Genomic DNA, 72089 nt, shown 5'->3' on the forward strand with positions numbered 1-72089 from the left:
GTAAGAAAATGGACTAATGTGGCGGCTTAACAGAGCTAACTGTGGTTAAAAAAGAAAAAGAGGGTTAGCTGTAGCTGGGGCAAGTATGTCTTAAACCTTTGAATACAATGTTTAATTGTAAGGCTGGTTTACTTCTTTGTTAAGACTGTCCAGGACACTCAAAATGACAGCCCTGTGACTCTTTCTATGCAAATTCTGACTAGGTAGCAGAGCTAGACTATTACAGGAGTAGCACCAGAGTCTGTATGCCTGTGTGCTTGAATTGCTACATAAGAAGCTCAGAAGCAGAAAAAGCTCCTTAGGTGGCAGTCTTGGAATGGTATGGGAGTAATAGGGATTTGAGTTACTGGCAATAATGAAGATAAGTCGTACCGGAAGCCCACTTAAAGCTTTTTCGTTTTTATCCTGCATCTCTGCAGCCTCCGGGGTCGTGTCAGTGGGGAAGAATGTGGCTGTGCGTCTGGAATGCAGCTCAGGCTGCTCTGGCAGTGCCTGAGCAGGACTGGAGTCCCGCTTTCCCTTTCTTGGTTGTGGACACTCTGCACGGGTGGTAAAAGGCATGAAATATATCATTAGAAGAATCTGCAGCGTTGCCTCTAGTGTGTGGGCAGCGCTTCTGGAAGCTGTCATGTGCAAAATCAACTTTTGTAATAAAGCTGTATTTTAGTTTCCTCGTTATTCTAGTTGCACAAAAAGATTGGTCTCTCAGAAGACCATCTGAAAGCCCACTGGGAAATATTAACATGCTGACTGCACACCTACAAATGTAAACAAATACTCAGCTGGAATCGGGATACTTAAAAAATACAGTCTGTTTATTGCTAGGGTAAATGAACTGCTTTCTTGCTTCCCTGAAGATGACATTTTATTTTCTCTGTGGCAGAAACCAGGATGTTCCGTTCTGTACCACAGATTAGAGGTTATGCCCTATTCAAGTAAAAAGTAGCAGGAAAGAAATTCTTCATTAAAATGATGGTGTTGATGTTTGAATGTGCTTAATAATAAAGAATACATAAAATGCTTTCTTAACTCTGCAGTTTAAAGTAGGCATTCGTTTTAGGCAAAGCTGTACAACAAAAGCCACAGGGTTTGTACAAAAAAGCCATGGCAGCAATTAAGAAACAGGGGGAACAGTCTGGGAAAAGATTTGAAATAGCTGTAGGATGACTGCGGCATTTAGCCTGGAACGTGACAGAGCTGGGCTCAGTTCTCTGCTCTGCCACGGGGACCTCCCTGAGGACCACAGGCAAATCACTTCTGGCTGGGGACAATAACCACTCAGTTACCTTCACTGCAGCACCTAACAGGTGTCAGCCACCCTGAAGGAGTCCAAGACCTAGAGCTAGGTCTTGCACAGGACGCAGGGTAAGGCAGACATCTGGGGACCAAAAATGCCCATGTGCTAGCAAGTGAGTGGGGAGCTGCTGGGAAGCAGTGGTGAGAGATACAGGTCTTAATGTCCTGCCCTGCTCCGTACAAACGCTCCTGCCTGCAGCGGGGAAATCAGAGCCTTGTTCCACTTGGGATTCACAGCTCGGAGTTGTCTCAAAGAAAAGTGCCAACATCTGTTTCTAGCATGGACTAACTAGGACTTGTTCTTTTCTTTATCTGCCAAAAGACATGTTGAGACCAACAGCTGCTGTTTAAAATACCTATGACTGTGGAGGCCTGTGTCCAGTTGTTTCAATGGCCCGTTCCAGGCCTGCCCCGAAGCAGAAATGTAGGTGTGCAGAGAAGGCTTAGGTGCAACAGGGAAAAGCCCAGTGAGCAATACCTCCAGATTTGGGCAGCAGCTGAACCGAGACTGTCGGGATTGCAATTGTAAATATAGGCTTCACCTTTCTATCTTCTAGTGACATCTAGCCCTTCTTCCCCGTGTGCTGCCTTCACCTGCACGGTGGGAATAACACTAGGTGTTTCGCACAGCAGTAGTGAGAGGTTATGCTTTTCCAGAGAGTCACTGATGTATTGTGATAGCTAGAGGTCCTTCTCGAGATTTTGCTTGAATGCTTTCTAGGTCACCAGGATGTGAACTACTCACTAACAGCAAGAAGGTGTAAACAAACTTGCTGGAGAAGAGGTAAGACAGTGATGGGATATAGTGCAGTTTCTACCAACATATTTTCATGCATGTATGTCCCAGAAATCAAAGCAAAGCAGAGAATAAAACTGAGAAACTATTTCCTGACTGTTGTGTGGTGTCCAAAGATGGGAGGAATCCCTTTTAATATTTTATTGTTGGGATGTATAGTCTACAGTGGCTGTAAGTCCTCAGAATATAGAAAAGATTAATTTTATTCTTGCATTTTCAGGGAGTTTAAATTGCTGAGATTTAAATCTACCTAAAATAGCCTTATAAAGCATCCTTCCCTGTACAAGACCTAATCATCCAACTTTATCCTTTGCAATAGCTGACTTCTCTACTGACTGCAGCACTGAACATGTTTTCTTGGTGCGTGCTGGAGAATGTTCTGATTACCTGTTTGTCTCAGGATATGCCCTAGACTTTGTTAATCTAGGTTTATTATGCTAAGACTTTCCCAGCAGCTTAGAGCTAATGCAATGGATTTTAAGGGTTTACACAGCAGCAACTCTTTCAGTAGACAGAGTCACCTCGGCAGTTTGATTAATTCAACAGGATTAAGCTTTCTTAGTAGTTGGCTACCACAGAGGTGGAAAAAATCTGTCCTACCCCAGCATCTGTAGTGCAAGTAATGTGCAAATAATTTTCTTGTTATGGTCTGAAAATCTTAACTGCATTCTGGTTTCTTAACAAAGTAATTTTAGTTTGAGCTGTTCCTTTTCCCAGCCATTACAAACAGTCACCCTCTCTTTATTCCTCACTCTCTTTGTTATTTCCCTGATAAAACTAGTCAGTCTGATTTGGCTGGATGGATCCTCTGTGGATGTATGAATACTTCTTTGAAACCAAGTTCATTCAAGGTTGCAGACCAGTTTCCTTTCATTGTCTTCTGAGACTCCTGGCTCTGCTCCTCTGCTCCAAAACCAGATGCTGGCAGCACTGAAGACATGCAACAGTCACAAGATAGATTTGAGAAGCTTTTGGAAATGTGGTTGACATTTTGGCAGGCAAGACAGACCCATGTTGTCTGAGCACCGATGTGTTTTTTGCCCCCGTACTGGCAGACAGTCATGCCGGGGCAGGTACTGACATCTCAGCAGCCAAAGATATTAAGAGCCATGAAAGGAAAATGGTTCATTTCTTGCAAAAGCATTTTCAATTCAATTCCGTGCCTGAAAATAGTGAGTGACAAAAACAGTTTACCCCTGAATGGGAGATGTGAACTTGAAGCGGATCGTCCACTTCTGTTCTTGGCAGGGGAAGGGCAGTCACTGAGCTGCAAACAGCTGCTGCCAGAGATGAATTTCATCAAGGCTGATGTCAGGACTTGGCTAAAGAACAGCATGTTAGCTGCAAAACCATGAGCCTAATACAAAAAGCTGTTTTCAAATTTCAGCATACTAACTGCCAGAGACTGTTAGGCCACAGGATTGCAAGATACGTCTTGTGCTGCACATGAGGAAGGTGAATGTGTTGTAGCATCCTAGTGCTCCTCCTCAGGTGGGGTGGGAATGGGGAGGCTTTATCTAAAGCCTGGAGGCAAAGACCAGGGCATGTAAGCTCTAGCCAGTTTGTCAAAGACTATGCCACCTAAGCAGAAGAAATCCCAGTACATGTGCCTAAAATTTTAGGCACATGTATTGCCACTATTTTGAAGTCTATTCAACTACTCAGAAGCACAGGTGAAGCCTTTCTGGTGCTGTTGACACCTCAACTTCACCAAAGGATGCAGCGTTGTGGTGCCAGTGGAGCAATGTTAGCAAGGCTGGAGCCCACACACTGCCACCAATTTGTGGTGTGAGCAGGGACGAGCCACCCGTCTTCTGTCTCATAAAACCAGGAATACTTACACTCAGTTGGGGATTTGTGTGAAACCTGGTCACTGAGTGCAACACTACCACAGCTCAGTAAAAGGTTTTTGTAAAGACTTTGGAATCTCCAAGTGTGGACTTGCAGAGTGCTGTCACCAGGATCATTCAAAATAATTTGGCTCCATTCTCAGAGTGGTAGCAGACCTAGGCCCAAGGTGATGGCCCAAGGTGCACCTGTGCTTTTTTCCCAGCCCTGTTTCAATATAACACCGGTCTTTTCTCCAGACAGTGGCCATTTAATACCCCAGTGGATATTTCCTCCACCCTCAGTATTACTGTTTAAATAAAAAACCCCCAAAACCCAAGCATGCATAAAAAAGTGTATCATTACATTTTCGGGGGGTCATCCTCTCTGCTGTTTTAGTTTTCAAACAGATAACCTATGACACGTACCTTCAAACATGGCAATGGAATCAGCACTCCGTATCTCTGAGGAGGACAGTCCCATTTTTAGCAACATAGTAGTGACGCACCTGAAAATGAGCCCATAGAGGAGCTTGCAAGTAGAATAAATACTGATGTGGCTGTAAGTCCTACGTTACAGACAATTCATTTCGACCCCTCCAGGCTTCTTGGTATCATCGGTTACAACACAGGAAACGCAGCTTCAGCTGAACTCCAGCACTCATTAACAATGCAATTATAGGTTAAATTACATGAACTGCCTCTGCTTCAAGCTTTGAAGACAAACCATGGCGAGTACCGACTGCCCCTGTCTATGTATGAAGCTAAATGGTGCTCACTTGCCTACCCGCTGCGAATGCGTTATCCAGCCTACAGGAGAACGCAGATCTTAGTGTCTTCGGCAAGAAGTGTGGTAGCAGACATTAGCATCCCCTCTCCCAAATACAGTATGCAGATACTGTCAGGTTGGGATACATCACAACACGCTGCTGTGATATTTATTGCGTTCTACTCGAGATCAGGAATCAACCAGAAAGCTGTGCTGGCCCCCAGCCCAGCAGGTACAATGCCTTCCTCAGGACTTAGCTCTGCCCTGGAGAACAGAGAGCAATGCTACTGAGAGCTGGAGGAGCTCCTTGTGAATCTGGGCGTGAATTCTCTGCTCCCGCAGTCGTTACTTCAAAATAAAAACTGCCTTCGAGACCAGAGACAGCAGTATGTGTTTATACCTAAAAACCACTCACTCGAAACATGCCATGCAGCAGCAATGCAGTTTTTTGCTCTTAACTCCATGTTTCCTAAAAAAGTTGTGGGAGGGCAGGAAATGCACCTGTAAAATGAGATGGCTGGGAAGGGATTAGCTGCTTCCCTTTGCTGATTTGCAAGTGTATGTGTGCGTGCGTGTGTGTATACACACTTTATGACTCATTAAAGGTCTCAAAAGAATTGTTCTGAAGGCTGGTTTCTTTCCAATGTCCAACACAAAGATGATCTTGAGGACTCTGGAAGAATTTACAATGTCAGAAGATGTGGTATCAAGAGCAGTGAGATATTCACTGCTGAGCATGCAACAGTGGAGCAATTTTTCATAGATGGTTCAAGATACGGTGGTTGGTTGTTTGCACAGGTCTAGTAACTAACTCTGTGCTGGTATTTAAGGAATAACAAGAAGGTTCAAGATACGGTGGTTGTTTCTTTGCACAGGTCTAGTAACCTATTCTGTGCTGGTATTTAAGGAGTAACAAGAATATTGTTCCTAGAGAGGTGTGTGTATCAGGGATGGTTAAAAATTATATAAGACATTAATTTAAAGTAGTAAGAAAGCTGTGAAAATTCCAACATCATTCAACAAGAATGAAAAGGTGAAGGAGGAAAGTAAATTTACCTTTAAAGTATTGTAATTTCAATTTAAAAACAGTAATTTTGGATTCTCTTTGTCGTGTTTATGGTTTCAACTAAATAGGATTAAAGAATTTTACTGTACAAATGAATAAAGTCTAGATTTGTTATCACAAGAAATTTTTAATATGGTTTGTGACAAGCAATATCAAAGTTACCAACTCTCAAGCTTCATGTTCTGAAACCAGACAACTCTCAGCAACAAAAAAAGTTGTGCACTGATAAACATAGGAGGCATATTGTATTTTTTAATTAAATATGAAAACATGAGCTGTGTACATTATTTTTTTCCCTAGAAAACACAGCAATTTCAAAAGTTTATCATAAAATATTTTCATGAAATGAGTGAACCAGCAAACACATGCACTTGTGTGCCTTCCCCCCTCCCAAGCTAAACGTGATAAGAGACATACGCAAATGTAAAAGTTAACAGAACAAGTGGCGTTTTGTTGTTGTTTGGTTCTTTTTGGAAAGGATGGAATGTAACATCGTGCTTGACTTTCTATGTCACAACAAAAAATATTTGGTGCAATATTTTAACATTTTCTTTTTAAGTTTCAATCTGGTGGAGAAAAATACCTTTTTCTATAATAAAATATGTCTGTTCTTTTTAAAACTTAACTTTTTTGCACAAAATAATTTTGTAAACTGTCACTTCAAGGGCAAGGTAGGTGGTGCCATGTCAATGTCCTCCCTCCCACTTAAAAATGTGATCTGTTATCTGAAGCAAAACAGGGAAACACAAAAAAGAGCGGAGCAGAGGCTGCTTTGCAAAGAGAAAGAAGGGCGTGTCGGACGGGGGAGAGGGGAGGGAGCGTGTGGTGGGACAGAAAAAAGTTAAAGGTCACTTTCGCCGTAGAGTGCCGTGGAGAAGGACATGTAGTCCAGGGCACCAGGTACAGCATCACGGCCATTGTAGGGTGCCATTCTAGCAATGCAGTATTCAGCCTGATCAGGAGGCAGTTCCCGCCGTAATTCATCCACAGTGATGTAGTTCTGCAATGAGGACAAACGATAAGGCCATCGTTACTTTCAGAAAACTGACTTTCCTCAGAGGGACAACCACCCCCTGCCCCCCAGGGTGGCAGACAACAGTCAGGGACAGGACCCCAACAACTAGACTAGTACTGTACACCCACGAAGGGAGCTCTCTGCGCATACACCCTGGGAGGAAATGCAGTCACTGCCTACCGTTCGGACAAGAAAATGGTTTTTACAACAGAGAGAAAGATTATTTGTGCAGGAGAGATACTGGCACACCTAAAGAAAAGACCTGGAGGTAAGTAAGGTAAGTTGTTAGTGTAAGACTCTCCCTTCCCATTGACAGTGGAGGTCTTGCTGAAAGCAAATGGGAGGAAGCAGAAGTTTCATTTGGATCCTGTCCCTTGCTGGCAGGAGGTAACAGATGCTTGTGCTGCTTGGGAGTTGCCGTTCCCCCTCTTCAGAGCAAGGAAAGGAGCCAACCCCACTAGCTCTGGCTGGTGGCACCAATGCAGGCAGCAGACAAGCAAATACTTTGTATTGCTTCCACAGTTCCCCCAACAATCTTTGCCTTTCACAGCAGACATTTTTAATAAGCAAGCAATAAAAAAAAGTAAATTCGGCTTCTAGAGACTCACTGAGCTGAGGTAGCTTGGCTTCTCTCCCTGCAGTAGGTAACAGCAGCTGCCTGTTTGCTAACCAGCTAAAGACAACATACTGACTGACTCATGGGGATTTACAGTCTGTCTGAACAATGGTTCAGGTTTCACATCATATCTCTCTCTCCTGTGACTTTTTATTCTTTTTTTTTTTTCTTTTTCCCCTGCCTCACGATTGCAGTGAGTAAGAAGTATTTTTCTTCATAATGAAATACTGTCTGATTCATGTTACAGTCAGTAGAGCATATTAAGCACTGACAAGTATATTTAATGTACTGTACAGAGTAAATGAGTTAATAAGTAATACTGTATCCAAAAGTACCTATTTATTCAGTGATTAGCTTATCTGAATAATGTGGAATTTTCAGGCCTTGAAAGACAATAGGACTGGCTTCAGTCAGGTAGATGCTTAAAGGACAGGTATCATGGGTTTCTACATTACAGATTTTGAAAAGATTATTGGTGAAACATGGAAACCAGCACTGGATTTAAGGGTAACTCATTACAATCTGACAAATGGTATCCCACATTTCAAGTGAGATGAATAAAATCATTAGCAAATATAGAGATATATTAATATTACATGTACATACTATTTGTTCAATTACATAAAAGATTACTGGGGATTGTTACATAAGAAAAATAAGATTACATAATTTTTTTTATCAGCTGTTTCCACTGATGATGCAAATTTAGAAAATGAGTACTTTTAGTGTCATCCTGTCAGTTTTCCTACTTTCGACATATTTCTATGATTAAAAGATGCTCCTCTTGCAGATACAGCATATCCTCAATGAAAATCTACTATTGATTGTATAAGAGCTGATAGTGACACATGTATATCTGAGAAAGGTCATCTCAAGTTTACAGCTGTCAGTAATTAATAGTTTTTCAAGACTAATCAACAACCATCTGGTGAATTTGTTCATATGTTTTAAAATAACAAATCGCAACCAAGCTCTTAATTAAACTTTCAAAGCAAGAGTGGGCAGCAAAGTTCTGACTGACAGCTGAACAGGACTTTTAATTGCCTTGGCAGGCTGCTCATTAACCCACACTTTAGCCTTGCACTCCTCCAGCACCACACCATGTTCCTGTGAAAATACCCTCCATGCTAGAGAGTGCTGCCCTCAGCACTTTCTGTCAGAGACAAGAGAGAAAAAGGAAAGCAGGAGGAATGCAGCTGCAGGAAAGGAAGGTGTGGAGCCTGACCTTATCTCCAGCCAGGATCTTGAAGGAAGCCATAACCTGGTCAGCAGTATCTGTATCTGCTGTTTCCCTGGACATGAAGTCGATGAAGGCCTGGAACGTCACTACACCCAAACGGTTAGGGTCAACGATGCTCATGATGCGGGCAAACTCTGCCTCTCCCTGGAGAACGAGAGAGTCATGTAAGCTGGACATTTGGGTAGCAGTGCTATGAAAGTGGGGAGAAACTGTTCAGCAGCACATCTCACAGCTAGAAAAAAAACCAGAAACCACTTTTGGTTTGTTTTTTTTTTTTTTTCTTAAATCAGGATGTTCTTTTTTAGCTTGCTGTTGTGTACAAATGCTTCCCACTCATTTGTCCTTTGGAGTAAAACATTCTCAGCTATGCCCTAGGATAACATCCAGCTCCATTTCGCTCTAGGACAATGCTCCTATCGGGGAACAATATCACAGAGACTTCAGGGGAAGACACAAATTTCCCTGTAATACATATGCTAGATGTCTCTAGCAATATTTGAAGATCTGTATTCCTCAAATCCTTGTACTTTCATTTACTAAAAGAGAATTTTTACAGTTCTCTTCAGCTGCCAGAACAGAAACCACTAGAAGAAACATCTCTGGGGTCTTTAATAGTATCTGGTTCATCTTAACTAGACAGGCTTTGGAAAGATGGACTTGCATATCTGGAGTGGCCCAGAGAAATAGCCTTTGCAGGGAAGATCCTACAGAGAAATTTGCTACAGAAGCCAAAACCTTGTAGTGTAGTTTTCAGCTTTTTTTTTTTTTTCCCCCCTCCATATAAATAGAAGATCAACTATTCTCATCTCTGTGACTGGTTCCCCCCCCCCAGGTAAGCAGGAGGGGAGAGCAGAGCTGAATCTTCTCCTGGGAACAGGCTCTTCTAACACATCTAGAACAGTATACCTTCAAGAGTAATTAAGGTATCTAATAAAATTTTACTGCAGCTTGGCACACTACACTCAAGAGTCTGTATTTATACTGGGCTGATGAGCAAGATGAATAAACACTGCTTTGCCTGATATCAGGAGCAAAAATACTGAGAGTACAGCTGAATATTTTCGCGCTACACTCTTCTCCTGCCCTTTGATGAGCATCAGTCTTCAGTGAAGCTCTTCCTATTAGTTATCGTGCCTCTCAAGGTGCCACATGTTACTGTTCTGAATATGCAGGTACTCTGGTGAGGGAAAAGCTACGGGGAGGATGACTGGAACTTGAACTTACTTACATGTACAGGAAGAGAGATGTGAAATAAATGGTAGGAATGAGAGGAGCAGCGTTTGAGTGTATTCAAAAATCAGGCTGTGTATACTTCCAGATGAGTTCAACAGATACTTAGGGCTGGGGACGTTATGTGTGTTGTGCAGAGCGCAGGTACTGATAATACAAGGAAGTTCATTGCTTCTTCCACTTGTAGCTATACAGTGTGATAAATATAATTCTTATTTGAAATACACAGGAATTAGACAATGATTTCCATTTTTTTACCTTCAGCCACTGCTGTGAGACAAGAATTTTACATGTACAACTATACTAGATTTAACATCCACTGCTGATAATTCTGGAAAATAAGGCTGTATTTACCTTGATTCACTACACATTCTCTATTTTTCAAGGTGCCTACAGGAATCACTTTGAACAGAAGTGACAGAGGGCTCTACATTACCATATTGTAACCCATGGAGATAAGGCAGGCTCGGAAATCTTCACAATCCATCATACCAGTCTTCTTCTACAGGGAATGATGCAAAGATGGAAAAAGCCAAGAGAGAAAAGGGAGAGCAGTCCAAGGAGAAATGAACTCACAGAAGACATTACAAAGAATGAGTTTCAGGGGGGAGGAGATGGAAGGAAGGATTTACAGGACAATGAAAAACAACAGAGGAAAGGTAGTTTGTGAAACCATGAAGAAGCAAAGGTGGTTTTGGACATGGAATAGTTTATACACAAGGAACATATTGATGATGAAAAAAAGGAATGAAGATACCAAGCAAGACAGATTGAGGGATGAACAAGAAAAGGAATGTTAAGTGACACAGAAATAAATGGAATAGTTTGAAGGCATAAAAGGAATTCCCCCAAGACAAACAATCAGGGAATTAAGAAGGAATAGATACCAAAGTACATTTAGAGAGGAAGCAGTATAGAAAAGTGATGTATATACAGTCAAACACAAGAACAACAATGACAGATGGATTAAGACAAACAAGAAAAGAAAGGAAAAAACTGTTATTTTTTCAGTTTAACATCTGGCTGTGTTCACCACTAGCATTCAGTACCTGTGCATCGTTTCCAATATCGTAACCCAAGCTGATGAGACAGGCTTTGAATTCCTCAGGGCCAAGTGTGCCGGAGTGGTCCTGGTTATGCGGTGTGCCAGGCAGCAGGACATGCAGTGCCAGTGGGGTGACGGTGTGGCGCAGAAGGAAGGGAGACATAAGGGAGATCAAAGGGAGGTGGAAGGACAACAAACAGGTGCACCATGCAGTGGGTGAGGAGAGAGGGAGAGGAAGAATGACATGCAGACAGAAAGACAGGGAAGAAAAATAAAAAGTGCACAACATTAGATATCACAATGACATTTCAGGATGTGCTAAAAATGCTCTTGGAACAGTTCCTTCTCAGAGAGCTCATCACATCTTGAGAGCATTTGAATGACAAAAACAGTTGATGCTCAGAAGCCTCAAGATCTCCATCTCCCAAGTGAATGACTTGCATCACTGCTTGTTATCCATAGTGTCAGAAGCCCCGTGTTTCACTAGTAACCCGGAGTGCAGGTAAGCAGGCAGAGGCAGTGGGAAGCATTGCCTTAATCTTCTAGTCAAAAGTCCCACTAAAGGAGTAGGTGAGGGCAGGTATGTTTGGCAACACACCCAGGGAAGCTTAGCTGTCAGGGCATCCCAGGAACAGACAAGGAAAAGCAGCTGAAGCTCAGGGGAGTAGTGTTATGGCTGTATTTATGAGACCTGCACATGAGGTGGAGCTTTGACTGGCAAAGCTATCTCAAGTGCTCAGCTCTACAAACAGCACTGCTGTACAGCGCAGCACAACACGGCTTGGCAGCTGCTCTTCCCTTTGCTCATTCCCCACCCCCCCCGTGTTTGGATGTACCCATCAAACTATACACAAGCTACCACAGGAACTGAGAATCCCCATCCACTCTGCAGAATTTTAGCTCAGGACAGCCCACAAGCACCGAAGAGCCCCTGCCTGCCATCACCATCTCTGGCCAGATCAAGGAAGCTACAAGACAGGATGGTGTGGCCAATGCCAAGTGACTTTCCTCAAAAAATCAGCTTTTAAAGTCAGTGTTAAGCCTTCATAAATCAAATATACAGCTGAAGATGGGAAACGCACGTTCTCTCTGCATTATCATTCAGACTGTTGTGGAGGAAGGGGCAAATGATATGAAGGTCAAAATAAAAAATCCACAGGGCTTTAGGGGTCCCGTCTGCTCAGAAAAGAAGCTATGGTTTTTGTTTATCTTAGGCAGCTAGAGAAGCGCTGAAATAGCCAGTGTTCAGCAATCTGAAAGTGTTGCCAACCTCTGAGGGCAGGCTGCAGCCCTGTTCTCTGGAGACCTTTCAAACAGTCTGGCTGGTGCAGCAAGTGGTGGAGAGCAACCTATATTTGCATCACTGACTTAGTATCTCTGCAGGCTGCTCGTGGATTTCCAGACAACACGGAAGGGGTTGATAATGGAGCTGGTTTCAGGCTTGGGCTGCCGTCTGTGCTTCCCTGCATGACACCTTTGTGATTTGGGTTGTAGAAGGAAGGGCTGCAGACAGGCTGGCAAATTGAGGGTAGAAGAATTTCCTTTAAGGAATTCCGTTCTTATTGCACCTGTTCGTGCCTTGGCATGTATTTCCACAGTAATGCAAGGCAGGCTTTACATCAGGGTTTATCTACGTCATGCAATGCTGTGGTATGTATAAGATCCTCCTGTTTGCTCCATACAGAAGCAATACTGGTTTCTTCAATACAGGTTTATGCAACGGTATGTCAGAGTGGAGGATAGCTGCTCCAAAGAATTTTATAAATTGAGATAATAATCTGCTTTCTGAAGAAGATGGGGTAAAAGTCTAATTTAAGCCTTCAAACCTTTCCATACTTTAGCTTTATCAGGAAACTCCCAGCCTAATGATCACTTGGCAGTCTCCACAGAAATGACATTTTTAAGAATGAAGTATCTTCTATTGATGCAGTTTTATCACAGTGACTATTTTTTATCTGATTGTGCAGTCTACATGGAAGCTTGTAGCTTACCAAGCTGCAGTCAGCACTGACTTACCCTGTCAAAATGGTTGAAAGAAGCCCGGAACTCATTCATCTGTTCCTGGCTGATTCCTTTGGCATCACGGGTCAGAATCTGGTTTTCCACTTCGTTGATGGTTCTAGCAATTGTTGTTAGTAACTGCTCCCAGCCCACTCGGATATGCTGGAAAAAGAGGACAGGACAATTTTTAAATTAAAAAGTAGCTCTGCCTCTGAGGCCAGTGGATTGAATGTGCTACGTGTTGCAAATTAACTGATCCTGGTGGCCAAGGCAGGAAAGGTCCATTTTCTCAGAAAAGATTCCTTTTCATCTGCACTATGAGCCAACCAGATGTTTAAAATCTGAATTTTGACTGAAAAAACATACGGAAGAGGAAAATTCCTGATCTTAAGAAAGTCTTGATCCTATTGCAAAGTTCCTTTGCCTTGTCAGAGCAAGATACCGGGGGTCTTTAACACAAATGAGAATCAAACCCAGTGCTTCTAGGACTTACTTGGGCAGAAAACTCTCCTTACCAAGAAAATAAACAACCCACAGTCCTTGGAAGATACTGGTGCTCCACTGCCTCTGCTGTTGCTTGATGATGAGCTGGCCAGAAACCAAAAGACAAGTTTCAAAGCCCATCTATGTTCCACTGGACTCATGTTGAACTCAGACTGCTTCCAAGAAACCTCAGAAAGCCAGACTCTGATTTTAAAAAGCTTTTGTTGGACTTTTTTCTTCTGCCAGGCTGTGGCAGCTCAAAATCACCAGCACTGCCCTGGTCTTTCTAATCTCAGCTAATAGGCTGCCACAATCAGGTGGCAGGAGAAATGAGACCAGCCAATTTTTCAAGCAATACTGTTGATCTTGTTCAGGTTATTTCTATTGTCTATATTTGGAAGTACATTGGAATGGGTTGGCATGAAGTATAGCAAGGCAAAAAAAATATTCAGTGATATGTTGTTGCATGCTTGGCCACACTGTCAAGCTCTCCATTTTCCTGAGAACCAGAACACATTGCTAGAGGTAGATGTGCCTGATGCTAACTGATCATAGCAGATGAAGCTGGCTGATCTGCTGCCAAAACATTTACCTCCATGGTGTAGTTCGTGTGCTTGTTGTCAAAGATAAGCGCTTCTTGGATCTGTTGGTGGTCTCCTTCCAACTGGTCAATCTTTGGTTTGTAATTCACAATGCTTTTCTCATACTGTCGCAAGTGGTTGAGCTGGTCCTCCAGGGTCCCATGCATCTCTATTGAAATGCGGCCAATCTCCTGCATTAGCAAAGCCAAAGGAGTTAGACCTCATTGGAAGGTCAAGCCTCAATGTGCTTGGCATTTATTGCAGCTATTTCACACTCACACAGGATGATGATTCAAAAAAAAAAAAAAATCTCATGGAGCGGTTACTTTAAATGAGCCGAGACAGCATCAGCAAAAATTTTAGCAGAGCCCTGAACATTTTCCAAGTGAGGTGAGTCACATGAGATGTGTCTAATAGAAGGATACAAAAGAAAAGGAAACTGCAGTCCATAAGCCAGTAATATACCAAGCCAGATCTTTTTCTGATGTACCGTCTACCACTAACTTAGTCCCTTCATACAGACATATTTCTGTAATTGCTCTCTTCTTTACAGCTCTTGCCATGAATAATAGCTTTGTATTTTTCTGTTTCATCAACTCCAATTACTTTAACTCAAATCTCACCTGAAGAACAAGGATCTCCCTTAAAAATGTCTCCTCTGCTGATGTTTGATATGCTAATTTATTTATTTTGTCATATGTAGCAAGATCATTTCTGTGAAAGCAGTTACACAAAATATGCCTCTCATCCAGGGTTTTTAGCTTGCTGCATATAAACATAACTCTTAAAATACCAGTGTTCCCCATTTTAAGTCATGTTTTTTATCTCTGTACTAAAGAGCTATGGGAAGAAAAGTACGAGCACTTCAGTAACCAGTATCAATCTTGCGATTCTCCGTATTTTCTATGAAAGGTTCTCTTCCTGTAACCCAAAGGAAGAATGACTGTGACAGCGGTCAAGAAAGACCAAGGATAAGAACATCAGCAAAGATCACAGAGGAAAACAGACTGTTTCAAAATGAGCAAAGCACTACCTCCATCTTGGTCTGGATCCAGGGTCCAATGACATTGGCCTGTGCACCAAATTGTTTACGAAGTCGTTCATTTTGCTGCTGGCGAGCATGTTCTTCCATCAGGGCTTGATCCCTTCTGGGAACCAGTTGCCGCACCTACAGCAAAGAGTAACAAAGCATGCAGTTTGTACATACAAAGGCCCATGTATAGTAAATATAGAAATTGCCACAAGGAAGGGAGGAGTGGGTGTTTGCGCTGAAAACAAGCAGTCATATAGTTTAGGACATGGTGGGAAGGGTCATGGAGTGTGAATCCCATCTGCTGTAGGGCACACTGTAAACTCCTCCCAGGCCATGGAAGACTAGAAGAAGCTTCCATTCACTGCTTGGGTTTTTGATGGTTTGTGTTAACTGAATTGCAGGACCCTGTTCAGATCTCACTGTGGTGATCTTGTTTGGTAGTAAGAACCATCAGCACAGCTGGTATGGAGAGTAGCTGCTCTTTTAGGATTACAGCAAGGGAAGGCTACTTGGCTGCAGAGGTAAAACATCTGAAGGGCTGAATGGTGAAAAAGGATACCGACTCACATGCCATACTTAATTCTTTGTCAGGTCAACTGAGGACTGAAAACCTCAAAGCTTTTAATTTAGCATCTTTCGTTATAAAAATAGCAAGTAAAAGGGATCTGACACCCCTTAGGCATTTATATGAAGGAGCTCTTCCACTTCCCAAGTACATGGCAATTGATCCGAAAACAAATGACAAAAAAAAAAAAAAAAAGGCTCAGCAGTAAGCATGAGAGGGTAACTGAAGAGTAAATAATTCACTTCCTGGGGCTCCAGTGATTGAGTAGCAGCATCCTGTCACACTAACTTGCAAGGTTGGAAAGAACTCACATGTTCCCATTTGCCATTGATCTCATGTGGGGTGATCGTAGTGTAAGGATTTGTTCCTGCCATGTTGACATGGTATGTCTGGACAATCTTTGAGACTTCATTGTGGATTCCCAGGATGGCCTGTCGTTCCTTGTCAGCATCTGGCAAAGTTGCTTTGAACTGTTCGTGCGCTGTGGTCAATCCCTGCAGGAGGAAGGCAGCAGCAAAGGGAGGGTAAGAGCATTAGTTACTTAATAGCCTCTTCAGCAAATGTATCCCTGCAGAAGTGACTGCAAAAGCTTACGTGTTCCCAGGATACAAAGCAGGCTACTCTAACACACTTTTCAGGTTCTCTCAGCAGCACTAAAGAGGCTGTTTTAAGTAGTTACATGATGTGAAGTCTTGTTTTCCCTCTGTTTCTGCCCCATGTTCACCAGTGACAGAGATTACATCCCAAAAGATGATGGCATAATTCTGGCCCATAATTTAGGGGCAACTATTTCTCCAACACTGCTCAGTGACTGCCTCTCAGCCCCTTTGGGAAGAAGATCCGACTACTAGCATTACTATAAAGCAGTCATGTCTCACTAGTGTAAATGCGCCATGTTTTTCTTCTCCCACTGGGAATGCACTAGTTCTACACCTAAGATAACTCCAGATGAAGAATAAGAGTCAGATTCAGTTTAATCAGTCAGAGCTAGGTGAAGATCTTCCAGCCAACAGCAAACTCGCATAGCTCCTGCCACTGAAACACAGGTCCTTCTCCCTGAACACAACAGGCCCTTTCTGTTCCCCGTCTCGCTGCGGTGCCCAGACTGTGCTCCAAGGACCGACGGTGGGGACACGCTTGCTGGTAGTTTGTGGAGAGCTGACCAGCCAGTTGGTCCTGGCTCATCTCCCACTGCTTCTACAGGCCTTCAAGGTAGTTCATCCCAGAAGCCTGGAAGATCAAGACTAGGGAAGCAAACACAGGAACGAATGGGGGACGGAGAGGCATGTGCAGGGATAACTGAGGGAACAGTGTGGACAGAAGAGGGAATGAAAGTACACCGCATGATTGACCACTCTCTTGCAACACAGACACTGTAACTACTTTTTGTAAAATTGCTTCCTTCCATGGTGACTCATTACTTTGCAGCTGCTGCAGTGCCCATGGAGATGTAATGCAAGTCTGAGGGGCTGGGAAAGATACTGCAAACAGTCACAAAGAGATGATGGAAGTGCTTAAATGCTGTTCAGATTTGTTCTGCATTATGAAAGACTTAATGAATCCCCCTTTGTTCAGGAGCAAAGAGTGGAAGAATCAAGTAGCAACTCAGTAACAGAGCTGATACCGGGCTAGAGCTATTTCACTATCCCTCCGCCCCGCTGGCTGCAGTGTGATATTACATGGGACAACGGACATGAAGAACCTGTGAGTAGCACTAAGCTTTGCTCATGTGGGTTAAAAAAACCCCACAAGACCCTAAAAGAGTCTCTCAATTTTCAGGCTTTCATTAATAAGACTCTGGAGTTACACTGAAAAATCCACTTCCAGTTCTTCCCATCCAGCTAGGACGGTGTGAGCTTGTTTCATACCTATCTGTCAGATCCAGGTTTTGGGAGGAAATAAAGGAAAAACATACTCCTTTCTGTTTCTCTTGCTAAGGCTCACTCACTAGAGCAGAAGCACCAAAACATGACCTACAAATTTGGCACCACTAGGAATCCCTGACTTCTCTCTATCCCAGCCCAACTGGTGCAAATGACTGCTCTGTACCTGGATCTCCTCAATGGTGTGAACAATGAAGGTGTCCTGCAGGTCCTCCATGGCCCCTTCCATCCAGTTATTGAAAGGGGCAGCTCGTTTGGCATATTCCAGGTACAACTGGTCAATTGTTTCCAGTAGCTTCTCTGTCCTCTGGGCATGCACAAAAAAAGAAAGAAAATCAGGAAAGATGGTTAGAGGAGAATAATCATGTAGATATGTGGGTTGTCTGAGCTGCTTCTTCCTTTCAGACCTCCTTGGCCCTCCCAGGACAGCACTACAGTAAAAGTCTCTCTGCTGTTAAGAGATTACACACAGGATGGATTTTTTGCTCCGAGGGAAAAATCTGAGGTCCTTTGAAATAAAACAAAACAAGGACAGTCTTTTCAAGCAGAATAAAATTACAAAACACAGAAAAGCAGAAATAAATCAATAGCCTGAGCAAATGGATGGCACCATAATTGGGCTGGAAGAGGAAAAGCAGGCTAAATATACTGAAACGTAGCCCTTGTTTACATTCTGGGATGTTCTGGGAGTGCACAAAAGAGCTTAAATTGGTTGCTCAAGCCCACTGCAGCTTGCTTCCCACAAATGACCTACCCACGTAACCCCAAAGGTCCAACTTGTAAGATTTCTCACCTCCAAGGCTTCTCTACGTTTCTGGGTTAGAGCACCCAGATTATCCCACTGATCACAGATCTTCTGGCACCTGGCATTGACACTGGGAGAGTCGTAATAGTCCAGCTCGCTATAAGGGGTGGGGGAAAAAAAGGACAAGAAGTCAAACAAAGACCTTCTGGAGAAGAAAGGGAAACCCATTAGAAATCTTTATCAGCCTTGAGGACAGATTCAGACAAAGAGCTCATGGTCTCTGCAAGCAAAGTGAGCCAGGAAGACAGCAGTATCTAGTTTTGGAGACACCGTATGTTATGGTACATCAAACAGCACAGAACAGGAAGAAAAACAACCACCACCCAAGGCCTCAACAAACACTGGTGCTGGCTGCCTGATGGGAATAACTTGGCACTGAGGGGAGTATAGATTTTTGCCCAAGCTGGGAACAAACAGATTATGAGCAGAGCAATACGTTCCCGTATTCTGCTTAAGAACATCATGCAGGCTAACTACCATTATCTTATACATCAGAATGGGCAGCAAAGATTTTATTATGAATGCAAAGAAACTGCTTAAGATCGTTCTAAGAGTTGCATAGTATGGGTGGCAAAGAATAGCTAAATGACACAATCTGTTCACTTATTTAGGACAATCCCAGAATTACAGTGTAGGTTTCTCTCCTGTATGCCTGACAGAGTGCTTTGCTGAGATGTCTATAGGCTGGCACTCATGGAAGACAGGCTGGTAAGAGTACGGCTGGGGGAAGGAGAGCACAGGGGTAAGCTGAAGCTTGTGGTCTTGTATTGCTTTGTGCTCTTGGTTCTGCAAATGGTCAGAGGGATAAACCTGCAGGCAGAGGGAAACCAGCTGAGCTGGGAAGTGTCAGCCTCGAAAGAGAAAGCAGAAGAAGTCACTGGGCTACTGAGTGACCCTGGCCCATCTGATGAGCATTCCTCTATGCAGTAATGCAGGTGTAAACAGATTCCTCTTGTCTCCCCCAGCCTTGTTTCTTCCCACCATTGTCTTGCCCTCCTGAAGTGTGTCGGCACAACTGTTGGTGAAGTCTTACAGTAAACTAGTCAGGAAACTGATTTGGGCTAAAAATAACTTCTTTGCTGGGTTTTTAATCCAGATCAGTTCCTTGATCTGCTTTGCTGCAGAGCCAGCACTGCAGATGAAAGAACTGCTTTGGAAAACCTGGCTTGTAATGCACCCATGATGGACCACTACTGTTGCTGAGTGGAACATGCCGTGTCCCCAAACACGCCTGGCATGGGCAGCCACAGTGGCTTCCTCCAGACCCTGTCCATCTCCCTGGCAGCATACCTCTGGGGAAGAAAAGATCTCAGTCATGGTTTTTCAGGGCATGGCCTCTTTGCTGAGATGGAAGACTGCTTTTGGAAGGATGGCAGAGCCCGCTCTTCTCACGCTTTGGAAGAAATCAATTCTCCCCCAGCTTAGGGCCCAGCCTTCCCTGTTGCTCTTAGAGCTGCAGCTGCTTTGGCTGGCATGTAGCATGTGCTTTGGAAGTGACAGGTCAGCTAACGCTTGCTGACTGGCCAGCCTCAGGTTTAATCTTACTGACTTGGAGGATTGCCTTGAACCCTCCTCCTGTTCCAAGGTCAATCCTCCAGTGGACAAGGGAGCAATTCTGTAAATTTGAGTTTTTAAAGGAGATAATGATCTTGATCCAATAATCCTGATTTTTTTTAAGAGAAAAACAGTCCTTCAGCCCAAGAGTACTCATCTTAGCCCAGACACTAACTTGAGATAGGCCAGTGTGATATTTAAATATTTTTAAAATAGGAAACAAAGTCAAAGCCAAGTTGTTCAGACTGTCTTTGCCAAGAAACATGCAGAATTTCAAAATCTCTCTCTCTGTGCTGCAGAGGCCAACTCTTTACCTACCTATCCCTAGCAATCAACCTCCCGCCCTGAGAAGGCCCCATTTCTCCTGGTAACCTGCATCACTCATCACTCCAGGAAAAGGAGTGGAGGTGAAGGTTTCCAACCTGGGGGAAGCAGGGAGGGAGCTGAGCTGCTGTGGGGATGCTCTGGAGCAAGTGCCGACTGGAGTCCACGTGGTGTGGTACTCCTGGGGCAAAGGGCCTGGTGTAGCAGCAGAGGCCACAACGGGCTCAAGCATCGGCAGATTTTTTTTCCTGCCAGAATAAGGAGGATTTTTTTTGATAAAAGAGAACAAACTAAGCGCCTGCTATCCTCTGCTGTTTCCTTCTGTTCCTGGAAAAGTACGACGGGTGTTACAACTCTGAAACCTAGCAGGCGCCAGCACCAGGTCAGACTCTTTAAGAAAGGGTTCACAGCAGCACAACAAGCTGGAAGAGGATGGAAACTTGGCTTGGGAATACAATTCTGCTGCCCCCTCATCAGCACCCACAACTCATCCATTTTCTGGCCTGCTCTTCTGGTGCCTCCGGATACTGGAGAGCAGTATCCTAGATACTGTTTGGAAACACTGGGGTTTCCCAACATTTTTGTACGGAGATTGATTTATGGCTCTCCAGAGGGCAGAGGGCAAAGCTGATTAAGCCTCTTTGGCCCCAAGAATGGGACGTGCGCCGGGGTGCCGTACTTCAGCTCTTGAGCGATAGCAGCAATCTGTTCCACGCGGTCCTGGTGTGCAGCCAGGTCGCTCTCAAAGGCCTCATGTTTCTTCAGCAGGGCCTTTATCTCCGAGAGGGTGGCAGTTTCGTAATCCTTCTGCTGCAGCATTGCTTCCTTACCTGGGGAGGGAGCCAAAGGACAGGAGAATAAGGACAGGACCCAATGCCCCCAAAGCCAGCTCCCTGCCACTGAGGCAGACCCAGGGGCCCTCAAAAGGGCACCTGCCCCACTCCAGACACCCTACCCGAAGCTTGCCCTCATGCATCCTGGCCTAGAGATGCACAATCCTCACTTTCAAACCACAGAGTGTGAGTTTGCCATTAACAACAGAGAAGGGCACATAGTGCAGCTCAAGCTAGTGCCGTCACAGTTTATACTGGACTTGTCTCAGTATCTGCAAACTGGGCTATGCTGGTCCTCTAAAGGCCAACTGTAGCATTTACTGTACAGTAACTTTTCCTCTGCTCTGTAGCTCTCTCCTATCCAAAGTTCTCACTTTGCCACAGTTAGGGAATGCCAAGGTGGCTGCATGATGTAGCAGAACAGAGATCAAGCTGATTTTCATACATTATTTTCTAATAAAATAATAAACCTAGTCTTCTCGAGACAAAAATGGAAGGACTCCATGCAGAATCCATCTCTTCCTCCCTACATAACAGACAGCACTCTGTCAGGCAACAGAAAGCATGCAGGTTGGCATTACCATCTGTCCAGGACTCATGAATGGATGCCTTCTGCCGGAACTTCTCTGCCAGGTGATCCAGCCTCTCTAGCCTCCGGATCTCATTCAACAACCACTCCTCGTAGCCCTTCTCAGCCTGCTCTAGGCCACCCCAGGCATTGTTTATATCCTAGAGGCAGGAGCATGAGAAGAAAAGGCAGGTTAGAAGATGGGGAGAAGATGTTAGTCAGCACTAGTCTCAGTGAGCTACATGGCTGCAACTGGTTGGAGGGAGTAAGCATGGGCTTTTCATCTCGCAGTGTTGTGCAGACGGGTCAGGAAGACAAAGTGTCAGACTTAAGATAAGCAGGACTAGCAGTGTCAGGATAGACCTGCCTGCACGAGAGTCCCTCTGTAAACACTCCCCCATGTGAAACTTTAACAAAACCAAACCATTTCTGAATCAGAAAGAATAAGAGGCACCCAGATATCTCCTCATGAAGGCATGCAATTTGTCAAGAGCCTCAGAGCCTGGTTTAGATACAGGGAAGCCATGATCGCTTGATCCTCTCTTATTATGGCCTCACTGAACTATATTCTATAGGGTTCCTACCACAGAGTAGCTCATTTTGAAGGTGGGCATGCTCTGCCCACCCACAGGCAGAAAAGGAATCCCACTTTTTAGGCATGGTTGGGATATATATGAGCAGTTACCCCCACTCACCGAGACCATTTTCCCTTCTGAAGGCATGAAGGCTGGCCTGTTGCTGAGCCGCAGCTTGGTCTGCAAGGTGTTGAAATTGATCTCGAGTTGGCACTTCTCTTGGACCTTGGGGGGCTTGTGCAGGCGGCGGTAGTCCCGGAAGTCCTCCAGTTTCTGCTGCATGGCTTGCATGGTGTTCTCTGGGGCCCGGTTCTCCAGCCAGGGGATGGTGCGACGGATCCACTCCAGCAGCTGGAAAGAGCAATGACAAGAAGCCTTGAACTAAAAATTGTGTTAAAACTACAGGTGTTGCTCTGATCTCATTAGGGACCATTTACGTTTGCTGTCAGAAAGGGCTTGTAAAGAAAAGTTTGCCGGCTTTTCTGGAAGTAGTTTTTTTAAAATGAGCAGCCCATTCCCTACCACACTAAGTAGCACTGCTTGTTGCAGCACTGCCAATCCAACATGCTTAAGGCATAGCTCTCGCACAATCAGGACCAAACTACGTCCTCAGATTACACTAAAGCCTTAGAGTTTTGCTGGGCTGTTGCATAACTAAACGATGCTGTAAGTCATATCATCTCTAGAGGGTCTGACAGGAGAAATCAAGTTCTTGCCTTCAGTTACACTTTTCCCACTGTAGCTTCCTTGAAGTCAGTGTTGCTCTTTGAATAGCCCTCTTAGCGAACCTATTCAGGGAGCCAGCAAAATGCTAATGCAATGGGCAGTCTATAGCGTGAGTGGTGTCCTGTGCCTTTCAGACCAGGCTGAAACCGGGCTCACAGGCCATGTTTGCCCTTCTGTTCTCCATCTTCCCCTCCCTACTTATCTTCCACAAACACACTCTAGTCCACATTTGGTCACTTCTGTAGTTTCAGAGCTGTCAGTCTGGCTGCCTTCTCAGTTAACCAATGCTTTGTATCTTACACAGATTCTTTCCAACTATCAGCAATGCATATTTCTTTCCTCAATTATCTCTAACTTCCATTCTCTCTGATCCGATTCCTGATTTCTGAAGTATAACGGCATACAATTTGTATAAAAGATGTTATGAAGTTGTATAGCCCTGAGGAATGCAAATTAAACCAGCTTGATTTTTCCTTTAATTTTAGCATTTTTGCAGCTGCTTTTACTAACTGAGAAACTCAAAGCTGCTCTCTGGAAGCTTTCTGTTTTAAAGTAGACTGCTCTTCCCTTTAAGGTAAGTTCAATCTTTAATTTTTCTTAGGCTAGAAGGGGAAAAAAATAATTTTCCAGGGAAACATGGGCCAATAGCTTTCCCCAAGATTAATTATCAGTGTTAAATGCAGGTCCTTTCCACATACCACCACCCAGAAACCAACAGCACCACGGACACCTACATCACTGGCCAGTTTTTCGTAGTCTTCCATGAGCTGCTCGTTTTCTTGGTTGACTGCCAGCACCTTGCAGATCCGATTTGCTGCTGTCTCCGCCTGATGAAGAGAAGAAAAATAGAAGGGAAAAGTGTGAAAAAAAAAACCAAACCCACAACAAAAACCAAAGCTTGCAGCTTAGCTTCCTGCTACATACCTGCGGGTAAAGTCTCTTACCCTTGGCTCTAGAAACCTGTCTGCACTACAAAATGTCTGTCCTGACCTCTTTGCTTTCCATCTGACCTTCTATAATAAGTTATTTTTCCCTTCTCAGGTGAATACATTCCTTCAGAAATTCTCAGTTCTACTGATCCCACCCTATGTGTTGTGAGACAACCACATTTCTATGCCTTTTCTGAAGCTGCTCCTACAAGATGGCCCTGTTATTTGCTTCCTACCAGAGAGACCCTGTCTGCCTCTTTACAAAGACAGGGGGTTTCTGCCACCACCTCACTCCCCTCACCAGCATTCAGAGCTGCAACCCCAGTAACTGAGTGGTGTCAAGCTGATGAGACTCTCTACATGCTTTTACCCCAGTAAAGAGCTACCTAAACAGAGTTAATCCATAGACTGGACTTTGGAAAATTCCTAATTTTGTTTGGAAGATAAAGTGGTAAATACTTCTCTTAACCTTAAATTCTGCCCAATAGAGCTGTGTTCCAGCTTTCCCTGTATTTCTGGCACTCATTAGAGGGCCACCTCCTCCAGCATCTTGCCGCATGACACCTACCATGTATTCAGGGTCTCATGATCCAGCTGAAAAGAGGATTTTTTGATTCCCTTTCTGGGTAATCTTTCTGCTTACTCTCCCAAAACGTCTCACCAAAAAAGAGCCTGTTATTACAATTTTTGTGGTTTTTTTTTTCCATTGTGGCACAAAACCCTTGTTATCTGCAGGGAGCTGAACATGTTAAAACATGAATTTGGAACAAAGTAAGAATCAGAAAAATGCCAGCTATGAACTTAGGAGCAGTTTTCCCTGGAGTATGTCTGGAACTGGGAACATAGAGCTGGCTGATCCTTGCACAGCATGTATTTGTGGATATCAGCTCCCTTTTTCATTATAATGGTGGGTGCCATGCCACAAAGCCTCAGAGGATGTGCCCCTGTGATGGATGTGGGGATTGCTCCACACCCTCTTACTGCAGGACAGCTGTCACTGTGGTGCCTGGGGAAGGTGCTAGGGCTACCCACAGGACCCCTACAGAGTAGTCCTCCTCACAGAGGCTAACTGGAGATGAAGGAGAGGGGGTAAAATGCCAACATCACAACAGACCAATTGCAAATGCTGTGTCCTGCCTTAAAACTATGTGTGCAACTGATGCCAAAAGAAGTTTTGCTGAGCTTATAGCTGGCAAGTTTCAACCTTTTTCTATTTTTAAAAGGCCTTTTATTATCTGTTTATTCAATCTCCAAGGCCATTTGAGAAAAATCCACTAATTTTTGCAGCTGATGCAAGGCAGCAAGAATAGCAATAGTCATAGGCTATATAATGATGCATGGATTGCTAAGGTCCCAGGGGATTTGACAATCTTATTCATTTGTAAGAAGCTGTAAAAACATATATTCAGTCGTCTGTCCCTTCACTAAAGCGGGCCAGCTAGCAGATACTGGATATTAACAAATTTAAAACACAACAGAGGGACTTGTACAGAAGAAAGAACAATTTCACTTTATAAAAAAAAATATCTGCAAAAAGTGCAAATAATGGTTACATTTAAGAAAGCTTGTACATTGATCTGTTTTTAACTAAAGTTTGTACTTTAATGGAGTGCTTTTTGATATCAAGAGAAAACTTTATAGACATGGGACCAAATAGTATGTCAAAAAGACATTGCCAGAGCCCTACCATGATGTGCCTAGTGATTGCAGGGAACTAGTGGTGCCTAATGTTTATCTCGGCAGCCAGCTGTGCAGGAGGGACCCCATTTCGAGGAGGCATATTTACATGTATCCGACAATAGATCCTTTCCAGCTGCCTAAGTTTTTAAATATGTGTGTGCATATATGTTTGTTGAACATCTGTCCAAACACAAAAGCCCTCTGAATGTCAGCAATTACAACATTATTTGTATTATCCTAACAGCTGAAGTGTAGAGGCTTTCTCTCCCCTGCATACTGTGGCCACTATCACCATTAATGTCACGAGCAATGTGTTACACTGACTTGCTCTGAGCAAGGTAGGACAAAAGGATCCCAGTGCTTTCAGGTAACCTCCACAAATACCTCCCACACTGCTGCTAATGAAGTGATCTGTGGTGATGGCAACGTCAGTGAAAGACTTTCAGGCAAGAGAGCAGTGGCACACTAAGATGTTTACATGAGGCCAAGGCAGCTCCCCTTACACCTTCATTAGCATAGTGGAAAAAGCCATTTTGGCTTGCCCACACTGGTAAAGGCAATGATGCATTTAGGATGCTCATGCTGGCTCCAAACAAGCCAGGATGCCCACAAGGCATGGAGCAGCCCTGAGAAGATGCACCATCCTGGGGTCTGGAAGCTACATGCCTGTGTTCTCAGAGACCCTGTGTGAGCTGATCAGCTTTAGAGCAGCATCATGCTGACACATTATACTACTTGCACTCCAAGACACTGGAGAGGGCAAGCCCAGGGCATTCTGCTCGATACCACACTGCTGTGTGATATGCATCTGCTGTTCGGTGAACTCAAAAAGGAAATATGAATACCCAAAGTAGCAGTAATTTTTCTGCCTTTTGTCTTTTCTGTACTTCTCAGCCATGACTTGGACTGCTTAGGATGGAAATGGAGTTAGCTGTCTCTCTAGCTCGTGGATCCAGGTCTCTTTGCTGAGGAGGATCATAAAGGAAGGCATTCCAAAAAAAGTGGGGAAGACCCCTGCCTGTTGCTGTTCTCTGGCCTCAGAGGACCACTCAGAGTATTGTATGCCATACACAATCTCTTAATAAAATGGTAAAACGTTAGTTAGAAATTTTCAACCCAGAAATCTAGTTTACAAAATATTAAGCCAACCAGTAGTTGCATGCATTTAGTGTGAAAGTCAGAAGCGGTTAGAAAACAAGCAAACCAACCAAAGCAAGTATACCTGCAAATATATATATATAAAAAAAATGGCATAAAGAAAAAGCAGCCATCTACACACACATGTCAGGCTGGGGACCCTGTACCTTCAAAGGCTCAGTATAAGAGAGTGAAAGAAGCAGAAAGCGGCTCATGGGACTTCCCCTTCAGGACTGGTGGCAGTAATGAAAAATCTGAATGAAAAATGGAGCGATATCACAGTAAGTCACCTAACTGTGCACAAGGCGGCAACACATTACAGTCTGGGCTGGGGCTTCTACTCAGTAGTCATTTTGCACTTGCCTGGGGGTTTGAATCTGTGTCACTCACCAGCTGGCTAATGTACAGCTAGGGCAGCTCCAAAAAGGAGCTGTGCTCCTCCTGCCGGGGCACAGTTGAGTTGCTGGCCCGTCAGGACTGCTAGAAAATTAATAAACAATTCAATCTTTACTCTTCCCTGTAAGCCAGTTAGACTACATGGGATTGAAGCTTTAATAACTAAGAAGCTCCATCTCTAGTTCTTGCCCCAGCTACTTTACTGAGGCAGTAAAAAGTTGTTTTCAGTTATCCCAGCAGACCCAGCATCCGCCTAAATCGCTGATGAGAGCATGGGACCTGCTGAGCAAGTTTCCAAATCATGGAATGGGCACAGAGAGGAGGAAGGGATTGGCGAGGGGCATGGCTGCTCCTGCAGCAGGCCACAACCCTCCTCATGTTGTGGTTTGCTGTTTCCTCAATCTGGAGTTCTTCAGGTTAAGCAGACAGCATGGAGCAGTCCCTCAGGGGCACCTGGCAAACAGCAGGCCTTTTCACAGGGCTGGCATGAGTTCTGAAACTACAGTCTTCCTGGGCAAGTATCAGCTGGCTGGAGCTTGCAGCCTGGTCTTAAGGGTTTCAAATTATTCACAAAGCAGGATCCTAGCAGAAAAGTCATGACTACATAAATTATGCCAAACGGGCAAGTCTACTGCACTGCTATGGGACATATTCCCAGTTCCTTGGAAACAAGACAGTATCACATAATTTATATGAAACAGGGCAGAGAACAACAAGCTTGAACTAAAGAGCTGCTCCCTGGAACCTACTGCCTGTGTTTGCCCTCTGAAAGCCAGCACCAGCATGGTATCAGCACCGATGCTGTGACGATCAGCACTGCTTTGTACAAAAGAGATGGACTCCTCCCAGAGTCAAGTGAGCCCTAAAGTTGGGCAACGCATGGACTGTGTCTCAAACAGAAAAGGCCTAGTGGGAGAAAGAAGTTGTGGCTGGAGGAAACAGGGAGATCTTACATCTGTTTGTAACACAAAGAATGTAGTCTTGAACTTCGGATTTTATTGTTCCAAAGCCTACCACCTGAAATTAGCAGTGATCTTGTGGAAAGGCTGCAGCCCAGCCAGGCTACAGTATGGGAGAAAAGGATGGACCTTTTTCTTCTGTTCAACAGATTGCAGGAAAATTGACGATTTGGAGGAAGTTTGCCCGAAGGCAAACTGTGACTATTTGGTTCCTCTGAGGACAAATGTCCCAATGCCAGGCAAAGAGACTCTGGAGTAAAGAGGAAGCAGAGGAAGAAGGACTGCAGTTATGGAAACAGGCAAAGCAGAGGAAAGAGAAATAGAACATATAGGTGGTTTGGGAAACAGAGGAGAATGACGAGTGAGAAGCAAGGAATGGAGAAGCATGTGAGTTTGGGAAAGCTCAAGGCCTGGTAGGAACGGACTTTGTGGCTGGAGCACAAAAGTGCTATGTAACCAGCTCAGAGATGATTCAACCTAGGAAAAGACAACTGATCTAGCAGGGACTGAGTGTGGAAGGCAGGATGGCAGCTCAAGGAGGACAGGCTGTGATTTCCTGGAGTAGGCTGATTTGGTTGTGGTACTTCTGGAGGCACGTTGCCTGGCCAGGAAGATGCCCGCTAGACACTGGAAGGGTACTGACTCTGTCGAGAGCAGACCATTCATCTTTCAATGCTAGCTTTACCAAATGCTTTCTCCACCGCTGGGGTGTGAAACTGGAGGGAAGGAGCATCTCAAGTCTATCTGAAAGGACATTTACGTCACTTCTCCAGCAAGACTACAGATGGCATGTCCAAGCACATCCCTGGTCCAAGCGCATCCCTGGATGCGTTGGGTTTCCCTGCAAATGCCCTGGGGTGGACGGGGCGGGGGTCTGGGGCGTTCCTCGGTGGAGAGGAGCGGTGGACAGGGCAGGGAGAGGGGAGGGGGTTGTTAGCAGTAAAGTCTCACCTTCTGTGCCCCTGAGAAGGCGTGGTAGTAACATGAGACATAGGTCATTATGGCCTTCTCATCCGGCCTTAGCGTGCCTATAATATCTGTGCAGAGAAGGAAAAGAGGTTGAAAGGATAAAGTAAGAAGCAGCACATAGAATAAAATAAAACAGTCATGGGTGGCGTGAGAGAGGGGGAGAAAACTTCCCATCATGCATTGCAGGACAGGCCAAACAGATTTCCATGCGGAGAGCTGGGAATTCGGATCAGAAGGTGGCTAGCAGCGTTGGCTTGTGGCTCAAAGCGGCACCCCTACCACCCCTGCCCCGAGTCGAGGGGGATCCCAAGCTGAGGATCCGGGGTCTGCACCTTCACAGCTGTGGTCTGGGGGCCTGGCCCAAGGATGTAAATGGGCTGTTTGGAGGCTTGAATGCCCGCGCTCAAGGCCTTTCTGTACGCCGAGGAGCTGGAGATCAGAGCCTTCCTACACAGTGCACTTCCTACACAGTATCTGCTCTGCTGCAACAGGCACTGCCTGTTCCTTCGGCACTGAAGTATAGGCGCCTGCTCGGTTTTGGCAAAAGATGTTTACAAGGTTTCACCCACAAAATGTTTTCCTTAAGTGACTCCATTACCAACAGGAAAATGGCTAAGCCAGACACAGTAAGGACTCAACTGCCCAATTTCCAGCATGGTGGGTGAGAAAAGAGGAAAAAAAAGAAACAAATGAAAAAAACAGGCATCTCAGTCATGATAAGCAAGGCTCTGTTTTCAAAATCACCACGGACGTACTGGTTAGACATGCTTTATAAGCCCCAGGTGAACTGGGACTGAATTTGTGGCACAACCTGAGAAAGCAGCAGGTTCAGACCTTGAAGCAAGGGTGCAGGAACCTGCAGTACATGTGAGGTAAAAGATAAAGCTTTGGGTATTCATTGAACCATTCGTAAAACCACTAAGTCAGCTCTGTTTCTCCATCTTTTAAAAAGGAAAAAAAAAGTGAATAGGTATCAGCATTGTTTCCAGTGGGGGCAGGCTGCAGTGTCCTGCTGAGCAGAGCATCCAAGTGGTGGTCTCCACCTTTGTGGGACCGATCATCCTACCTCAGATTTCCCAGGAACAGGGGGTGCAGGTCCTCTGCCATCAGAGCAGCAGTTCGGAAGGCAAATGGAGAAGGCAGAGTTCCCCGTTCCTTCGGATTTGTGTGCGTGCCAAGGTGCTGGTGTACATAAGTGCCACGGGAAGTACAACTGACTATAGGGAAATGAGACTCCTGGCTCCCTTGCCCCACGTATTATGTCTGGGGCACCACTTTGAACCAACAGCCAACTCTACCAAAAACATAATAATAAAGATGCCCGTAGCTAGAGAGGAGAGAGAGAAAGAAAAAAAGGTTTGGACATTAGCAACGGCACCAGGTGTGCTCTGTGGAGGGAGCTTGGGATCCTGCGATACCTTCTGGGCTCCTGAGAAGGCGTGGTAGAAGCTAGAAACATAGGTCATGATGGCTTTCTCGTCAGGACGGGCAGTTCCAACAATGTCTGTCAAAAAAAACCTCACGTTAACAGCATAATCAACTGATGGGAGGAAAGCAAAGGAGAGGGAGAACCACAGCTGTCCAGGAGGCCTGCTGGGGTATATGCTTGTCACAGCATCTCCACAGGGCTTCCCAGCATTCCCCAGAAGATGTGTGTCTCTCAGAAGCCAGGATCACCCTCCTGGTTCCCCTCCCTCATGGCAGAATTGCTTCCAGGGTCTGGCCAGGCTAATGCAGCCATACGTCAGCATGTCTCCTGTCACAGCACTTCCCCATCCTGAGAAGATTACTGTGAATCGTGGGTTGAATTAATCCAAACTGGCAGCAGGTTGACATGGCTTTTATAGACAAATTATACTGACATTCCTCCACCTAGTTCTTCAGGAAAGATCCTTTCTCTCTTCCTTTCCATGCCCCTGTCCTCCATTTCAACACAATGATGGCTTGAATTTCAAAAGGCCTTTTCATTAGTTTGAGGGGAAATTCAACACCTCCAGGGATCAGAATTAATGGTGTGGAGGAATGCACATTAGCTCTACTCCATGAGGGAGGAGGGTGATCAGAAAAGAGCAGTGGGAGCTCCTGCAAGGGGCCCTCTTCATCACTGCTAGCTTGGCTGAGATCTGAAGCTAGATCCACTTGTTTTGGAGGTGGCTTTATTTCCTACAGAATGGCAGGAAGCACTTGAATCTACTCCAGAACCCTCACTATTTTTTGTGACAGCATGATGAATGCAGGGAAAGCAAGACTCATCCCTGCAGTTGGGAAATACTACCTAAGAATATGAACATCCTAGTCACCCAAATACAGGTTCACTGGGTTCAGCTGTCCTATCCCCACCTTTCTCCCTTGTTCCTCTCACTCCCTTATTTAACAAAAGACTTTAACTGCTTCTCCTGTCCAAACCAAGCCTGAAATACAGCTTCTACCATTGAAACCAGCTGGCTTCAGGCAAACAGCCAACAGCCAGTGAACTATTTCTGGCTGTTGTTTGTACTCCAGAGTTAAAGTCTTCAAAGTCTATTGCAAAGCTGATCCTGACAAGGCTCTGAAAAGTAATCCTTGCTGTCCCAGTGGCCTCAGGGAAGCAGTCACAGTCAGTAGCAAAAGCACCTCTGAACAACATGGATCTTCTGCCTTGGTCTCCAGGCCCAGTCAGTGAGGGATCTTCATGCCCAGCACTTCTGAATAATCAAGAAGCAGCAGCTTATAATACTAGTATCATGGCCCCAAAAGGAAGATCGCCAGCAATGTCAGAAAGAGCCCAGAAAAAAATACTCTGGAGCAAAAGGAATGCAGTCCTACACCATACATTAACTCAGTATTAAGCCTGATTCTTGAAAGGGAACACTTCAGTCAGCAGTGGACATAGTCAGGCATTACTCATCTCTGCCTAGTCTGTCGACCCCGGGTTAAGATCTCCACACCAGGCACAGAAGGAAGAGGGAAGCAGAACATGTGATTCATTATTCCATTGTAACTTTTTCCCTATACATTTAGCGTGGTGATAGAGGGAGTATTCAGAGGTTACTGAATTCTTGTGCAATACAAGTCCACCTAGAAGAAGTGGGAAATTTCTTGAGAAAAAGCAAGTTAAAAGCCACTGGGTTTTACTTTACCTTCTGCATCCAGCATCTTGGGAATATCCAGATATTTCTCAGCCACATCAAAAGCTGTGTTTAAATTAGTGAGAGGATCATCCTGGGAAAGAAACAGAGCCAGAGCATCAGCATCAGCTTGTAACAAGGTACACAGCATTTCTCTCAAAACAGAGGTATTGTGCTTGGTTTGGTTCAGGTAACTGTGCTGTCCAGACAAAATTATGTGTGAATCCACATATAGCAGGATGAAATAATTAGCTTCCTTTTGAAAGCAGAGCCTGGAGACTCATGATATAACAACTAACATGTAAACTATGCACTTGCAACAAGAAGGAATAATACATTTTGTCTTGAATATAGTTTAAAGTAAAGTTATCTTCACATCATACTGATAGTAAACGGCCATATCTCACATTTACATCTCATGCTTATATTAGGTTTGCAACTTCCATTTTAAAGAACTGCAGAGCAGTGTATCTGTGAGAACATCTAAGCAATACTAAAATAGTAACAACATCTGCAACGAGTGCTGTCCCTAGCTAGAGTACAGTTTGTTGAACACCAGTTGAGTGGGAGGAAGCGAAATGTTTTAACAAATCTCTACAAAATAAATATATATAAAAGTACCCATTTTGTCTGAGTATTGCTTTTCCTTCTAGGCGCTGCACAGGACTTCTCATTTCCTTAATACGTTTCTATCCCTCTATATATAAACCTTTTGCTGTGGCAGGATGCATTTCAGATACAGACATCAATACACAGTAATCAAATCCTAAACAAAGTTATGTACGAATTATTGCATCATGAGTCATATCACAAAGGTAACTAGATTTTAAAGAGCCACACAAGAGAATATGAAACATGGACGTCACTGGAAATGAAAGACCTCTGCAAATGGTTTCGAGCATTCAAACATAATGATGTGCAACAAGACACCCACCAATCTCTACGAAATCCTCATACAAGCCTGATTCCTGTATATCAATGATACTTTGTTATTCTGAAGGATCAATCCACTTCATAGATGACAAATGACATCTGCACTATCTCTTTCTACTGTTGAGACAGGTGGCTTCCACTGGAAGAAAGATTGTGCATAAACTGCTAGTGTTTAGTCACCTTGTTCGCTAAGTGTCTTTCAGGAGAGAGGCAGGATAGGGTGGTACTCTCCATACTGTCATTTGTGCCACTCACACTGAGACCCACTTTAAAAATTAGGAAATAAGGAGTATAATTATTTCACCTTCTTTCTCGAGTGGCATCTATGTTCCGTTTCTTTTCTATTTGAGATCATGTGCCTTTGCTTATTGCATTGACTTGGAAGATTAAGCTGTGCCTGAACTCTAATCAACAGGCAGTTCCCTTTGATCCCACCCAGCATGAAAGATGAAGCTAGCCAGGCTTGGGCAGGCAGGGTATGGGCACGCAGAAAAGTTCCTTTATGGCACTGGTCATGATGTAGCCCCTAGATTACAGCCTTCACGAACCTAGGAAGTTTTCTGCAGCATTTCCCTAGGAATTAATGCATGTATTAGGTTGGCACCCCATATCAGCATCATATTCCTTTGGGTGAATGCCTCTAGTGGACAGCAGTGTTTCACCTACCAGAGTAAATGACACACAGAGGCCATCAGAACAGTCACAACCAGTGATTTATATTTAGTCCACCGGGACAAGTCAGTATTAAGCAAGGAAATGTTGCACACGCATGCTGTGATGAAACCAGCAGTTGTCACACATGGTAACAGGCTCCCATCTCCATGTGAAATAGTACTTTATTCCTACAAAACACACTTTCAATGGTGACTACATCAGATATATTTATATCCACCTCTTCAGAGTTTAGCAGCGGTGCAGGCAGGGGATTTTTACTATCCTCCAGCCACAAAGAACCACCCTATGCCATGGAATTAGAGGCTGGTACCATTTCAACTTCAGCCTACTTGTCTCCTGTGCCTGCTGTGGAAAAACCTCTATAAACCCAAAGTGTAATCAAAAGGCTTATTTGAGGAGGTGAGACTAGCTGGTACGTAACATACTTTGTTCACTATGTGTAGACAGGGCCTTAGCTCCATTTAAGAAGGAAATGGAACAGCCTTTCTTTCACTCAAGTGCAGGAGCATTCAGAAATGGCAAGTGGCATCTCCCTTGCCAGTTTTCCCCTAGCCCATATGCCATTTTCTACTTCTGCATAAATGTTACCACTGTGTACCAAATTTCAGCCTATGCTGACCATGACCGCCATGGCATTGATAATGCCCTGACAGAGTGTTTAGCATTAACACAGACCCTTCTTTAGCATAGACCCATCTGAATGAGCTCCCTGAAGATCTGCCAGCCTCTCATGAAGGAAAGGGAGGAGCAAACTCACTGCAGATAGCTTTCCTATCAGTTTGCAAGTAACAACACTAGAAGCAATGTTGCCAAAGGTTAAAAAGAAATTTTAAGCTGGAAGTTGGGAGAGGTTTCCTGATGGGAAAACTTACTGGGCTTGGGCACTCCCAAAGGAAGGGCTGGAAGTCTTAACATGCAGGAAACTGGAGACTCACCTAGATGAAGCCAGCAAACTTCTACTTCATATTTAAGAAAGATGTGTGATCACATAAGTCTCTTGGGCAATGAAGCTAAAGACAGTGCTACTGAAAGCAAGCTACCTAAGTCCAAGACTAGCTCTGAGATGAGCAGAGAGCTAAACCCAAGCAAGACCCTGTTCCCTGTGGGAAAAGCTTCACCCCTCATGAACAGTGGAGCTGCTCATCACAAAGGTGATGCTTCTTTGTGCAAAAGATAGGGTTCCCCTGGGGGCTTGTCCAAGACTACAACAGGGTCTCAAGCCCTACGAAATTCCTACGAAATTTCTCCAAACTCCACCACTTTCAGTTCCATCCCAGCTAATAATTATTTCAAATCACCTGTTTCAGTTGAGTCCCATGAAAAGTAAAGACTGACCCGGCAGCTCCAAGTCTCACAAGGCAGCACTGCAGCACAATGGCTGCAGGCACGCTTTAGGGACCCAAAGACAGCAGAGCAAACAAAAGCCAAGTCACTTGTCCCCTGATTCTTTCCACAGCTGAAACACATCCCCCAGAAGAGCACTGACCCAGACAAGGTTCTGCAGAGGTGCCTCAGTTCCCACTCTGCTTACATGAATGCAGAAATGGCAGAGACATGAAGAGCAGCAGTAACTTGCCAGGCTCTAGCTGGGCCAACCACGAGAAAGATGTAGTTCTACCATGGAGGAATTAGGTTACTTTAACGGTGGCAGACAGCAAACCTGCCCTAAACAGATGCGCACCTGGCACGTTCTCTGCTTTTGCTGACTAAAGACTACTGCGGACTCCTCCTCTTTCACCACAACCCTAACTCACATGGAGAGTCCTCTCTCCTCCTCCAGCTATTTCCAAGTCCTTGCAGCATACATGGTTGCCATAGCAATTATTGCAGTGTGACATAAAAAAAAAATATTCTATTAACTAGCAATCAGGAAAGGAGATGGAGGGGGAGGAAAATTGAGAGAGAGCAAGCACTTACTATATCTGCCAGAGTTGAAGACACTAGGAAAGAAACCCAATTGGTACAACTCATGTTTTCAGGAGTATCTGTAATAAATGCATCCAACATGGCAGTACACAGACCACATTTCTATATGGACTGCAGTATATGAGGGGGTGTCCAAGCCATCAGTCAAACATTGTACTTGATAAAAAGATCTTAGATGTGGCTCACAGTTGAGCTACAGTCAGGGGTAAAAGGAGGAAGGGACACTCCATCTTCTGCATACCCCTCACATGCAGACCATGAGCTGAATCTTGAGATCTTACCTACAGTGAGCTGAACAATAGCAAACAGACCTGCACTGAATAGAAACCACCTAACCAAAGAAGTTGCTGCGGTGTCAGAGAACTGCTGACACCAAGCTGGATGGACTTCCAGCGGCTTTTATTTTGGGGCCTGGACTACACAAACAACTTGAGCTAGGCGGTGTATGTAGGCAGAAAAGAATTGTGCTTGCTCCACTAATATAGTTAGACTAGGAAAAATAACTAGGAACATAAACTCAACACAAAACTGTGCTGACACAAGAAGCTGCTAACTTTTGGGAAGAAGACATGCAGCTACACTGGCTACCTTTTGCTAGCATACACTGCCAATACAGGGTCTGTAGCATAGACATAGCCTCTGTGAAGGAGCAAAAAAAAAACTAAGACTGCACAAGAATGCTGCCCAAACAGGAGGTACAGTGCAGGTCTCTTGGCAGCTTGGACTGACGTTCATCTATCTTACACATTTGTGTGTGTGTGTCTATATGTGCGTACACAGAAACACACATAACAAAGGCACACACGACTGAGATGCCATTAATCACTCCCTGGAGTTGGAAGAAGATGTGGACCTCTAATCTACTATCTACTGTGATGGTTGCTTCTCAGCAGCCTTTCTAATGTCTTTCTTTGCAAGGTAAGTCCCCTGCAGAGCCAGGGATGATTCAAAATGTTGGGGCTGGTTTGTTTGTTTGCTTGTTTTCAAGGAAAGGAGAAGACTGAAAGTAGGCTCCAAGCAGAAGGGCAAGAATCAGTTGAATTGAACCAAATGGAGGAGAAAGAAGTGATAAAGGAGGAAACAAGTGACAGAAATAGTCTAGGCAAATATTGTGTTTAGCAACGTGCCATGTTTATAGATTCTACAAATGGGTTTCAAAGATCTAGCATAAAAAAGGCAGTTTCCCTTCAGCACCCGTCAACTGCCAGAGCTAAAGGCTAGGCTCTGAGCTAAGCTCTTCCCAGCTATTTGCTCAAGATTTCAGCTGTAGTAGAGTTCTCAAACATGCAGTTAATCTCATGCCTTTAGAGTAATCGAGGCAGAACAGCAATAAAAACGATACAGAAAGTCAGAAGACTGAAGGAGGGCAGAGGGAACCTGATGAAGGATAAGATCAAAGGCAAGTGAAGAACAAAAGATGCTGGTTCCCTTTAACGTTACTCCAAGGAGGACAAATGCCTTCCCATCTACATTGCTTTTAGCTAGGACAATCACCCTCTCACCTTAGAAAGCCTGCAGGCAGTATGACCAAATAACTTACTTTCCCTCACTCTTATTTTGCTTGGGTTTGGCTTAGGGCTTTGTTGATAACGGAGAGTGCTGTAGCATTTACCAGGCTGGGTTTGTCAGATGCACATTGCTTAGCTGCTTTTATTTTCCTAAGATGAGGCACTGAAAATGTAGTTCTAATAATTCCTTTTTTTATTGCTGCTGTTTATGTAAACAGGTGCAGTCTCTCCCCACTGTTTATTCATCATGTGCTGACTCCAGACACTAAAACTGATCAGATAATACAATTGACTGCTCTGCAAGACAGTAAAGATCTAAAAGGTTATTGAGAAGCAGATCAGGCATTGTACAATTCATTGCCTCAAGGATGCAGCTAATTTGATTAACTCATTTACACATTGTCTATTTGCACAGCAATCCAAGAGCCCAGATCTATTAGTGATGGGCTTCTATGTTTATTTTCCTAGCTAATATTGTGCACGTACGCACATTTTAACACCCAGCCCGTGAGATCAGGTGGTCAAACTTTTTGTGTATTAACCCCAGTAATGACACATGAATTATGTTCTTGGTGACATTCCATTTCACATGTGCAGAGATACAGTGAAACCAGATCTTAGCAGACTGCAGGAAAACCCAGTTCAGTCTTCCATTGCCCTGCTGGGTCAAGACACTGCTGGCAGCACAAACCACTGAATGCTTATTCTCATCATGCACTTAGCAATCTTGTCTCCAAGACACACAAGAAGCAAACTTTGGAGTAGCTAGATATCATGTTACCAGTGGTAATTTTTAAAGTAAAATTGAGTGTTACGGCAAATGCTTTTCTGGCACCTGATATGTGCATGCTAGGAGAAGCCCAGTACTGCAGACGGCTCAGTGCTAAGCTGGAAGCATGTGACAAGTGTTCAGTGGGGGCACACAGACCTCTCAAAGAGCTTTTGCACTTGAACACCAGGTAACTGGTTTCTATCCAACTCTTCACAGAGAAGTCTGATTTGACTTGCTAGCCTGTGACATTAGCACAGAACTAGTCTCACATTTGGCATCACTAAATTTGGCAGGTTTTGCTCATCAGCTGGGATTGGGGCACGCGTGTCTCTCATAAGGCAGTCTGAAAGCAGGGAAAGTCAAGCAGGAAGCTCATTAAGTTCACGCTTCACTAAGAAGCCTGAATGTACTGATTCATCCCTCCTTCCTTCCCCCCAATCCTGCAACTGCCAGCTTGTGCTGAAGTCCTCCAATTATGTTTATCAAGCTAATTCTTCTCCTCCTTTACTTCCAAGGAGCCAAGCATCTGGTCTGACAAACAAATTGAGCTGTACCTTTCGTAGCTTCCCATAGTCGATGAGCTCTGGACGGTGTCTGTGAATTAAAGCGCAGAAACCAAGGCCGTCCTTCCAACTACAAGAGAGACAGAAGAGAGCACAATGAGCAGTGCTCAGCCAGGGACACAGTGACAGGAATGAGCATGAGGGAAGCTGGCATCAAGACAGCAGGACGACTAATTCTGGTTTAGTTTCTGGCTAACAGTGCTTCTATAAGTGCTGGTAAGGAAGCACGTCTTGTACCTACATGAGACTGAAATAAAGATTCCTTTCAATCCCTACAAAAATCCACTGTGATTACGACTTGCCTGTGGCATTGCCACCTCCTTTTTGCCAGTTCTCTGTGCTGAACTCTCTGTGTATGTCCTATGGAGCATACAAGGACAGGTGTAGAACTCAGGGTTGAAAAAAGGTGTACATACAAGCCCCAAAAGAGGAACAAGTGCATTCCTTAGGGAAAAGGCAGATGCCCATAGCCAGTTCCACTATAGTACTGGTTGGCGTGGATGGCATTTAAGTTCTCAAAAAGGTGCTTACATTTATTTGGTTCATATAGCTTTCCAAGATGTGCTGGAAAAAGCACTGTTATGCAGAAACTTCACTAGAGCATGTGCCAATTTGGAAATATTAAGAGCAGAGTGAGAAAACCTCTTATCCCTTCCCAGCTCTGCCATACCACAAAGTTTCTGGTGCAGCCCGTATGTCATGGCTCTTAAAATGTCCTGAGTTTTCGCAGAGCAAAAGCTGTCTTGCTTAGCCCATGGCACATATGCTGCTGTCAGAGGACTTAATGTTCTGAAGAACTTTACGAAAGCAGCAATTGTAACCAGAATGAGGAATTGGCATCTAGGTACTTGGATCCTCTTATAACCTCTGCCTTTAATTTCCTGGGCATCTCTCTGGACTGCTCTGTTACCGTGTAATGTGCACCCGCCCTGCCTTGGGAGGTCTGTCAGGAACATTGTTGAATATACCAAGAGACATATCAAAATAACACAGATTGAAATGCTAAGTTCTTGACTGTAACTCACCTGATATGGAAATTCTGGATGTTTACATTTTTGTAGGGGGCTGTCTTCCTCTGACACCATAACAAAAGTCCTTCTTTAGCAGATGTCTCTAGATAAAGAAAGAAAGCACACCAATTAACCCATTTTCTTAGGGGTCTCTGGAGCTTATGCTAGAAAAACATGACCAACCTCTCTTTGGTAGAGATTACACTGAATTGTGCTTTATTTAATTTCAGAAAATTCCTTGTTTGGAAGAGTCTACTGGGATAGTTTTGTTACTATTATTTTCTTAATGAGGTTCTGTAATAAGGAGATAACTTTCGGGATTAGAGAGGAGAGTTTTGTACAACTTGTAAGACATAAGTCCATTTTCAGTGCGAGTCCCTGAACCAACCTGCAAGAAATGCAATAGATTCCAACATCAAACTTGGCTTTCAGGTTTAGCCATTCTTTTGAACTGCTCTTAAAAAGTCTTACAAGAGGATGTGAAAAACTCTTCTCAGTATACCTGGACCTAGCCAGAAATCTCAGTGAGACAACAGGGCACCTTGGGAAGTGTAGCTCCCTAGGATCTTCCAGTGACTCACCTAAGAGCACATTCTGAGCCTTTTAAGTGGCAAAGCCATTTAGTTACCCCAGTTGTTCATTGCTGAACAGTGGCTGTAAAGAACTAATACTTACCTTCAACTGAGATATCCTGAATGGCAAAACGAAGGATGATGGTCCAGATCATTCCAAGAGTCATTTTAACATTGCCATCCACGATTTCTATGGAAAAAAAAAAAAGTTAGAAAGATGAAATAGAAGGCATCAAGTTGCAAGTGCAAATCCTAGTAAAACAGGAGCATTGAGGAGCATTCCCTTTTGTGGATGGGAGAACTGGACTTCCAGGTGAAAACTGTTCTTCCCCACCTCCCCAGATGCTCTGCTGGTACAGCAGTCTCGCCCAGTAGTACCGGGTAATTGGACTGGTTCTCTTGCAGTATAATACTGAGCGTAAAACAGTCACTGATGATCTAAAAGACCAGGAATAAGGAATAATTTAGATCAGTGTAATTCCCCACAGGGGCCTAAACCCACCTTCTTCAGGTTTAATTCCAATTGCTTAGAAGCCATTTAAGCCAAACTGGGAAAAAGAAAAGCCTTCCTCTCTTACTCTGATGTGTCTACTCCTAGTAACCTATATAGCTGCCCCAGCATAATTATACCAGAAGAACCAGTGAGACTTGTCAGTGCAGATGAGCTCTGACAGCTGGTTTTGTTGTATGAACAAGATATCACTAAGAAAACCAAGAAACATCAACATTTTAATTTCAGACAAGCCTAAATATTCCAGACTGCCTGTATGGAACTTCTTTCAGTCATATAATTGTCAAAAGACACAACAGAACATTCCTCAAAGTACATGCATCCTGCCTGAGGAGGAAGCAAAGACTCCATGCTGACCAGCCTGAGCAGATCATAACATAAACTAAGATGTTAAGTAGATTGTGATTTATTGCTCATTGGACTCTGCAATATAAATCAGCAAGGGTCAACAACTCAGTGGTTTTAGAAAGCCACTGCTTGCATGTGTGAGGTTTGCTCCGTTTAGGATGGGGGATCAAGGTGCTGGGAGGAGGTGCTGGGGGGATGCTGGCCCAGAAAAGGGCTTCCACCATGAATAGATTAGCACCAAATGGTCCAAATGGTGAGTACCTGGGTCTTAAGTGCTGATCCTCAACATCTACAAGAACTCCACATAGACTATATATATACTTCATAAAATTTACAGCCTTCGCTTTTTGGATTGTTGAACTAGCTGAGCTGCCTTCTCCTACTCCTTCTCTGGCAGGTTCCCGCATGGCAGAAGGCTCTTTCACAAACAACTGACAAGTTACAAGAGTATTTTCAGTAAGAAAAGGGTTAGAATTAACCTACTGTTTTGGAGGTAGAATAATTCAAATCCTAACAAGGCTGCCAGAAACCATTTTTATACTACTGTAGACACCTCTGTGCCACTGCTTCCATAAAGCTGCCCAGCAGGAACACATCATGCCCTGGGGCAAGTAGAAATTTGCAGTATAGGCAACCTCCACCTGTCTGGATCCTGTCACAAAAGTAACAATATTTGAAATTTTCCTTTTAAGCTGTTAAGAAAAGTTTATGCTCTTATGAAAAATTTTCAAAGTGTGAACCTCAGTGTATTCAAAACCACCAGACAAGTAGCATGCACCCCAAACACATTATTTCAGAAACTCTGTCCATCTAGTCCAAACTTCTGAAAGCTTGTGATTTAGCGATACATGTGGTGCAACTTCTGTGCTTTGACATACATCTGCATTAGGGATTTACAGATTTAAAAGACAGAAAACAAGACACGCCACCTTGTTCTACTGCAGTAAACCCCAGTGACCACTTCTTTCTGCACTTAAGAGTACACACATACATCTTGGACATCTGGGCACCAGTTTGCCTAGAATTAAATAGCCAACAACTTTTCACTGCAGTACAAAAGAACCACAGTTATTGTTGCTGGCATGAAAAAAACCTATGTCTGCCTGTTGATAATTTTCTCACAAATGAATTTTTTTACAGGTATTTTGGGGTCAGGGGGTTGTCCACTAGGCTGATGTAAGAAAATGTCATGTGATGGCAAGTATTTTCAGTTCTGCACTTTTTGCATTCTTCACCCCTCTGATAAAGCACCACAATCAACTTAAAGGAAAATCCTTACTATTGTTGCAATTACCTGAGATATGACAGCTAAAATATAAAAGAAAGCATCCGTGCTTTAAGCTTGTTTTGTTCATGTGATAGATCTTTGCGGGGATTTTAAAAAAGCAGAAAACTCTAACGCTTGTAAAAACCACAGCAGTTGGCAGGAGGACCCTAAGATATATTTAAGATTTAAAACTAAATTGAGCTCTTTATTTTAATGGACTAGATTAAAATCTGATGGCAATACTTCAATGTTGAAAATGCTTTCTTTATGAACACTAATAAATCAATCAGTGAGCTGAAATAGGTAATTAATATTACTGTTCCATGGATTTTAATTGGAAATAAAGGTCAAGATACTTACATAAAACCAGATGGAGTTAAGTAGCTAACGTGGCATTAGAACTCAGCACTATGCTCTGGTCACATTCTCAAATTCCAGTTTTATAAAGTTAGCTGATGGAGTTAAGGTGGAAAGCATCTATTTTCCCCCAGACCTCTTCATTGCATTACTCATTTAAAAACGAAGATGTGTGCTCCCTGCTCCCATATGTCTGATTCTTGCTTAGCAGTGCACCAAAGCAAAGCTGCTCTGGAAGAAGCCCATAATATTTCCACTACTTCATCTCTACATATCATTTTATTTTTTCTTGACACAGAGAAACCCTACCACCTACCAAGCAGATACTGACATCAGTCAGATTAGCGAGTGGTCCATCCGGGATGCAGATTTAACCAACCACATCATCCCCAGTCCTTTTCTCCTTTTTTTTTTTTTTTCTTTTAAATAGAGTTGACAAAATTGTTACTATTTGTTAGAAGCAGGCAGGCATTTTTCATTTCTAGAGCTAAAAAACTTCTCCTGGCAACCTGGTTACAAAGTCAGCCAGCCTGATCAGAAAGGCCACATGCTTTTTGGCCCTCACTCACTCGATTTTCCACACCTGCATTCCCCAGTGCCATCCTCCTTTTCCTTTAGGATCCCTTCAGCACCCTTCAGCTACTGCCAGTCTCTTTCTAATATAGTGGAATATGGCCAAGAAACGAAAGCGAAGAACATGGTTGCAAAACAGGTTTGCATGAAGCCTTCTGCTTCCTGGTGATGAAGCAAAAGAAACTCCACAGTAATTGTTAAAAAGTTGAACGTAATGCTACAAAGCTAGAATAATCTAATGCTTAATTAAAGATACTCTGTTTATTCCCTGCTGATAGAAGTAAAGCTCAGTAATGTGAGAGCAGTTCACATATTAAAAGGTTAATAATCAGACAGTATCTTCTGCCTGACTGAGTTTTTCAAGTGCTCTTCCTAGGCAGGACCTCTGCAAGCGTTGTCTGCACTTCCTCCACCACTGCAGCTGCCGTCTGAACAGCAGCAGCAAGTACACGTTATTAACGTGATTTACATTCAACTTGGGGGTGGATCAGTTGCTGGCTAAAGCTGGTGAGACATCTGCATCCACTGGAAGGAAATCTTTTGCACCAGTGAATATGCTTCCACCCAGTTCCCATTATTGTACCAAATACCACAAACAAAATATGCAAAAAGTGGGAACATAGATGTGGCTTTTAAAACGCCACCACCTTTTTTAAATGCACAAACTCATTGTGAAATATGCAGAAATTATTAAGCTTACTTTTCTACCCTGGCTTGGGTAGTTAGAAGCAGAATCAATGCTACAGAAACTGTTAACCCCCTCAGCTATTTCCGAGTTGCCCACGAGAGCACAGCCTCTGGTTACCCCATGGAGAGAAGGAGCTGCGGGGGATGAACAACTGGCAGGATAGCGTTATGATCCGGGAATTGGAGACAAAGAGCAACAATGGTGACATAAAATAAAGGCTGCTCTGCATTTTGTTTATCCTAACAAAAGCTAAATAAAATAAAGCAGGACAAGCATCCGTGCCCCTGTTTTCAGAAAGCATGTTGCTAATGATGGTCCAGCCAGATTTAGGACATATGGCTGGCATTGTTGATGGGGGTGTACATCTCAGCTACCTAATTGTGAGTGGGCAGAAGACAGGGACAAATATAATGCTATGTTTCACCAGCTGACATGGAAAGACCTTATTTTCTCCCTCTTTCCACTGTCAATTGTATGCTTGCTCTGCCTGGTGCTTCAGTAGGTGTTTTGCTCACATGGGACTTCTGCAGTTGTTGAAATCTCTAAGCTTTATTTCTCCTTTCACTTGCACAGGTGAGAATGGGGATCAGTTCATCCAAAGTTATCTTTATGCTGAACTGAGCCACATCTAAGAAAGCAGCAACTTTCTATGCAGATTAGAGGTGCAAATAAAACAGTCTTAGGGTCACATACTTGACCTCTTCAATCTGTTAAATCCCAGGAGCAGCATTTGACACTAGTATGGAATCTATTACAGCAAAAGAAGGCTCCTGAGGTGTCAGATGACAGGGAGATTTAAAAGCAGATGAAAAACCATTTGGAAGCTGCACCAGGCTAGAGCCTTCCTTGATCCAGATTTATACAGATCTGCTGTATGCCACGATTGCTTTGATCCTATGGACTCTGGTTAACAAAGATGTTTAGAATCATCTTGAATTGTTAACAAAGATGGTTGTAAAAAGCAGCTCTTAACCCTCATTGCTTATTCTGTTTGCTCAGTTCACCCTCCATTTAACATGGACATAGAACATGTCCTGCGCTCATGCTGTGTCTAGGAAGTCCTCTTCAACTCTGATTCTCATTCACTGGGACACGGCTGCAGAGCTTGGCTTGTAAACAGCAGAGAGGGATCTTTATTTGATGAAATGAGAGATAAATGCCATGACAACGTTTTTGCTGGCTTTAACTCTGATTAAACGCAAGGTTTCACAAGGCTTAAGCCAACCTGAGAGTCTTCTTGGGATTCCTTCTGAAGCTTACTTTTTAACCGCAAAAAAATAGTAATAAATAAAGCTAGGACATTGATGGTCAATGCCATTTGTCTAATGTATACAGAGAACTACAGTTGGGCTGGAGACCCTTCACACATGACCCTGCCGCCCAGCAGATACCTGCAGATGGAGTAAGCCACCTTGAGATGAGGAGTATGCTGCCCTAGTCAGTACCACCACACTGCTGCTGGATAGTGGTTTTCTCCTCTGGCAGAAAAGCCCCCTGGAAAGCTTTCTAGATCAGTCCAACCCAACTGAGGCATTTACAGCTCATTTTCTTGGTGCAGTGTTACAACTGCCTCATTGGCTTTTCTATTCTACTTTGCTGCTGCATGATGTCTTCTTAAAGTCTGAAAGTAAGCACTTAAAAATTCATGCTCCATGAAGGTTTATAATCCCTTCCGTGGACAGAATTACTGCTGTGCTGCTCAAAGGAAAAGTCCATTTTATAGCTGATGTGTTAATTCACTGTATACCAAGCACCTGGATGGACCGGGCAGAAGACTTGGCAGCAGGTTACGTTTCCTGGTGACAACCAGAGTGGCCTGATCTCAGTCTGGGTGCACCGGCAAGTGCTGAAGTGGGGGAGTCCATGCTGTGATCACACTTACATGGCCTGAGTTGGCATCACAGCCCGGGCCCAAGTGCTCTGTATAAAAACCAAAGCTAACCGTGGTCCAAACTTCAATGCCGTGCTACCTTTGGTAGCATAAAGAAAACCATATGGGTTCACTACATAGCTGCGTGGGCCGCAGGACAAAGGAGAGCCAGGAACATTTGGCAGGGAAGGTCAGGATCACTGTTCAAAATGCTGTAAGTTATGGCTTTTGTCACAAAATGGCACCCCACAGCCTATTTCTGAACAGGGTAACTGTTATGAATCCATACTGAATAACTGGGTCCTGAAGATCTTTGGTCACAGACCATTTTACTTGCAAATGATTTCTAAGTGCTGTGAGGGTACAGTCACACCTGATTCAGGAGCAGAGATCAAAAAAGAAAAATCCAGTGGAAGGAAAGGAAAAGGCAAACTAGTGACAGGGAGAGCAGACTAGGAAAAAAAAAAGGGAACAGAGGAGGGAAGATAGGTTTTACGCATGCTCTACACTCCCAGGATCCAAATGTCTATCCGAGATCCAAATGACAACAGGAGCTATCTTAAGGCAGAAGATCTCCGGCTCCAGGTCCAACTTCCAGTTTGAAAAGGGTCTCATATAGATATGGACTACTGTATAAGACACTGCACGCATCAGTCATTTTTGTAAGGCTACAAAATGACCTTGGATACGCATTTGTCCTACATAAACAGTACTCAGGGCCCGCAACATCCTCAGGTTGCTCCTGTGGGAAGAGCTGAGAAAACTGAAGAAAAGTTTTGCATGCAAAACATCAATATCATTGAGCCATTCACCTCTTGTATATTTTGCTCTTAAATACCAAATGCAATAAAGAAGTGTCTGCAAAGTCCCTGGACACTAGTTTCAAATTGTTCCAAAGTCTCCACAAAGTTAAAACAGTATGTTGAGGTAAAGGTCCTGGTAAGGCAATCATAAGCATCTGCAGTGGCTGAGGTATTCTGCCTGATCTGACACAGAACAAGTGGACCATAGGATGGGCATGTGTCTTGGAGATGCCCAAGAGCATGCCTGCAAAGCCAAAATTGGGGACAGCATGACAACACTGCTCTGACCTCCTGGGCTAAGAACAGGCAGGGTTCAGCCCTGCAGCCCCATGACTCTCCCGGAGGAGAAATGCTCATCCAGAACTGTATCACGGGCTCATTTCCTGGCACTGTCATGAGTTTCCCTGGAGAAACTATGTATTTCCATCTGTAAGATGGAGATAACGAACCTCCCTCATTTTCCATGGTCACTGTAGAGACAAACCTAGAAATACCACAGAAGCAGAATGTCTCCACAGCAACAGCGACAACATGAGTCCATAGGTAGGACTCACTCACACAGGTCCAGAGCAGAGGAAAACAATGAAAACACATGAAAACACAATCCAGATAAGACAACAAGTTGTTAAGGTTTATAAAAGAGCAAACTATCTTACTAACCTGCAAGCCCTTCTGGGTCTCGGGTGACATATCTGCAAAACACCCACCATCTTTACCAAAAAGACAAAAATCCTACACAACTCCCTGCTGTCTGCTGATCTGCAAGTTCGTCTTGAGGGCATCATCCTGGTGCTGCCCACAATGGTCTCTACACAACGATACAATGGCTTCCAGCCAGAGCACCCAGCTTTCTGGGGTGCACAACAAGAAGCCTGGAAGCCCTGAAAATTGGAGGCTCTGGGGTACTTGACCTGTGCTGGGGACTGCACTTAGCTTTGACCCATGGGATGTCCTACAGCCATAGGGGATCTTTCCCAGCAGCTCTGCAACAAGCTAAACACAAGCAGTTGCTATGCTTCAATTAACACTTTTCTTCATTTGAGAAAGAAACATCTCAATTTGTTTCTGCCACTGCTCAATGTTTTCCTTAACTCATGAGAACCAGGAGAAAAGCAGGAGGATCTGACCAATAAGGTCAAGTGGAAATCAGGTTTGGCAGTTTGGTCTGAGTTTGGGATTAAATCCATAGTAAAGGCCTCATATATCCCCCTTTTTCCCCTCCATGGCTTATTCTACAAGGACATGGTACGGCTAGGGAGGCACAAAGGGAAATGACATGCAGCCGTGAGAGAAAGAGAACAGCTAAGCACAGCTTGGGCCCAGACACATCAGCTGGTTTCTTTACCTTCTGCTCCAATAGATACTAGTTTGACTCCTTTGCTGGCAATGAAATCCAAAGCCTTGTTCACGTTGGATATTTTGTGCACTCGCATTTTGCCTCTTTCAGGTTTAGCCAAACGTTCACCTAATAAGAAAAGAGAAAACAAACAAACAAAAGTATTAGAAAACAATTCTGAACCCTTTTTTCCCTGGTGGGTGTTTCCCCATGCTGCTGGCTCCCGCTGCTTAGCCTGGCAGAGGGTCGACCTTCCTGCATCCTTTCTCAGCAGTGAATGTAGGACAGCCACACTCACCGTTAAGTACTTCCAGAAAGAATCAGATGGAAAAATAACATTTTGTTGCATCTCAGATAATTTAATAACAGAGGAATCGTCAGCACTGAGTCCTTTCCACAGCAGGTTTATATCAGAGGTGAAAAGGTCCTTCAAAGCCACACTGAGCTAGGCAGCGGAACTAACCTCCGTACCATTAACCGCAGATAACAATGCCTGGAAACGGCACCATCTTCCCTCCCCCCCAGACAGGTGAGGAGCTCCCCTCCAGCATTTACAACACCCAATTCACAAAGCAAATCTCTCCTCTTGGAACTCCCTTACAGTCAAATACGAGGGTGATCTTGTATCTTGCCTTTTCTTTTCCCCAGCCAGGATACCGACCTCCTACCTCCCTAGTCTCTTCACTGAACGGCCACAACTGCCTGTGTCAGGAAATAAAATCACTTCTTTGGCAAGTGACTTTATAATTGTAAGGACTCTCAACTCCTTTCCATTGCATGTTTGATGTATTTCTAACTCTATGCAATGGTCTCTTACACAGTGGTATGCATCCGAAATGTTTATAAAGAGGCAGAGAGAGGGGGAAGCAGCCTAGCTCTGAGGTAAGAGCAGGGAAATCTGATAGAAATGAGTCTTACGGCAAACGCCAGCTCCTCACTGGGACAAAGCTGGAACATTTGGAAAAACACTTTCTTGACCTTATTTATTTGAAAGAGTTGCATTAAGTGCAATCTTCTTGATAGGCTGGCTGTAGCTACGCTCAGAGCCTACTTTTACTAGCACTAACCCAACACACAGAGTAAGCAAATTAAAGCTTGGACAGACAACTGGACTTTTCAAAGGAACCTCTGCTAGAAATATAATTAGATGGGACATCAGGAACCACCTGTATGTGACACACAGCACCAAAAAATATTCAGAACAGTCACTTTCAGATCACAAGCTCCAGAATAGAAAAAAAGATCTAAACAAAACGCAAGCAGATTTTGCACTTTGAAAAAAAAGTTATGAGATAATTAAAAAGAGATCAAACAGGCAAGTCTAGGCAGGTAATTACTCACCTGACCTATTCAGTTCCAAAAGTCTCCTGCTATATCTTGGACCTGAATATTTAAGTCAATGCAAGCTGACTCAAAACCTTTATTTAAGGCTTAAGGGTGAGAAAGAAAAGTACTTTTTAAAGAACTGTCTTTCATACTAAAACTGGATGGCTTGTTTCCTAACAAAGGAGTAAGGAAAAGCTAAAAGGGAGAAAAGTAGATTATCTCCATAGCCATGCCCTACAGAGAAAAAAAAGTCTGGAAATGAAAATCCTTTAAAAGTGTTTCAGTGATTATTGTAGGCTGGTGTCATTAGCTTGCAAGCTTAAGGATAAAACCAGATTCACTTTCAAAATGAAACACTGTTGTCTGACAATTTAAGTAAAAAGATGGATTTATGGTACTACCTCTATCCTAGGATTAAAAAAAACAAATCTCTTTTGCTTTAATGGAGCCTCAAGTACATGTCATGGTACGTTGTTTTCTTTTTCCATTTGGATAATGCTAGTCATTCTAAATAAAAGCAGAAGCATTTTTCATGACAGTTTCACAGTGACATTTTTACATGTAGTTTCACAATAGACTTAAGCAGACTTATGCTGCCAAATGTCAACAAATGGGTTGAGCCAGCTAAAAAATAACCATTTTCTTCAGCTCATGTGACTGTAAACTAGCCTTGCAAAAAAGAAAAATAAAGACAAGAGATCAGGTTTCAGCTGGAACAGCAAGCTGATCCAATTCACCTTGTGGCTGCACATGCATTGCCAACAGAAGGGAGAGCATCTGAACTGCTCTCCTTGGGGCTGAGGAGAGCAGGATTGTTCCCTCTGACAGCAATGCGATCCTTGAGCAATTGGTGGTGATTGCAAAACTGTAGTCTCCCTCTCTCAAATACCACAATAGGATATTTGTTTTAGAATAATTTTTTTTGGAACTTAAAGAGTCCCAAAACCCAATGGCTATTTCCTTCAGACTTGGACTTTATTACAAATTTAGATGTTCAGAGAAAAGCTTCATCTGGTTCCATGCCATACATTATTAATGATGTAGACTGTTAAAAGGGAAGCCTGCTAGAAATATGTTCTACTTTCGGTTATTTGCATCATTGCTTTATTTCTCAGTACTTCTCCCAGCTGAGACAATGAAAATGGTCTACTCATTTCCATTCTCTGACTCTCATGTACTAGCCCAAGGCTGTACTTTAAAAGCCAAACAATGCAAGGAAGTGTTGGCATAGAAGTTGTTTACAGCAAATTTGTTTAGGAAAAATTTCAATTAGTCATTCCTTCTGTTTGGGGAAAAAAAAACCCAACAGAGTTATAACTGTATTTTAAAAGTACTAAATGCGAGCTTAGCCTTTTTCTGTCTTGTAGTACTATTTTTTAAATTGCTTTGTCAGGGGAAGGAAATGCATGTGGTGAAAAATGAAAGTGTATCTTTTGGGGCAATTTTGGGGGGCAGGGGCCAACTGTTACTTCCCACCATAGAGGCCAACAGGAGAGGACTGGCAACGAGGAAGCCCCAGGACTGTCCTGTCCGTGGAACTTCCCCCACTGAGCAGCGGCTGGGGGACTGAGGGGCTCTGGCTGGGCTGGAAGGGGACCAGATACCAGAAGGTATCAGGCCGAGTAAAACCGAGGTGCTCTCCTTTTGCAGAACCATCACTGCTTCCCACACTTCGGGAAGTTGCGATGGATGGGAAAACTGCTTCCTACCTGCCCTAGCTAGCCGGCAGTGACGTGTCCGCAAGGACACACAGGAGGGTCTGCCCTGAAACAGGTCTCCTGCAGCCCCAGCGGCACAGCCCCTCTCTCACCCTAGGGTTTTTTTTCCAGCAGTTTCCCTGATGCAGACTCCATCCTTCCTCCCACGGCAGTAGCTGGGGGCAGAGGAAGACAACACTCCCTCACACCCTGGCCAGGCAGAGCAGACGCTCGGCTCCGCACGGCTCTCGGTCAGCCCGGCCCAGCGCTCTCACGGCTGAAGGCTCTTATGGTCGTCACCCTCTGGGTTACAGGAAAAGACAAGCCTGCCAACAGAACAACCCTGCCCACGCCAAATTCCAGTCAGCGGCTCTGTAGTCCCCCAAAATATGGGAAGAGGAAGGTGTGGAGTGAGCCAAGAGCTGAAAGGAAAGGCCAGAAGCTGGAACCGGAGGGCTAAGAACCATCCGGAGACTCACCCTTTTGGCAGGAACATAACAGGCGAGCCCTTGCCAAACAGCTGGAGACTCCTTACCCCCATGCTGCTCCCAGGCTGGGCTACTGCTTCCCCAGCTATGGGCCAAAGGGGCTACTAGTGGGGCCAGCAGCTGGAAGGAGGCTCCATAAGAGCACTGGGGCTCACTACTGGAAATGGAACCACCAGCGATGGAAATGAAACGGGGAAATTCAACTGTGCTGAATTTCTCCTCTCTTGCCGCAGTACCGAGGAGAACTGCGGTTCTAGTTTCTGCTGGCTCTAAGGAAAGGATGCTCAGTCCTTAGTGTGTGAAGGACCATGGCCTCTGGCGGGATGCAGCCCACAGCTGCTCCCCATGCCTTTGCCCGCTGGTTAGGCTGCAGGCACAGAGCTGCTCTGCAGTGGACAGGGAAATGCTGTGCCCACACCACCAGTGCACTTGGGAGCCGTTAGCTTCTTCCCAAACTGAGGGGGGGGCCGACAGGCCCTGCTAGCAGGCTCCCAAAAGGACAACAGCAGAGGAAGAGTGGGAGATGAGGCAAGGAAATTAAGCAGTGTGAGATATGAGACCCACTACTTTAGCACCAAGCTTTATCTGTCCTCCCCTGTTGATGCTTCTCTCCCCTATCTTCCAGTTCAGCAATTAGAAACTAACCCATCAAGGCCCATCTGCCCTAGCTTTCAGGCTGCAGCCCCTTCTCTGCAAGGGAACATAAATAGAGAAAATAAACTAATAGGACTCCGCTACCTCGTTTCTTACAGGCACTGCAGAAGCAATGTGTGTGCTGCAAAGCTCTGATATTTTGAATGCTGATACCTCCAAGCCACCAGCATGGGCAAAAACCCTGAGGTTTTATCCTATATTCAAAAATTCTGAAAAACAGATATACTGATAGCAGCTTTGCAGGAGCTAGCAAAGGGGAAGGAAAGGAAAAGGGGAAGGGGAAGGCAGAGGGAAGGCAGTCTGAGTGCTTCTATCATGGCTATTTTATTGGAAAATGTAATAAGAAGGTCAGGAGTACAAGTCACTGGGTTGCTATTACTGGCTCAAAAGCCATGAAAAGAAAGTTTGTGAGCATACAGCCCAGTTTCATACATACAGTCTTACCCCTCCTCAATGCCTCCCACAATACTTTACGAAGGTATTTCATCAGCACAACAATAGGGATTACTGCTTATAGGAAATAATCCCTGGGAGCTATCTGTCAAGTAGTGGGACATTTGTGATAGGTCAGATTTGTTTTTACCCCCTAACTTGTTCATGCCATTGTTTTTATTTCAGATTGGGTTCTCTAGGATTTTGCTTTTCTTCGGGATTTTTTTTTTTTTCCCCCTGAAGGCCTGAGCACTGAGCTCAGATTGAAACTAGAATGGAAAAACTTCAGTCACAGGTGAAACTGAATGACAGAAGATTTACTGGTTTGACTCCCCTCTTCCAATAACTTTTATCCTATTCCCACTGTCATGTGGCTTTGGTCTGATTTGTCAGAGCAGCATTCCCACACTCTTCCCAGAGCTGCTTCGTCAGCCCTGCCAAGGAGTGAGAGCCGCTGCCTGAGCCTTCACAGGAGGCTGTGCATTCCTGACGGGCAGAGGAAAGCCAAGAGGCGGGAGCAGAAATGCAATGGGCAGCCTGCACAGGCCATGAGGCTTGGAGTACATTCCAAAAGCACATTAATGGTCACTGCTGGAGACAAGATATTCGTTAGGAAGAAATTTGTTCTGAATCAGAAAGCAGCTGTTCTTCTATTCCAGCAAAATCTGCAGCATTACAGCCCTTGCTGTCCCTATTCTGCGAGAAATGGGGAGGACAGATTTCACAACAGAAATGCTCAGGACACTTGAGAGCACTACACAGAACCTCTCTCACCTGAAATGACTTCCAGAAGTAACATGAGTTTAAGACCATCCCTGAAATCTTCCTCTATGTTCTCAATCTGTGTCCCAGCCTTGCGGAGGTGAGAATTACACCATGCTGTAAATGTCTAAAACACAGGAAAGAAAGAAAGAAAGAAAAAAAAAAAAGCAGTCAGTAATCTTCCCAGAAGCCAAACAACAGTTCAGAACCAAGGCACTATGACACAGATTCAAATGCTGGTTAGGTTATCATCCTTCCACCCGCTGTGGAGCAGAAGCGTTAGTACCAAAACATACAAAGAAGTTGCAGGGTGTTCCCACGACAGAGCGAGTCTTAAGACAGTCACTTCATGGCTCCAGCATGCCTGCTTTTCTGGAGGGGCCTCTACATTTTGCGTTTGGTTTAGAATAGCATGCCTTAAAATCTGTTTCAAGGGAAGTGCTCAGATTGCTAGGGACCTCAGTGGTGTTAGATAACACATCTTAACATGATATGAAGGAGAATGGAAAACAGCATTCCAGATCTTCTCATCTCTAGATGGGTGTTTGAGGAAAAAAAGGACCATTCTTCTACAGCCAACTGCTTCTCGTCTACTCCATCCCCAGCAAACACAGCTGCTATTCGACAGACACTGATGGACAGCATGTCGAGCTCCTCAGCCACACAAACCACATCCCAGTAGTGTCTGTCCTGCTGCCTCCGTTCTCACCAACTCATTCCTAAGCAGACCTCCCTCCCCTGCCTGACTGTCCCACCTTCCCTTCCCCCTCACATGGAGGAGTAAATGCTTTCTGAATAATGATGCTATCACCCATCTCAGCAGAAGTGCAGGTCCTAGAAAGGATAAAAGTAAGCATTACTTAGTGACACTACTGTCTAGCACAGTCCCAAACTCCCACTATTTGAGGATCATTGCAGCCACCTCAATGATAGAAATCACAGCCACTCTAATCAGTGATGTTATGGAATGCCACTGGAGTAATAATTTGAGTTTAAGGTGCCGGGGAGGAGTGAGGTCCAAACTGCAACACAGCCAGCAGCATTCAGGCTAAACAAAACTCTTTTTGGAAACGCCTTCTGACCTCAAGTGGCCAGGATAAGAGGATCTCATATACGAAAGAAATGAATTTCACCACAACCGATGACAAGACATTTTCTGTGGTTGCAATCTGTCAGCCCATGCTCTGAACAACGGGCATGTGGGGCACTGACAAAGAAGAGACCGTCTCATCCAAGAGATGTGATAGCAGGGATTATCTCAAAAGAGCACCACGTGAACGGGTCTGAAAGAGAAAAGTAAGTGCTACCATTCGATGGCCAAAACACAAGAAGCAAATACAAAACACCTCAGTGTGGCATGGTCTTAAAATAAGTGAATCAAAGAGCCCAACCTGGACATGCAGAAGCTGTTTGACACAAAAGTACTGTTTGAAGGGTAAATAGTAGCAACTAGTTCTTTTAAGGTGGACAAGTTTGTCCAAGTGTTAATGAATGCGTTTCACAGTGTTTGAATAGGACATCAGGCAAACCCTTTTCCTTTGCACAAACTGATAACCCCTCAATCACTCTTTAAATAGAAGGGTGAAGTTAATAAAAAAAAAAAAAAAAAGAGTGTCTCCAAAAGCTCAGTGCTACCACAAGGAAAGGAGGTCTTTCTTCCCTCCCTCTCCCAGATGTGCCCCCAGAGTCAATCCAACTCACTGACCCAGCAAAGAACTGTTTACTTTCTTCAGTAAGGATAGTCTTCTGCTCAGTAATGCATGGAGGCAGTTCAGCAAAGTCTAACAAGCCTCTGCAAGAGAAAATCGGGCATACATGGGCCAGGCAGGAGGGTGGAGCGAACCACAGCAGTCATGCCATCTTAGGCTGTTGGGGAACCACAGCAGAACGGACTCAACTGATACTGAAGCACGGCATGCCAAAACTTTAGAAATGCTTCACCACTGTTTATACCATGCACGGGATTTCAAAAGAAGACTACTCCAAATGGCACAGAGCATCAGGGCTTGTTCTTATTTGTCTGGAAGCTGGGCTTCCTCTATGAACCTGCTCGCATTCATGCTTACACAACTACAAATAACATAGCAGAATCTTTCCTTGGAAAAAGCATTGCTCAACAGCTGCTGAGCTTCCCACTGCTGTGCTCTGGCCTTGCTCTCTGCCGGGGCTGTGGGATGGAGCAGGATAACAGTGCAGCTGTAAATACTTTCATGGCAATGGCCCTTTGGACGGATGCATGTATTGTGAAAGTCTGGGATCTCTTTTTTCAAGATGGTCTGGTTTCCTTCCAGATTTGGAAGCTTTAAAAAAAAAATAAAGTCATTAAGCACCTTTTATTGCTTTTTATTATTATTCCCTTGAGAAATAAAAGTGGTTATTTTTCTCAAATACAAGCAGTTTTATTTGAAAATGGGCCCTGTATCCTGAAGTACATCCTTTTGGCACTACTGTCTTCATTCCACTGCCTGCGCTGTATTATGTGAGAAGAGGTTCATTTATTTGGCTCCCTTTTGCAGCCAGGCTCCTTCACTCTTCCAGAGGGGCAAATGAGAGCAGAGATGCTTTCAAATGCTACATCATCATCACATATCAAAGCATGACAGCAAGTTATGTCAGGAAGGTTATGGATGCCTATGAACGTCCTTCTCATATTTGGAAAGCACACACAGCAACATACCTAGAGGTAGTGACTGGTCCTGGGTCACATTACAAAATCTGTGCTGAATTGAGGACAAAGCCTGAGATCTAACTCACAGGCCACTTGGCTGCACTTTTATGTCTTGTATGACTTCTCTGAAGCCATTTCAGTTTTGTTTTCCATCAGCCCAAAGCAGATCAGAAAGTTCTGCTTTAAATCATGAATAATCCCACTACAGCTCAACCGGGCATCTCTTTGCACATTTTGAGGATGGAAGAGGGCAACCAGGTCTACATTTCTAAGAAACATAGATGAAATTAAAAGCAATCCACAAGTCTTCTAAACTTTGCATTATTATAAAGCCTGGCAGGATAATCAGATCAGTGAGAATATTTTTATTGCTGCAAGAGTCACCTAGGGCTTAGTGGAAAAGTAAGACCCAGAGCCAGCGCTCCAACTTCTTTGCTGGAGCCATCTCCACCACATCATGGCCTCAGACACAGCCGAAGTGAGATGACTCTGCAGAATATTGCCATTAGCCATCAGTGGCAGAGCTGACATCTCAGCTCCTCAAGGACACAGACCATGAAGGGTTAACAGAGCACCCACAGTTCCCCCTAGACAACTCCCAGATACGCAGACATTTTCTCAAGGCACCCTTCAGGTCCTACATAAACTCCAACAAGCATAATACCATAAGCAGCACAACAGCGTATGGGAACGGCAGCAACCAGTAGCCCAGTGTGGGTGCATCAGGTCATTTTACAAGAAAGCAGGACTATGAATGCTTTTAATAGTTGCAATGGGATTCACAAACTATATTCTTCACAGATCAACCCAGAGCAACATCCATCAAAACATAATAATCAGAAAACAGCTTTATGTTGCATTTGCTGCATATACCACACAGGAGTAACATATCTTCTTATTTCAAAGCAGTAAACTGGAAGGAGACAGACAGATAAGAGAAGGCTGGAGAAATGTGGCAGAAAAGTCAGAGGGAGCAGGAGAAGAAGGGAGAGCTGAAATTTTTGCTGTCTGCTGGGTCTTGCAATCCTGGCAGTCTTGTTTGGAGCCGTTTTTACTGACTTGGCTTCACACACAGGATCCTTTTTGTTATTCTAGGAAACCTACTGAAACCACCCACTCGCCCCATCCACCGCCTGGGCAGCGCAGCAGCCCACCCCCGGTGAACCAGCTAGCAGCGGAAATCGGCTCGGGGCTGCCGGTAAGCCCTGCTGTGCTGCCTGTCACCAGCAAACAAGCTTTCCAAACTGGAAAGGGCTCCCGAGAGCAGCTAGCTGCCTTTCGGGTACAGGCCTGGCCTTGGGAGCAGCCAGACAAAAAAACAAAACCGCCTGCGTTTGCTGGGGTGAGGGGAGGCACACCCCAGTTGGAAGGGTAGAAATGCACTGCCAGGTGGGAAGCATCATCTCCTCAGTTGTGAGCTCAAACCACGGCTCTGAGGCAGCAGATGTCCCTCCCTGACGCCTGCAGACGCAGAAGCCTGGAGATTATTCTCCTGCTTACCTCTAACTCCCTGTTCCAAAGACGAGGAAACAAATACTCTGTTAATCTTGAGGCTTACGGACATTTCACAGAGCTGGAAAACTACTTACTGTTAAATAAATAATAGCACCAAACCATCTCATCAACTGGATTTTCTTCATGCAAACCTCACACCATAAATTTTCTATGGTAACTGCACAAGAGGTGCAAACAGAGCTGTGTTTTTCGGCCCTTGGATCTTTCCATATATTGTACTCTTAATTTCATTTTTGGACACAACAGATCGCCAGGACCCCCTGCAGGTCTGCCTCTTGTTCAGTGTTCACAACGGAGGACACCCGATGAAGGAGCACATGTGTGTCTGCGTGTACACGCGTGCATTTCTGACCATTTTTCTCTGCGCCCTCCGCTCCAATCTAGCTATGATTTGTAGCTTCCTTTTTTTGCACCCCAGCTTCATCAGCAAGATCCCTGACACTGAGATCAACTCTTGCTATTTCGTGTTGGGTGCTGTATGAACAATAGGACCTTCAGATTCTACCACAATATAACCTGTCAGATAATAAAAGGAATAACAAATGTTACTAAAAGCAAGCAAACATGATTAACTGTTCTGCCGCCTCAGCATACGAGGCAGGTTTACTGCTGGGGTAACCTCTACAAGCCTACCTGCATACCTATCTTAACAGGCGCACACACACCCTTTTTCTGACAGGACATGAAAAGTCCCTGCGTCTTCAGAGTTCACTGTATTAACCCTTGCCCAGGCATGATTTAAGTAAAAACAACAGCCAGGCAATTATTGCTGGAGGTCCTGCAGCCAAAGCTCTAATGAGATACCATCTTCAGCTAGCTCCTTCCAGGTATCTCCCAGTCCTGCCAACTGCAAACCCACCTTTGGTTCTCCCTGTATTACAGGTGTATGTGCACGCACACACGCACCCCCTGATACTCTTTGCACTTCCCAAACTTTGGCCTTCGCTCCTGAAAGCCAATAACCATTCCCCTTCACACCGTCCTTTCCAAATTCAGTACCATTCTGGTAGCAAAGTGGCTCAGGCAATGTTCCTGAAACCTAGGGAAGCAGGACAGCAAGTCAACATTTTTAAGTTTAAATAATGCTTCTGCCCGGAAAGCAGCAGTGTCGTGACACTGCTCAGCGCAGATCTAGACAGCTCTTTGCTGCAAGACAACAGTCATAACGCACTTCAGCCTCTGAGCAATTTTAGTAATGTAAATGTCGAAGCTACCACAACCACATAAATGACAGATATTAAAAAAATAAATGGGCAGTTTTATCTCTTTGTGGCTGCAACAGTGACATTCCAGCTTTATCTGACCTTTCCAGATGCTCTTTACTTCTCCCTTGCTAAATCACTCTTCCATGCAGCCCTGCTTTCCATGGGTGAGTATAAACTTTCTGACACAGCCAAGAGACTGCCATATTTGTGTAACAACCCTGGATAAGCTGTAACTGAGGCACAGCAGTGCTGCTTGCCTCCCTTCTGACAGGAGAAAAGTCTGGCTTAAGCAACCAAAGAAAGAATTCACTGGAGCACTGCCTCTGCAGAACACCACCACCGTGCTCAAAGGGAAGCAGTGTTCATGGCCACCAAGGCACCCTCCTTCCTTGTTGTTTATGCTGGGGGATGAATTTTAAGCAAGTATTTCAACACAGCTCTGCTGTTGAGATGTGGCCACAAAGGTTTGGCTCCTGCTAAGAAGGGGATGGAGCTGCAAGCACACAAATCTCAGCCTAGTAGCACAGTTTTATGCCGTCTGCACGTGTGTTCTGCAGAGTGAAGCCTTGAACAGGCTGAAAGCTATGGGTGCTAGCCCAGGCTTTCTTCTAGTGTTGTAGGGGAAATGACAGGAAGACTCCCCTTCCAGTCACCAGAAAAGAAAGCAGGATATTCAAACAATACATCGACACAACTGGAAAACACAATCAACTTACCCAGCTGCAAGTGCTGCTCTTCTGCTAGTCGTGTGTTCAGAGGAGTGCACCTGGGCTTCTGACGGCACGGCCAGGCTGCATTCCCTGCTTGGCCTGAAAGCAAACTCTCTGCCGTGCCTGCTTACTACAACGCCGTACATTACAGGATGGCTGAGACAGATCTGCTAATTCTTGCAACAAATTGTGCAGCTGATTCCACACTGCAAGGAATTTTGTTAAAATGAAATTATCTGGAATAATGACTGAGGCACTCAGCTAATAACGAATAATAGTTTATTAAGAGCAGGCAGAAAACTGCTGCACACATGGCTTTTTTTAGGCAGTAGAATTACTAATAAAGCAGTTCCAGCTGCCCCAAAATGGGATCCTTTCCACCTTGGTAGTCTGGAAGTTGAATATACTGTATCCAGTAAGGAGGATGCTAACCCACAGTCACCACAAATCTCTCTTTCTCCTTGAACAGACAGACTAGGCCATCATTAGCTTATTATTCAGAAGTTTTTGGACTGAAAGGCTTGGGCAGGCCATGAAACAGACCTCAATCATCCAGTCCAAGTTTCCCTGCACTCAGCACTAATTCATTACCAGCATTAACCCCCAGGGTCTCATGCGATCTTCCCCTTCCCGGTGCTATTGCTCTCTGACAGTTTCTGTGGCATCCCCTTCTCCAAATCCTCCTTTCACATCTTAAAGCACTTGGAAGAATTGCTGGGGTCTCATGGGTGGCTGCCTGTTCCCCTCCCCACCCTTAACAGAGACTCAAAAGACAGGCTTGGTTGCAGCTTCTTTTCCTGCCTAAGGCTGTGGTATAAGCCAACAAGGAGGTGCTCGGTTAATTAGGGAGTAATTACAAAGTAATCCTGCATCCTGTCAACACCTTGGCACAAGAAAGGCCATGGCTGGACAAGACAGATCACATCAACCACCCTAGTGAAGAAAGCTGGGCCTGGAAAGGGCCCTTCATGAAGTGCAGCTGTGATCAGATAAGCCAAAACACAGTCTCCTGGCCCATTGGAATAGTTTCTGTGCACACAGGCTCCATGTGACAGAAGCTTTACACACAAACACATCAGTGGTTTTCAGCTGTGATGGAGGAAGTGCAGCCCTACAGCCTTCACCAATGTATACTGCACCTCTTGGTTTAATCCTTGGTGTACTTGGATGTCTGCTAGGATATCCAAAAATACTCACAAATGGCTGTCCTATCCCCGCAGAGGAGCTCTAGGGATTGGAGATCCTCTACATAAACCTCATCGCAAGTCCAGGGAACCACCCAATGTGCCTTTTGTTGTTTGAACTTGAATTAAGAGATCAGCCACCATTTGCCATACCCTGCAATTTCATCTTCTAATCTGAAATCTCTGCTGCACGTTGCTTTGCATTTGAAGCCACCTAATAATTTTGAAAAGGCGGCAGGCATTTGATAAACCCTTTCAGCATTTTCTCTCCAAGCCCATTCTCCAGGACACAGGAGTAGTTCAAAAAGCTTGGTTTGTGTTGAAGAGTTACTCTGTCAGCAGCTGGCCTCTAAAGAATTACAGGTATGGTGGTAAATGAGACCAACGCTGCACAATGAAGAGCTTGGCTTTCCAACGGAGTTGGCCAATTCTCTTAGAAAGGCCAAAGGAATTAAATGGATAATCAGAAGGAATCATTACAGACACTCACAGCACCATTTTACCACCTCCACAAAAGGAGTTTAGTACCACTGGCATCAGTGGTAATGTCCTGTTCTGGTTTAATTGCAGCTGCTGAGTTCCAAGTGTGGCTGAAAGACAAAATACAGCCCACGCTGCTTCTGAAGTACTACATCCTGAAAACGGGAGGTATCGTTACCTTGTACTGTGTGTTACCAACATCCACCTAAAGAACCATTTGGTGGCTGCGTCAGGAATTACTGAAGATGAAAAAGAAAATTATAAGCTTACTTGCGTTTCCCAACCCCAGGGCACAGCCCCTGCAACTTGGAAACACAGAGCTCACTCACTGCTCCACAGCCACTTCCCAAAGCCCATCTCTGCAGCTCAGGATGAGAACAACACTACAGCAGTACGAGCCCCAGCCCTAATTGTAGCTGCATACACTAGGCTGGATCCCACTGGGAATGTGAAGCTCACCACCAAAGCCTCTCCTTGCCCAGAGGAGCTAGGAACCATTGCATAGGAAAAATAAACCCTCCTGATAATCAATTCAACCTCTTAGATGATGGCAATGAATCAGCACATCACTTGCAAGTGCAAGTAAATTCAGTGTAGGAGTTTTCATTTTTGCTCAGTGGAACACATGTCTTGCACAATTTTTAGTTCTCCTCTCCTGGAAGACAAGATTAAAAAAAAAAAAAAAAGCCAGAGTTCCTTCCACACTGGTTTTCCACTGGCATGGTATTAACTGCTTTGGAGTAGAACAATTTCTTTTATTAACGGGCTAAAGTGGTGAGGGCAGAAATCTCAATCCAGAGCACTTCCCGTCCAACACAGGGTAAGTATTTGTTCTTCTCTACATTTGTGCCTCTGGAGCCTTTAACTGCCTTTCTGCTAAAGGGCTGCACCATTTCAGGAAGAATCTGCTTCTGGCACTTGAAAGCTACTGACCATTAAATCAATGAGTCAGCTGGCGTTTCAGAACAGTAAAGTACAAGCTCTCTTTATCCCAGAGTTACCAGGGAGCACTAATAGCTAAGAACTTACAAGAAGTTTTCAGACTTGCAAAAACCCCACAAAAAAACTGTGCAAGGAGATCAACTGGCTAGAAGTATGGTCTTGTAGAGTTTATTGTTAAGCTCAGACTAGCAAGACCCCTCCTTCTGTTCTCTCTCCTAAGAAATCAGCTCATAAATGTCAACTTGCTTCAAGATCTCTCATAACAAAAATTAAACAGAGCTTGTCTCTGCACTTTATATGCTGAGCTTCCCAAATGTTTTATATCATTTGGAGATATACTGGAAGAAATAATTTTACTGATCGCTAGGATGCAACTATTCATGGACCGAAAAGTGGCAACAAACCACCGAAAGCAAGACTGTTCGATTCATGGAGGCTGAACTCCAACCGTCCAGTGCAGGACTGGGTGGACACCAGGATGAAAACCTTCATGTCCCTGATGGCAGGCCTGCACTTTACATCTCACCACCCAGTCCAGCTCTCTCAGAGGGTTTATCCAGACCCAGTACTGATGTCATGGTGAGGTGTCACCCACTCAGTGCCAGGAAAAGACTGGGGGGAAGACAGCAAATGTCTGGCACTGTAACATGAATCAGGACATGTGGAGCCGCTCCAGCCGTCGCTTGTCTGGAAGCAGGGGAGAAGGGTGTGGGACGTCTTTCAGTGGAAGCAGGGCAGGGAAGCGCCCTCCCTCCAGTGGATTGATACTGCTCCATAGGCAGATGTAAATGCAGCTGCTATGCTAAAGATTTGTCTTGTGCTTCTGCTCTCATGGGGCTATCAGTTTATGGTAAGTCCACAAAGCCAGCAGTGCAGGAGCTGATGTGGCTGAAAGCCCTTTTGCAGCGTAGGTTAGAGACATTTGGGGCTACCCAGGGCCCTTGTGTCCATCTCGCATGCTGCTGCCCTAAGGGGCTGCCTCCTCCAGCTTCCTGGGAGGATTCACAGGTGTTGCTTTTTCTGTGGCTCTTCTTTGGCTGTTTACTTTGCTGATGAAGGGGAAGGGAGGAAGAGGGAGTTACAGCTTCATTTATCCAGGCTTTCTAAATACAGAGCTAAGTAAACAGGTTGAATAATTGAAACAACTTAATGTATTTGCCCGCTGCTCTGTATGGATGCTGCAAAATAAGCACAAAGCATTGCTCCGGGCTTTTCAGGCTGCAGAACTTTAGTGATTCTGCAGCTCTGGAAGACAGAAAAACCTTGAAATAATCTGATTTTCTAAGGGATGATGGTAAGTGACCTGGGCTAAAAGAATCTATAGCTGTAGCAAGAAAGGGACTCCAAAGCAGTGTTTGGCATGAAGCCTGAAAGATTCCTGACAAAGAGCAAGGAATCAGAAAGGATACCTGTATCCAACAGTTTCTGAAGGCTACATGGTATGGATGTACTACGTGTTTGGGCTCCACTCCCTTCACTGGTGACACAGAGTCTTAGCTAAAGCAGACAGGAAGAAAATCGACTTTGGGATACACTTGTCACCTTGGCCATCATCCCTGTCCCTGACTTAATGTGCTGTCAATGCTCAGAGTTGTCATGCTTATTTGCAGCTGTGAAACGCATCACTCTGCCCCAGAGGATTCTTCTTTTGAAGAAGGTCTGCAATTGTTAAGATCATTCACTTGATATGGGATTTTCCAAAATTAAGAAAATAGCTCCTGGGACAAGATGACTGTGATGCACAGGTCCTACCAAAGAAGTAAGGGCCATGAAGATCGGTAGGGACCTTACTGTGCTAGGGACTACACAGACACAGGGTGAAAAGCTGCTCTGTGCTCCAAAACACTTTCAATACAAGACTCAGAGATGAGGGTGGAGACAGCGCATCTCAGAACAACAAGGGAGCAGCATCAGTCAGGGTGCTTGGCAGTGGTCTCGGCATGCCCACAACCTACCTCTTGTAACGTTCTTTACCAAGATCATAGTAAATTAAAGAGAGATTTAATCCAAAAAAAGACTGACCCTATCTGAAAAAGCTACAAACAGTTCACAATCCCTACAAGCTACATAACTGCATCTGAACAGCAGCCTACTATGCAAGACTGCAGGACTGATCCCCTCACACTCTCCAAAGTTTGGTGCCATCACCTTGTTCTCAAAAGCTACGTCCTGCTGCCACGGTGCAATTTGCTCTAGCTTAGTCCATGCAATTGGTATTAGCAGCCTAATTGGAAGGGAAACAACAAAACAGCAGCACAAACAACAGCAAGAAAGCATTTGTTTGAAAATGTAATGAGCAGACATTTGGCATCAGGGGCTGACAGAGGTGAGAGCTGACATCTCACAGCAGAGAGCTAAAAAGAAAGGGACAGGCGACATGGGGCCTTGAAAACAAAGACGGGTACTTCATGTTTAACAAGGTGCAGAAAGGGGTGCTACTGAAGAGACATGAACTGCAGGGCATGTTTATAAGTGATGGGTGATAAAAATTATCACTGCAGCTGTTTGGGCGAGTGTGATTGATTGCTTCATGGAGGTCAGAAAAAAGGATGTTGCCATTACACAAACATAAGACTATTGAGAGACCGAGTGGGAGCTGTATGGGAGATCCACCAGCCAATCTGGAGGGAAATGAAATGTCAAGTCAGAGTAGGGAATGTCACATCTACTGTTGGATGAAAGGATTTAACTGATCTGGCTGTAGGCAAGATATGGAATGTTTACATAAAGGCATTGCAAAAAAAGTCCCATCGCTAACCCACGTGAGGGGTAAATGTCTTCTAAAAGGCAAAATACAGAACTGAGTCTCGGGAACACTGAATAGTTCTCCCACCTCCACCCCTGCAACACACACCAAGAGAGAGATCGTGAAAAGGTGTAGCTGCTCCTCTATCTAGCCCTAAGTAGATGTGCTCCTTTCATTCACACGCACAGAGCAGCAGTTGTCACTTTTTACTGCTGTTACCCCTGTGAAGCCAGCACAGATAATCGGGATGGTGCTGAGATCTGCACCTTCTCATGCATGAAGAGAAGTAGGTCCTTGCTGCAGCACAAGCTTGCCAGTGTGCCTGCTACGTGTCTCACTGAACCTGCAGGCCTTCAACAGTACACAGACAAGCAGTGTCAGGATGATCAGATCCTCAGTGAATTAGTAGGAATTGACCACAGGCACCTCTCCTCCCAGGCTGTAACTCTTAGGTGGGCACACGTTTGCATAGCTGTAGGTTCAACAGGGTTTTCACTTATAGTTTAAATACCCAGCACATGAAACAGCTAAGAACAACACAAGTTCATTTCTATCAGTGTCTGTGTGTCCTGTGGTTGTGGGGAAGGGTATTTACTAAGGTAATGGTCATATTTAAAATTGAATTGCCTTGTGACTTATTTTTAATTGGATACTGAAAGTGCTAAAGCTGCTGTGGGTGGTGAGATTATGAAGATGGTCTTCTCTGGGATCTTAAGACATACTTCTTGCTGAGACATGAATGTAGGATAAAACAGGATTAACACTGTCTACACTAGCACGGAGTAGGAAGCTATTTCTCAGTGTGCATCAAGGCCCAAGGAGTAGTCTAATTAGTGAGCATATCCCTGAGGGCCCTAAGGCATCTGCATGCAACTACAAGTTTCTAACACCACCTTACCACCACATGCACTGCAGGTGATGGGATCTCATATCTTCACCCAGCATATATAGCCTTGACTGGTACTGAGGTGTGTTTTGAGGGATCCATGCCAAGTCTGTGGGTACTCCTGGACAGTACAGTGAAAACCACTCCAGAGGTGCCTGAGTATCTCAGCCAAGATACCAGAAACAGCAGTGGTAGGAAAACACAGCTTGACAAGGGCTATCCAATGTAGGAGCCATACCAAGGGTCCAGGGCACAGCCTCCCTGCAGAGATTAGTACGCAGCAAGCATAGGAGCTAAGGCTTAGTACTGCAGTAGACCAAGGCAGAAGGGGAGGTCAGGTCAGATCTCCAGGATGGAGATCTTACAGCAAAGTAAGAAAAAAAGGCAGTTGAAGATCAAAAATTATGATAGGGAAAAATTACATCAGTAGTTTTGTTCCAGACTGCTGTGGTTCAATGTTTCAGACACCCCAAGAGAGTAACAACTGCATTAAGAGAGATGGTGGCAATGCTGGCTCACCCAATGTAACACCTGGCTGAGGACAGCACAGCACTTCTCCTCTGCTTCCCCCAATTTGCTGGTTTTGCTCCAAACTCATACTCCTTTGCCCTGCCTATGGTCACCAAGACTCCAGACTGGGAATCTAAGCAGAATATGACCTGATTTTAAGGGGATGCAGTCTTTAAAGACTTTCTTGACCTCGTGACCAAACCCTCGTATTTTTATCATTTTGACCTTAATTATTTTGTCTTGAAACTGTTTATGCAGTTTATCAAAGCATGAAACTATCTCTAAAAGAAGTCAGATGTGGGACTGATATCAAGGATTAAAAGGGAAAAAACATTCAAGGTTTTTTCGTTGGGTTTTGTTTTATTTTCCTTGATCTTTCATTCAACCTGAACCATCAGCAAAGGCAGTTTCAGTTCTAGGTAGCACAATAGCTCTGAGCTAATATCTATTGGTATCATTTATTCTTTAAAAAGCTTGTGCTACGGTTTTACAGTCTAATTTTGCAAAACTTTTAAGAAAAGGAAAAAAGGAAGCGAGGCTTAAAGACACTTGCACCAGGGATCTGCAATACTTTGGGAGGGTGTTGAGCCTGTTAGAATAGCTGCCTGAGGTAAAGCCTGGGAAACGCAGTCAGTAAACTTTCTGGACTTGACCCAAAGGCTACCAAGGAGAATGTTTCCACTGACTGCAGGGGGTTGGGATCAGGCCCTGCGCTGCAGGGGACGGTGGCAGAACGACAGAAAAAGTCTGGTGACTCCAAGCAACTCTAAAGGAGCTGCTGCATTATTTAAAAACAGACATGCAGAACACTTTGTCAGACACTAATGGGAAAATATTTCATCTCTTTTTAAACCTAGCAGCAAGATTTTCACTGTCCTGATGACAGGAAAACCTACAGGAACTTAGGGGGAAACACAATGCAGAATGAACTGGGAGAAAGACACTGCTAACAGCTGGTTCAGCCCATCAGGAAATGTTTGCTGTTTCTGCTTTTCCGCCTCAAAGAGCTGGAGGCTTCAAACAACGTTGTGTGAGAAACAGAGCATGAGGGGACAGCAGAGAGGCAAGTCCCAGCACCGATGCCCTGGGCAAACGGACATCCCCATTGACTGGTGAGACCTTGGGGACCAGCCCAGGACCACCTTCTGTAAAAGTCATGCTCTGCTCACCCTCTAGAAAGATGCGACAAGCCCAAAGGTAACCTAGATTAGTAACACCACACTACTGTATCTGGCTGGGGAAATCAACTTGGCACACAGGACCATCAGGAAAGCATATGAATAATCTGAAGGCAGGAGCTGGAGCTGTAGCAACTCCAATGGCTGAGGACAGAGTGTGATTTAAGCCCTAGCCACAGACACGTTCACATTCTTGCATTTGCTCATTTCTAGGAGATGAGGTCAAAGAGCTCACCACAAGAGAGGATGGATGATGTAAACTGGATGCTGAGTGCCAGCACTAGTGTTGGTTTTTTTTTCACTGTGCTCTGCACATACCCAGAGCCTTTCCATTTATAGGAAAGGCCATTGGTATAAAAGGTGCATTCTTCAGTGGGTCAGAGGAGTCGTCATCATACCGGGTATAAAAATGTTAGCACTGTTTCCAAAGTTCAGCACTTCCAGTTAAGGGATGAGAGGAAAAAAACTCAAATGTTTTCCCTCTCTGAGGAGGGGCTTTCAGGTGGGCAGAGGACTGGAAGAGATTCAAGGAGAAAAATCAGGTATTTTCATCAAGGAAAATTAATACACCTCCGAGTTAATGGTGTCTTAGCTATTTCCAATAAAAAGAGTTAGATATCCATTTTCTTGGACCAGCTTTAGGCTGGAAGAAAGAGGATCGGGACAATTCTTATTTGCCATGCCAAATGTCCCAAGATGCTGTGCGTTAATGCAAATATTATCTTGGGAAAGAGAGAAGATGGAAGAAGAGTAAAATCCCACTGGAAACAAAGTTAAAATTAAATTTTTTTAGACATTTCTACATTACTTAACAACTTGTTACGATTTTCCTTTCCTTTCTGTAGCTCCATTTCAACCCTAAGCATACTCCCAGCTATATTCTTACTAAATAGCGAGTGTTCCCAATCAGTAGCTGCAATTTCACCCTTTTTAGAAAAGTGAGCAAGTTTCAGGATAGCTCTGACAATTCGAGATATTGGCTAGAGTGAACCAGAGACATCTTTTTCCTGCTCTACAGAAAAGGACCTGTTTTCAGCAAGGGCCCGTATAATAGAAATACTTTGTCACAAGTTGCAGGATATTGCTTCAGCAGTGGAGTTGTGATGTCTTTCAAGACCTGTAGTTCAGATGCCTCATGCTCCCATTTTCTTCTACTGTGCAGGAACTTGTTTAAAGGCACCTTCCACAATAAGCTACCAAGTAGGATGGTACTTTACAGGAGTCTGACAAGTGCAAATCACAGGAGATGCAATTCCCTTTGGAAACCACCCCACAGATACAATTGAACTATTAGCTGCATACCCAAACATATTTTGCAGAAGGGAAAGGAAACTGGCAAAATATTGGTATTTTGGGATTTCCAGTATCTGGCTTTTTTTGTTGGGGAAAAACACGAAACACCACACCCAAAACCAAAATCACCCCAATATTGCTTTTCACCCATGGAAAACACACACTTTGCACAGAAAAAAAGCTGTAGTGCTACAGTAAAGAGTATATGCATTTTTGGTCAAAGTATGTTTCTAACAGTTTGAGAAGGACTGTCCCTTTCCAGTACTTGCTGAACACCCTCCCAGGTACCAGTATTTCCCAAGGCACCGTCAAGAGAACAGAGCACACACACAGTGCTGCCAGTTTTGCCATCAACCATGCAGTTCCTACGTGCAGAAAAGTTATTTCCCCCCAGGCCAGCAGGCTGCCCCTAGAATGACAGTCGCTGGGAAATGAACACGGCTGTTCGAAAGACAGTGGTTAGTTGGAAGTAGATGGCAGAGGAACAAAGGTAGGATTTAACTTTTGATTAATCTGTAGGGAGATGCATTCAGTTACAAAGGACGACTGGTAGTTGAGGGGAACTGATTCGAATGGGGTCAGGCAAAGATTAATTATTATTTGCCTTTGCTGCTGTTTAAAGAGAAGGGATGAACAAAATTGCAAGATGAGAACTGCTTCTGACTCGTCCTGGGACAGGAGGAGGAAAAAAAGGGAGGTTGGGACAAATTTTGTGTTTTCTTGGATGAGGGAAATTGCAAAAATAGCTGGAGGAAGAGCTTATTTGTGTTACGAGCTTTAATCTCGGTCTGGCAGTGGTGGCAACAGGCTTTGGTCCAGCAACAGCTGGAGAGAATGACCATATGAAAAATCTGTATTATACATGAACAGAAATCCAGAATTTTCCATTCCTCTTCCTTCTGCCTGGAAGCATATGGCATCTATTCCCAAAAGTTTCAAATAGCAGACACCGAAACGATCACTAGCCCTGCGGGCTAGGAATTATCTTTTCACAGCTCTAGGTCTGAAAAAAAATATATTTTATCCTTGAACATGATGAAATCTTACAATACAATTACATTATTACTGAACATAGAAGAATTTTTAGCCTCCTTGCCTGTGAAACAGAGCACAGGAGCTCACTGCTGAGTCCGACAACTGTACTTTTACAGCATACACGACCGGAGGTACAGTCAGTCCTCAAGGAGATACAGTACAGGATGCACAAGCTACTGGTGGGAGGAAGCGTTCGCATGGGTTAGCACAGACCTGTGCAAAGCACTACTACCTTCTGGTGAGTAGCTCGCTCCACCAATGTTACTATGTTCAGGTTTCCTTTTGGCGCTCGGCTCTGCTGAAACTGCTCAGAGACCGCAAACCATGCTTTAATAAAGAAAACACACACAGACAGAGAAGAGAAATTCCACCACAACTAAAACCCAGCCATCCTTCTGCTCTTTCTACCTCCCACACTGAGCTTCAACCTTGCATTTAGAACAAGTCAGAAGCAACGAGCATTAAACCATCCAGGACACAGATGCATCAGCAGTTTTATAGTCTTTGTAGGTAGTCACCCGTCATATGGCTGCATAAACTCATAATCAGGGGACTATTTGCTTCCATTTCTAGGCTGAGCAAAATGGGAAGCAGCCAGGACAGAGAGTGTTGTTCAAGAGCCCTGGAAGACAGTGCTGTGCTCAGACACCTCGGACCCAACAGGGCAGCACCCCGCTCCGCTCAACAGCCAAGATGGCATTAGTTAAGGAGGCCAGAGGGAGGACATGGGGGTAGCTGCAAGGAATACCCTGAGCTCAGAGTCCCCCAGAAACAAACAGCTTGAGCACCCCCCTTGCTACGCACCGGAGAGCTTCACTGTAAACACACCCTCTGCTGAAGCAGAGAACAGTAATATAAACCAGATGCTGTAGGGAATTTTTTCCCTCCTCGTCTGCACTAAATTTAAATACTGAGCTCTTCTTTTGCCAATTCTTTCTTAAAGGGCCTGTGTGCCGCTCTTCATCTCTATCCCACTTGTCTGGATTTAACAGAGGACTCGGCAGCCCTCCATGTGCTGCGATCAATGCGGGAAGCACGTGCTCTTTGTGAAGTCTTGAAGGCTGAGACCTGGCTTTCTAACTACTGCGCCAGGAGACCCCACAGCTCCTCTGCCTGTTCACCTGGGCACGAAGGGAATCTGGCAGGTAAAATCACGGCATGAAAGCAGTGCTTGTTGCTCTGGCCATATACATGCTAATGGATTAATGCAGTGCCATCCATCCCCTCAGGTTCTCCCAAGCTGACGGAGGAAGGAAGGGAGAGGTCCCATGCAAGATACACTTCAGAAGTTGGGTATCTCATTGTAGCACACAGTGTCTACTTAATCAACAGGACACATATTGCATTTCAGCATTGTGCTCTGGCTACATCTAAATTTATGTGAGGATTCCTGGGTTCAAGACTTGCAAAGCTGTAAGAGCAAAAGAGTTAAAGGCAGCCTGACATGTGATGGGCTGTTGAACACTGCAGTACACAGGGCTAATTGCACACCATCCTGTGCCCCAGAAGCACACAAACAACAGTGTAATTGCACGCTGGGTAACAATGTTGCCCAAAAGCTATTTTTCCAGCTTTAACAAGAGGGTAGGCTCAAAAAAAACCTCAGCCATAGTTTTTAGGACAACTCTACCCTGCCCCACTGCTGAACATCGTTACTCCATTAAGAGGCGCAACCAGAAGAGTGTGTGCCTGAACCACAGCTGCTCCACCTCTAGGTCCAAAGTCTTCTTTCAAACCAGGTGAGCCCCAGAAAGTTTCCCTATCCTTGAGGTATATCCTACTCCAGGTCCTTATCTTCTGAAAAGAGATGTGGGAGAATCAACGCAGGAGCTCAATTCGCACATCATGTATGACAAAGAATTGCACTTAGCTTTCAAAAATTATACCAGACCTGATCAACACAAAGTCAGTCCCATCAAGAAGCTAGTTCAATTGTGGTGCCAAGAGCAATCCGCTAGCCTTCTATGCCAGGTGACTAAAATGAGTATCCCACCACAGGCCTCACCTCCCAGGCAGAACAATGGAAATCCACTGCCTAAGGACATACAGGTCTCATGGCACAGGGCAGCAGAGTAGGAGGCCGTAGGAGCACTGCCCCTCCAGACAACCGGCTCCACCAGCGTTACCACCACCACACTCAAAGGGGTCAGATACCGCAGTACAGCTGAACTGACTGCACCTGCCACAGGCATTAAGTCAACACTGTCTTCCTAGCAAAGGCTTTAAGCGATCATGGCTAACCATTAAAATGGCATCAAATTTAAACATCATTGAGGCTGTGTCCCCATCCCCCCCTCCCCTTTTGTTGGGCTATCAAAACCCACAGCTGCTTTGGTTATCAGTAGGGCTTCTTTCCAGGAAGGTGCCTTAGCCTCCTAACACCGCTAAGCATCGGCTCTCCTTGGCAACTCAAACAAATCACTAGTAACGTAACAGGCAATGTGCCCTTCTTGAAAGATGCAAAATAACGCTAGTGCAACCTTTCCTACATACTGCTGTATTAAATTCCTACTTGGTTTCGGCTCTTCTTGAAAATTAATGCCTCACCCCCAAAGTCAAATATTAACATATTTATTCTTCGACAACAAGCCATTCAGAAAGCAGCGGAACTAATGAAGTCTGGCTTCCCACACTGCTCCAGTGCACGTTTGCTGGTGTC

At 44.5% G+C, this 72089-nt stretch overlaps 1 protein-coding gene across 2 annotated transcripts; it reads right to left on the reverse strand.

Moving 5' to 3' along the window:
• Positions 1–5860: 5860 nt before the first annotated feature.
• LOC104166257 (alpha-actinin-1) lies at positions 5861–53201 on the reverse strand. 2 transcript variants are annotated; one of them, XM_009706124.1, is made up of 21 exons: positions 53091–53201; positions 47729–47848; positions 40070–40156; positions 39410–39497; positions 38376–38454; positions 32020–32101; positions 30279–30404; positions 28883–28968; positions 23565–23657; positions 22225–22455; positions 21543–21690; positions 20808–20958; positions 18239–18347; positions 17612–17752; positions 15874–16056; positions 14998–15132; positions 13976–14155; positions 12916–13062; positions 10291–10356; positions 8610–8768; positions 5861–6753 (listed from the first exon to the last, which is right to left on the reverse strand). In XM_009706124.1, the coding sequence occupies exons 1-21, from the start codon at positions 53113–53115 to the stop codon at positions 6595–6597; spliced, it is 2595 nt and encodes an 864-aa protein (XP_009704426.1). In that variant the 5' UTR covers positions 53116–53201; the 3' UTR covers positions 5861–6594. The 2 variants fall into 2 exon arrangements, with proteins under 2 accessions (XP_009704426.1, XP_009704427.1); XM_009706125.1 differs by lacking the exons at positions 10291–10356; positions 28883–28968 and adding an exon at positions 10904–10984 and having other exon boundaries at positions 30319–30404.
• Between the last annotated feature and the right edge of the window lie 18888 nt (positions 53202–72089).

Source organism: Cariama cristata, unplaced genomic scaffold (assembly GCF_000690535.1).
Source record: "Cariama cristata isolate BGI_N322 unplaced genomic scaffold, ASM69053v1 scaffold15578, whole genome shotgun sequence".
Taxonomy (NCBI): domain Eukaryota; kingdom Metazoa; phylum Chordata; class Aves; order Cariamiformes; family Cariamidae; genus Cariama; species Cariama cristata.

What these genes read in the sequence shown, in the direction of transcription:
- LOC104166257 (XM_009706124.1), bottom strand. Translation starts at nt 53,115, where the DNA reads ATGTTACTTCTGGAAGTCATTTCAG. An exon ending in TCAGGATATCTCAGTTGAAG is followed by an intron (nt 39,498 to 40,069) that starts GTAAGTATTAGT and finishes TTCTTTATCTAG; the next exon opens with AGACATCTGCTAAAGAAGGA. An exon ending in CAAGATGCTGGATGCAGAAG is followed by an intron (nt 30,405 to 32,019) that starts GTAAAGTAAAAC and finishes TTTTTTTGACAG; the next exon opens with ACATTGTTGGAACTGCCCGT.